Genomic DNA, 72,089 nt, shown 5'->3' with positions numbered 1-72,089 from the left:
AGACTGGTTTGATGCAGCTCTCCATGCCACCCTATCCTGTGCTAACCTTTTCATTTCTACGTAACTATTGCATCCTACATCTGCTCTAATCTGTTTGTCATATTCATACCTTGGTGTACCCCTACCGTTCTTGCCACCTACACTTCCTTCAAAAACCAACTGAACAAGTCCTGGGTGTCTTAAGATGTGTCCTATCATTCTATCTCCTCGTCAAATGTAGCCAAATCGATCTTCTCTCACCAATTCGATTCAGTATCTCTTCATTCGTGATTCGATCTATCCATCTCACCTTCAGCATTCTTCTGTAACACCACATTTCAAAAGCTTCTATTCTCTTTCTTTCTGATCTAGTTATCGTCCATGTTTCACTTCCATACAATGCCACGCTCCACACAAAAGTCTTCAAAAACATCTTTCTAATTCCGATATCAATGTTTGAAGTGAGTAAATTTCTTTTCTTAAGAAAGCTCTTCCTTGCTTGTGCTAGTCTGCATTTTATGTCCTCCTTACTTCTGCCATCGTTGGTTATTTTACTACCCAAGTAACAATATTCATCTACTTCCTTTAAGACTTCGTTTCCTAATCTGATATTCCCTACATCACCTGCCTTCGTTCGACTGCACTCCATTACTTTTGTTTTGGACTTATTTATTTTCATCCTGTACTCCTTACCTAAGACTTCATCCATACCATTCAGCAACTTCTCGAGATCTTCTGCAGTCTCAGATAAAATAACAATATCATCGGCAAATCTCAAGGTTTGGATTTCCTCTCCTTGGACTGCGATTCCCTTTCCAAATTTCTCTTTGATTTCCTTTACTGCCTGTTCTATGTAAACATTGAAAAGGAGAGGGGACAAACTGCAGCCTTGCCTCACTCCTTTCTGGATTGCTGCTTCTTTTTCAAAGCCCTCGATTCTTATCACTGCAGACTGATTTTTATACAGGTTGTAGATAATTCTTCGTTCTCGGTATCTGATCCCTTTCATCTTCAGAATCATAAATAGCCTGGTCCAATCAACATTATCGAATGCCTTTTCTAGATCTACGAATGCCATGTACGTGGGCTTGTCCTTCTTGATTCGATCCTCTAAGATCAGACGTAAAGTCAGGATTGCTTCGCGTGTTCCTACATTTCTTCTGAAGCCAAATTGATCTTCCCCCAACTCAGCTTCAACTTGTTTTTCCATTCTTCTGTAAATAATACGTGTTAAAATTTTGCAGGCATGAGATACTAAACTAATAGTGCGGTAGTTTTCACACCTGTCAGCACCGGCTTTCTTGGGAATAGGTATAACAACATTCTGCCGAAAATCGGGTGGGACTTCTCCTGTCTCATACATCTTGCACACTAAATGAAATAACCTTACCATGCTGGTTTCTCCTAAGGCAGTCAGTAATTCAGAGGGAATATCATCAATTCCAGGTGCCTTGTTCCTATTTAGGTCACTCACAGCTCTGTCAAACTCTGACCTCAAAACTGGGTCTCCCATTTCATCAGCATCAACAGCCTCTTCATGTTCCAGAAATAAATTATCTACATCGTTACCTTGATACAACTGTTGGATATGCTCCTGCCATCTTTCTGCTTTGTCTTCTTTCCCTAGAAGTGGCTTTCCATCTGAGCTCTTAATATTAATGCACCTAGATTTCCTTTCTCCAAAGGTTTCCTTGATTTTCCTGTATGCAGCATCTACCTTTCCCAGGACCATACAGCCTTCGACATCCTTGCACTTCTCCTTCAGCCATTCTTCCTTAGCTACCTTGCACTTTCTATCCACTTCATTCTTTAATCGCCTGTATTCTTTTCTGCCCTCTTCATTTCTAGCATTCTTGTATTTTCGTCGTTCATCAATCAGGTCTAGTATCTCCTGAGTTATCCACTGATTCTTAGTTGATCTTTTCTTCCTTCCTAACATTTCTTCAGCAGCCCTACTGACTTCATTTTTCATGACTCTCCACTCTTCCTCTACTGTGTTTCCTTCGGCCTTTTCATTTAGTCCTTGTGCAACATGTTCCTTGAAACAATCCATCACACTCTTTTCTTTCAACTTGTCTAGATCCCATCTTTTTGCATTCTTTCCTTTCTTCAATTTCTTCAACTTCAGATGGCATTTCATGACCAACAAGTTGTGGTCAGAGTCCACGTCTGCTCCTGGGAAAGTTTTGCAATCCAACACCTGGTTTCTGAATCTCTGCCTAATCATAATGAAGTCTATTTGATACCTTCCAGTGTCTCCAGGTCTCGTCCACGTATACAGCCGTCGTTTGTGGTGTTTGAACCAAGTATTGGCGAGGACTAAATTATGGTCAGTGCAGAACTCAACCAGCCGACTTCCTCTTTCGTTCCTTTGTCCCAATCCAAATTCTCCTACTGTGCTACCTTCTCTTCCTTGGCCTACCACTGCGTTCCAGTCTCCCATCACAATTAGATTCTCGTCACCTTTTACATATTGTATTAAATCTTCTATCTCCTCATATATTCTTTCAATTTCTTCATCATCCGCTGAACTAGTAGGCATATAGACCTGCACTATTGTGGTGGGCATTGGTTTGGTGTCTATCTTGGCGACAATAATTCTTTCACTATGCTGGTCGTAGTAGGTTATCCGCTGCCCTATTTTCTTATTCATTATTAAACCAACTCCTGCATTACCCCTGTTTCATTTCGTGTTGATAATTCGGTAGTCACCTGACCAAAAATCCTGTTCTTCCTGCCAACGTACTTCACTTATACCAACTACATCTAACTTTAGCCTATCCATCTCCCTTTTCAGATTCTCTAACCTACCACAACGATTCAAACTTCTAACATTCCACGCTCCAACTCGCAGAATGTCAGTATCCATCTTCCTGATGATCGCCCCCTCTCGTGTAGTCCCCACCCGGAGATCCGAATGGGGGACTAGTTTACCTCTGGAATATTTTACCCGGGAGGAAGCCATCATCAGTACATCATTCATACAGAGAGAGCTGCATGTCCCCGGGAGGTGGTTACGGCTGTAGTTTCCCGTTGCTTTCAGCCGTGTAGCAGTATCAACACAGCTAAGCCATGTTGAGTATTATTACAAGGCCGTATCAGTCAATCATCTAGACTGCCGCCCTTGCAACTACCGAAAGGCTGCTACCCCCCTTTCGATGAACCATTCGTTAGTCTGGTCTCTCAACAGATACCCATCCGATATGGTTGCACCTGCGGCTCGGCTATCTGCATCATTGGGACACGCAAGCCTCCCCACCGCGGCAAGGTCACATGGTTCGCAGAGGAGGCTGACGTAGCTATAGTCTAAATTTCCAAGTATAGGACATGAGATATTTTGTGAGACTGAATATAATGGCCGCCCACTTGTTTCCCCGTGGTCGTCGGGAGACTCACAGTTAGTATTACCACTGAATAGCAGAGAAGGAAATGATTTCAATTCTATTTTGAACTTTTTCTTATATGCCGTCATAGCAGATGCCCTGTTTTGAATCTGTCACAAGCGAATATACTTATTTCTGTTACGAGTTAATAATTGTTGGAATTTCTGTTATTCGTCAGTTTATATTGTAGCAATGACTCCTCATTAAGGGAGGTTTGGAAGTCCCACTCTCTGCACCCTGCTCAGTCGCTGTTGTTCCGCGCCACAGTTTTCAGTCGTTCGTGGTTTCCAAATAGTAGGTGTTGACCCTGCTCCAGAATCTACCTTTAAAATGAGAAGGAAAGGAGACACTTTCAAGGGGGCAACTGCCTTAAGGCAAAGGTTACAACGAGGTTCAACCCAATTATGCTTTTAAAATTAAAACGGTTCTTAAAATTTTGGTTAGAGGAAATATTGTAAGGAGTGATTTTTACATTTCAGCGAAACCACGTAGGTGACCGTGTACGATGTGCAGAAAGTCTCTAGACACACGTAAGGCCATTTCCTGTATTTTGGATCAATATATCTTCAAACATAGAAAAATACATTAATTATGGTACTCTCCCATGAGCACCAAACAACATCCTAGGTCCCTGAGCTTTTGTTATTTTGTTATTTCGCATTTATATTTGAGACCTCTGAAGCTAGGTTCATACTGCAGTTTCTTTTCAACACCAAAGTCTTTGCCGTGCGTGCTGTCTTTCAATTCGTATTGTTGGGTCGGTTAATTAGCCGCTGTTCCGTTTCCTATCGCTAAATATTGTAACCATACGTTTGATTATAAACTTCAAATGATAACCAGGATACTTCTTCAAACACTTTGAATCAATAGAATTACTAGAAATACTCGGCAATAGACATCTGATGTTGACTGTTCCTAAGCAATCCTCCTTTAGTCACGGATTTATTTCCTATGATTATTAATATCTCAAAAGTCTCTCAGTAATATATAACATCCGAAATCTTATCTGCGATTTAAAAGTCGCTCAACGGACAATTGAAGTGCAGATGTGTAATAATTTGAGAATGCATTCTGTAATATTAATGAAAGTATGGTTTATTTTTCTGTTTCCCTATTGGTTGCTCCCGCTCCTATTCCTTCCCCATTGCTTCTCAAACGTGGTCCTGGTGACTGGCTGCATCCAGTGATTCACACTCATTTTCGCTTTATTTGTCGGAAAATTCAATTGTTTTTAGCGTATCCTTTCCAACCCAAGGCTGCTGGGCTCCTAGCATCGGAGCGTAAATCTTCAGTGTATATTGAATGATAGCTTGGTACTTGTGTCATTGATTGGGTGTTTAAATGGGGTAAGTGTGTGTTTGCTGGGCCCATAGACAGTATGGCTTTATTATTTAACTTCATTTTCAGTTGAGTCAGTGTGCACTTTACTATATTTATTTCTTGTATGCTTTGTGTAAGAAAATTGGAAATAGGTTCGACATTACATTAACTTTTTTGAAGAAGTATATTGAACATTCCAGGCTTGTGTCAATGTCATACTTTCGTATGTGTACGCCTATTATGTTATGACCCCCTCAGACTGATTCTGATGGTTCCATTAGCTTCTGCTTCGAAGGCTAGTGCAGTGCCACGTCTGGTGAGCCATCTGGTGATGAATGAATGTACCACTTCCAGTTCTATTACGTCTAAACTCAAACCTCACTCTTTGAGAACCCTTTCTCGTGAACACTCGATATTTTCTTCTGAAGATGCAGAGCAAAGTTCTCTGAAAAACAAAGAATTTCACCTTATTTTCTGGGCATGGTATAAGCCCAAAAGCATATATCATGTCTATATTTACTGTAATTTGTTTTCTCTTGGTGTATTATTATTTGTTATTTGTCATTTTCTTTGTAAAGTGATTGCTTTATAATTATTACTTTGAAATATACAGTATTATGTATTAAGCACTCATAATTAATAATAAACATGAACACAACAGGAGGGAGGGTAGAAAAAGTCAACAGCTTCAAATATCTTAGTGATATTATGCAGTCTAATAGCTTAGAAGAAGAGGCAATCAAGGCAAGAATAAGAAAGATGGAATTAAGAGTACCAGTTGATGAAAGATGTGTACAACATGAAATCACCAAGTCTGAGAACAAAACTAAGGCACTATAACACCGTGATCAAACCAGGAGGACTATACGCTGCTGAGACCTTGGATTTAACAAGCAGAGGATTGCTGGAACAACTGGAGAAGAAAGAAAGGAATATTCTGGGACCTATATATATCCGTGGACAACGAAGATTAAGATTAAGAACTAACAACAATGATGAAGAAGAGACAAATACAAATTTATGGACATCTCCTATGTATGAATCAATAAAGGCTGACTCAAAAACTTGTAACACATTTTGAAGGGATAAAGATTGTTCCCATGTGGTTCAGGGAGCAACAATCCAGAAAGGAGTGATTCAAGGCTGCAGTTTGTCCGCCCTCCTTATCAAAGTTTACATAGAACAGGCAGTAAAGGAAATTGAAGAGGAATTTGGAAAGGGAATCACAATCCAAGGAGAGGAAATCGAAACCTTGAGGTTGCCGAAAGATATTGTTATTTTATCTGAGACTGCAGAAGATCTCGAGAAGCTGCTGAATGGTATGGGCGAAGTCATGGTGAAGGAGTACAAGATGAAAATAAATAAGTCCAAAACAAAAGTAATGGAGTGCAGTTGAATGAAGGCAGGTGATGCAGGAAATATGAAATTAGTAAATGGAGTCTTAAAGGAAGTAGATGAATATTGTTACTTGGGTAGTAAGATAACTAACGATGGCAGAATGCAAACAAGTTTGGTAGCTGCAGTCGCTTAAATGTGGCCATTTTCCATTATTGAGGAGATAGTGGGTTTGAACTCCACTGTCGGCAGCTCTGAAGATGGCTTCCAGTGGTTTCCAATTTTCACACCAGGCACCTTAACCTGTTGACGAGTGCACCAAAGGACAGTGAATAGAGTGAGCATGGCATTTGCCATTTGGTTTCACATGAGGGAGCAGGCGTTTGTCGTTTTAAGCTTGTACTTAGAACTTAAGTGCTTACTGACGTATATGACATCCAGAGGCATTTTGTGGAACTTTTTCACATATTCAAATAGCATCGCTGTACAAATCCTAGTTCTGTATGGTGGTAGTCTCTCATATACTCACTACATTATAAGAGTTCGGCGCACCGTTAGACTATATATCACAGCCTGTTGTTATCATTGTCGCCGATGTGGGTAGTTGTTTATGCTCTTTGTAGCTGTAAATATGTTTGGTTTTTGTAAAAATGACTGTGAATATATTTTTGACAACTGCTTGAGAAACATTTCACTGCTATGAACAACGGAAGGAATGCTACACGCCCGATTGAAGGTGGGACACAAGATGCATCACGCCTCGAAGGTTGCCATTTTGTGAGGCCACTCCCACAAGGTGAATAAAAGAAGCTCTAAATACACTACCCAAAGAGGACAGAAGAGGAAAGAAACAAGCTACGGGTGTTCTACATGTGAGGTCGCTCTCTTCATACGTCCTTGCTTTAAACAGTATCATACATCAATAACGTTTTGAAATGACAGTGTTTTCTCGTTCTAAAATGTGTTCACATATCTCTCAAATATTTATTAAATAAGTTCATTTTAATTCTTTTTTAAAAGAAATTCTTACTCCCAGAGGTTGTTTACCGGTCAAATACATACTCGGATGCGGCCATCATTATTAGACGGCATATGCCGTGCGCACTCATCTAAAGGTAAATTAAGCCACGGCTGCTTCCCTCCCACTTGTAGCTCTTTACTGTCCCATCGTTGCTATAAGACCTATCTGTGTTGGTGCGACGTAAATCATGTAAGACATAAGAAACTAATGCAACATGTCTGCAAAATTTGGGTGTTTGAGGAAAGTGTACCCCGCAGTTTTTGGGGTGGTTTCCACCAATTACCACATATACAATCACATTAGAAATATTCACAATATTTTATTCGATATATATTAGAATATCACTGTTCATGATGATCTGAAACGTAGCTGAATAGCATCTTATACATGTCTTTGTATTAATCACCTATTATAATGAAACGGTTAAACTTTGAGTATATTTGATTAGCGGCACTTACACTTTTACCTTAGAACAAGTTTGAATGAAAATATTTTAAATTCTACTTTGACAAATTTTTGATGAGAAATGAACTATGACATTTTAGGTTAATAGTCCTAGTGGGAGGGAACAGGGCTATCCGTTTTTGGAGAGAGAATGGGATCACCCACACTTAACACTCTTTAAGATCATGTTTCCCTACATTTGAGTGGAGTGAAAGCACAACTGAGTTGTGAAGAACTAGTTCCAGATTCACAACGTGGGGAACACGATGTATCATACCTGATTTACGATGAGACATGTAGATATAGTTTTCAGACTGAAGACCCAAGATAGCGCTGTTTAGAAGATAATATTTTATCATTTACTGAAAGAAATGGAGAAACTCACGTACAAACCCAATGAAGGGATGTCTAAGCAAAGCCTTGGTCTATATCCACTGTACCTCTAAAAATCTGGTTTTCATATCATCCTCACAAGAAAATAATTAATATCCCCATAAAAAGTGACAAGTCCACAGACAGAGTGTGGAGAAACGGACGGAAGACGCAGAAAGATCTCTAGTGACCAAAGTGCGATCCTGTTTGTCTCAGGAAGAAATAATTACCAAAGAAGTGCTGTTGTCGTAAATCCTCTCCACTGGAATTATTTCCCCATTTTTGGGTTAAAATTTTGTCCAAGATGGCAAAGACATTAATGTAACAAGACCATGCATTCTCTCATAGGGAAATGAGAAAGCCAACAACAGAACTTCGGACTGTGTGTTTATATTACAGACTGAGATATATCCGTATCTTTAAGTACTATAAAGTTCTCTGTGCGGAGTAAGTATAACCATGTAATCTGCCAATCTAGAAGTTATACCTAGCTACCTGATTTAAATATATTAGTATCATTCTGCATTGTCAGTTTTCACTTTACAATAGAAAAGTTCTCGTTATGTCCTCGTGTTCAATATGTCTTCTCATGGAGCGATTTTAGATCAAACATGTTTTGGCTCATTCTGAGCCATCTTCAGTGAAAAAATATATTGAAAGCTACATTAATTGATGCTGAAGGAGTATCATTTAATAACAAATAGAAAGGGCATATAAAATCCAAGTGAGACATGGTAATAAATCTAAAAGAAACAAGGTTGTGGCAAGGTTGGAAACTTCTTAGCTTGAAAGTCATGTATGCCACTCTAAACGAGGACAAAAACACAATTAAAAGTTAGAACAGTCCATCTTCAATAAGTCACATGCTCATGAGGTTTGGAAGGTGGCAGAAGCTAGTGGATGTAGGATAAGAGAAACAAAGACCAAGTACAGCATTGGGTGGCTCAAAATATTGGAATAAGTGAGTTATAAATTTAATTTCACATTTATTTCATGCATCTTAGTTCATGCTTTTTATATACATTCACTCACCTCCTTTCCATTACAGATTGGACTTTATATGACATTGACAGTTTCCACTATTAACTGGTGTAGATTATTGGACAAATTGGTTGACTTTCTTAGACATGTCCACTTGGAAAATTAAAAAATCATGAGAATATTGGCAGCACATTGCAACGTATTATGACACATCACTGATAGCATAACATATACTAATTTAATAAAATTCAATACAGTAACACATATATTAGACCTATACAAACCCAGGCCGACCTACAATGTGTGTACTCTGCTCTTCAGCAGTGCTCAGTGTGTGTGGCCAAGTTACTTTAAGCGTGCATAAAATCTATGAAATCTTACCTTATAAAAGATGCTGGAATTGTCATCCTTCATAATGAGGGACTTCATAAACTCCACTAGGACTTTCTTCTCACCAATAGCGAGAGTTGTCTGTTCACATGGCAATTACGATGAAACCAGCCCTCACCCGAAAAGAACAGAATCTGTGGGTCAAATAAACTATCACTTTGTGATGCAAGATGCTGCTCACAATATATCACTCATGTGGCTGGATCAGCAGGTTCTAAACAATTGGCCCATGTATATCTGTATGGTTTGATGTGTAACAGCTTTGTGATTTATTCGGTGACCGTCTAAGATTCGCACCAATGTCATTTAACTTTTTCTCTGTTAAAACTGTTCATGTGCGGGTGTGTTTCTCATTGAGCACGGAACCAACAGTTTCAAATTTATTTACAATTTCCAGAATCTGTGATCGCTCATGAAGGAGGCACTTCCACAGGAAATTGCTGAACAAATGCATCGTTTACCCGTCGAGCCGACGCATACATAAAATAACTTTTAAATATGAAAATACGATGAAGCATGTTAACAGCTGAGATTTAGACTGGCTATTAATGCCAGGTCGAACATGTGGATGCTCCTTTTAAGGTGAAGAAATATGCGCTCGCCCCTATACAGCTGCCTAGCACTCAGAGGGTAGGAACGCCACTGGACGGTCTGAGATATTTTTCTTTTCACCATTTACATGAACATACCTGAGATTTAAGAGCATGGCATTTCATCCTGCAACATGTTGAACACCACATAACTAATTGTAGTTCAAAACACCCGTGAGTGACTTAGGCCTCTTCAGAAACCCGGAACAAAATCCTTCCTCAAAGCAATTGCGCTTGCTGAAAATATTTTAATGTTCAAAGTTTCACCAAAATATGTACAGACAGCAAGGATCTAAAATGCATTTTTGTGCCTCTGATAAAATTCCTCTCATACTCTTCATTGCTATGTGGAATTGATAAAATAGCAAGCATCATCTTAGACAATCTGTTATTTAAGTACAACATTCATCTGTCCTCCAAGTGCCCTTTTGCCTAGTCTGTTTCTTTCGGCTGAATGATACAGAACTGGGAGTGTATAGTATCAATATTTTTATGTTAATGTTCTGTTTTACTAGTCGGGAAGTTTGGAAACTTGTTTATGATTAATTTGCATACATTTGAGCATATCGCACTTTTCATCATGTACCTCTGAAAAAGTGCATTTACAGGTAGCAGCACACATGAAAGTTGATCCCTTCCAAGACTCACTCAAACACTGAAACTATTCCTTAAAAAATCTTTTAAACACTGCATCATATATCTTTCATAACATTATCAAAAATTAATTAAGACGTACAATCAAAAAGCATTCCAATGTGATGTTCTCTCTCAACATGAGCACTGACGCAGGTCCTCTCCTGGTAGATGTCTACGACGTGCCACTTTTGATGTTAGGGTTACTCGCTTGAGATTATAGTTTCCTATTAGTGCCGGTAGAGGTCGTACCACATCTTCGTCAGCCAGAAGACCTCCTTTATATAGATCTTGTTCAGCCATCCCGGTAGTGGTTATTAGAATATCGACCAGCCATACTCGGTCGTCTATCAACAGAACAACGAAAGCTGCAGGATTTTTAAATAAGACAAAAATTACTCTCCAGGCGATCGGGAGGAATGATGAAAACTTGTGAGTATCCCGTTTAAATAGGGACAGTTGGCAATTTTGCTTCCTCTTTGTCGACATAAAATGTTGCAAAATTGTTCATCAAAACTAAATGAGTGCATCATTCGCGGCCTGTTCGCTGCGAAATTTCATACGGAATGGTTGTATTGGTGCATGTCACAAAGTGAACTTAGTTCCTTTAAAGCTATCTCCTGTTCTTGGTATAGTGAAACACCAACTGACTTTTATTCCAACTGCCAGGCAAAGCAGTACTGTATCATTAATTTATGTTATTTGTTAGCTGGGTGGACTCAGGATATCTTATTCATAAGTTAGAAGTAACAGACATGAAAGTAGCAAGAATGATTGCTGGTACAAACAGGTGGGAACAATGGCAGGATGGTACTCGGAATGAGGAGATAAAGGCTAATTTAGGAATGAAATCGATGGATGAAGCTGTACGCATAAACCAGCTTTGGTGGTGGGGTCATGTGAGGCGAATGAAGGAGGATAGGTTACCTAGGAGAATAATGGACTCTGTTATATAGGGTAAGAGAAGTAGAGGGAGACCAAGACGACGGTGGTTAGACTCGGTTTTTAATGATTTAAAGATAAGAGGTATAGAAATAAATGAGGCCACAACACTAGTTGCAAATCGAGGATTGTGGCGACGTTTAGTAAATTCTCAGAGGCTTGCAGACTGAACGCTGAAAGGCATAACAGTCTATAATGATAATGTATGTATGTATGTATGTATGTTAGTCAATTAATCGTAGACCAGATGCCCGGGCATTTATAGATTTAGAGTATGAGAAACAATTTTTCTAATAACAGTGAATACATAGAACAGAGACTGCTGGTGAAGCGATGTTATTACAATATGAACTGTGTATTAGCAAGCAGGACTGCCATGGTTAGTTATGAAAGACGCAACCACAAATACAGGTAAAGGGATTCCATCCAGTCGACACTAATCCACATCTAACCAAGTGACCAGGTTCTGGAAGACAAAAGCAAGTAGTCGGCAAACCCGCAGTTCATTGCAGAATGATTACAATCCCTGACAAAAAATATGCACCAAGGAAACGTGTTATTTGCAAGCTGAGCAGTGTAAGTATTATTGCACTATTTACATATCTTGTATTGTAATCTGTGTTATTATTTGGAGAAATATGTTCGAGTGTCACCAAGTTCTGTAAAGGTGATTATGTGCTTAAGTCCATGAGGGCCTTGGGTTATGGTGGCACAACTAAATAAATATCACAATGTAATTCTTAGAATTTAAGACTTTGCCTACATAATTTTAGTTGTAAATAAAATATGCTGAGCAGATTTAACCTAGGTCAGTTTTTGGCAGCCTAACTAACTATTATTAGTGTCTTTTCCTTTTCAAAGATGATTAAGATTCACACAAACGCAGATTTCCAGCCACCAAGCTCGATAGCTGCAGTCACTTAAGTGCGGCCAGTGCCCAACATTCGGGAGATAGTAGGTTCGAACCCCACTGTAGGCAACCCTGAAAATGGTCTTCCGTGGTTTCCCATTTTCACACCAGGCAAATGCTGGGGCTGTAACTTAATTAAGGCCATTGCTGCTTCCTTCCCGCTCCTAGAACTTTCCTGTCCCATCGTCGCCATAAGACCTATCTGTGTCGGTGCGACGTAAAGCAACTAGCAAAAAAAAAAAAAAAAAAAAAAAGATTTCTAGTCATATGATTTTTAATTTGAAGTTTTGTTATGTAACATTTGTCATGGCCTACTGTGAATTCTTTTTGAGTAGGGCTACACAATGGTAACCAGTACGTTCAGAAACTTATCAAAATTGGAGATAATAGAATGAATGGTGTAAATTAATGCTTAAGTTTTGCATAAGGTTTTATGTATTCCGTTCATCATTGTAAAAGCATCATACATGCCCCCTTCTTGAAACTGGAAAGTAATGCCGTAAGAAATTTACAATTTTATGCAACAATGGCAAAACTGAGAGCAAAATTTTGTAGAAGGAACAAAATATATATATAAAATTATGTCTGCCCTGAAATATTTTAATCATTGGAAAGAGCGAAATTTCTGCCTAAGAAGCAAGTTGAGTACATCAGAATGCTTAGAATTACTGAAATAAATAACAACAGTGGACCTTTTAAAGATTTTGCATTAATAATAAACAAAAAATATTAATACGAAGCAAAAGGTCAAGTTAAGAAATGGTGATCATGACAGCTTTAAAGTTTTAAGTATATTTGATTACCGGCACTTACACTTTTACCTTAGATCAAGTTTGAATGAAAATACGTTAAATGCTACTTTGACACACTTTTGTATCTAAGTTTTAAAAACAACTTCTGAGCTATTTAGGAGTGTTTATGTTTAGCACATATTCTCTTCAACATCCAGTCTACAAAATGGCAAGTGCAATAAACAAGGATGGCTTAAGATGCTATGTCCAAGGTAAGCAACATATGTGGCCAAGTATATGTACTTAAGTTAATTAGGTGAAAAGGAATGCAAACTAAAAATCAATTTATTCTTTAAATAACATTCAGTTTTATTCAAGAGTTATAAAATTATAGAAATCTCATGGAGTTAGCCCCCCTTTTTTGAGCTGTAATGCAACTGCTGGAAGAACGGCGTTTTTTTAAACTTTTGAGTTACAACTTGCATTCAGACCTCGTGTGTAAGTAAGACATATGCTCAAACTCCACACACACTGCTCAGTAAAACATTTCTCTGCTTGCATGTGTTAAGGAATCCTTCAAGGGTTGTGAGTTAACATGTGGTTCCGGAGAGGACGTAGCTGATTAAACGTACTATTACACACCTCACACCGGAATGGCTGGTCCCCAGAGTGAACGAGCATGTGGGTTTGGAGATGACTTCCTTGTTTAAACGTAGCACTGCATTCCTTACATCTGAAAGATCTCAATCCAGAATGCGTTAACATGTGGGTTCGGAGATGAGATTGCCTTTTAAATGATTTAACGCACTCCTTACATTGGTATGGCCTGACTTCAATATGACAAAGCACATGAGCTTGTAGAGCATCTCGCCGTTTAAACATACTGTCACACTCCTTACATCGGTACAGCCTTTCTTTAGAGTGGGATAACATGTGGGTCTGAATGTGACTTCGCGTGGTGAAACTACTATGGCATTCATCACAACGATAAGGTCTTTCTCCAGAGTGCCTTAACATGTGGGTTCGGAGGTGACTTCTTTGCGTAAAAGAAGAGCTGCAATACTCGCACCGAAACGGCTTTTCAGTTGCATGAGTTAGAAGGTGTGTTCTAAGAGCACCTGCCCTTTTAAAGGTTCTGTTACACACTCCGCAAATGAAGGGCCTTTTATTAGAGTGAGTTAGCATGTGATTCCGGAGATGACTCCGCTGTGTAAACGTACTATTGCAGTTTTCACAGGGGTACGGTCTTTTTTTACAGTCAGGATGCACAGTCACATTCTCCGCACTGAAATAAAATTAAAAATAGCTGTCATTTCACAGAATATAACACAATCATCTTAGGAGGAATTTCAAAATAAAGTAGGTACCAATAAATTTATTGTATATTTAAATGGAACTGTATATCAAGCTTAACAACTCCAATCAGCTATTGTTATCAGTGTTTTACTACTTACAAGTAACTACATTTGCTCCCACTATCAGATAAACTCCCCACATGATACCAGCTTAACAATAATGAACTATTTACACACAGAAGAGAAAAGGAATTTGGAATCGATTCGATTCATCCCATAGAATTCACTAGCTTGATATTCCTGTACAGTAAAGTGTGGTAAGGGTGCTGTAGTTAATTCCACAACTTTTCATAAAATATCAAATCAATGAAGACTCAAATACTGGTTTTAAATTAACTTATATTTTAAAAATAATATTCCAACAAAAATAAACTTCCAATAAACTTATTTACAAACATCTTGCTTATAGACTGTTATGCCCTTCAGTTTTCAGCCTGTGAATTTAACAAATGCTGCCACAATCCCCTATTTGTAACCCTATCTGCAAACAGCAAGTTTCAGCACAATCTGCCTTTTAAGACCAAAGAACTCAATCTATCATGAATTTTCACTGCAGCCCAAGTGTCAAAACAAATGCCTTTGATTGCTTGTAGTAATCTACCCCTAACTGCTTAGTCCTCCAGTCCAAGTAAAACCTTTCCCCATGGTACTCAATCAAACACCTCTAGAACTATAAAACATGTACCAAACTGCCTATTCCTCTCATAACATGTTTCAATTAACAGGTGTATACTAAAATTCTGATCCTGACAGTCCATCTATGATCTCAAATCACACTTGTTTTCATCCAAAATTACTCGCACCACTGATCACACGCTTCCTTCCAAAATGCCACTGAACATCCCTATCTGTTATACCAATTAAATATCTCGATACCTGTTGCAAATCTTCCCTTGTTTATAGGCAGTGGCAATTACTTCTTTTGTCCAACCAGAAGGTACCTTACTAACATCCTACGCTAATCATATTATTCTATAAAGCCATTGGATACCTGCCATCCCACAATATTCTATCATTTGAGGTCTAATTTCATATATTCACACTGTTTAAAAGGAGGGATTTTATTGTCGTCCTCCCTATGAGCTTGGCTGTTCATGACATCACCAGCATGATTCCTTTTATTTTGAGAACATTTCAGAATATTTCTTCCACCTGTCCAATGATTCCCTGCAATCTACTAAAAGTTCACCTGACATGCTGGGAACACTAATCATTTCCTTTTCCCTTCCCTTTCAATGAGTGTTATATGACAGAAAGGTTTCCCTTCTGATTGGCTAAGTCTTTTCATGTTAATACTGAAATCTTCTCAGGATCTCTCTTTTGAATTGGACAATTATTTGGTTTCACCCAATTTCTTTAATTTATGAACAATTTCCTGTCAGTATGAGTCATCGGTTGGAGTCATACCTGATACGACATAATGTTACGTTTAGAAGCAATCCTCACTTCATCATTCCACCAAGATGTTCACTTATCCCCATCGTTTACATAAACTTGCTCCTTACACTTTCTACTAAAGCGTCACTGTATGCCACTCATTCTCTTTCTTATCCTGAACCTTCTTGCTGTCTACAGTTTGAAACTAATCGCTAATCATATCCATGTACTTCTCTCTAATTTTCCAGTACTGGAGAATTTCTACACTTGCTCATCTGCAGATGGATATCACCTCTACCCCAAGCCAAGAGATAGTCAGGACATTACAGATCAGATAGTGCCCCCTATCATCAAAAAATCTTCTCAATAATTGCACATTACTCACAAGCTTCCTTAATTCAATGTTGGTTATAAAATATGCTAGTATGGATTCCCCTCCCACTTGTAGCAGTGTAGCTTTATGGTTGAATAATACATTCTCAACTGCTAAATCCATACCAGCACAGAGGTCCAACACACACTTCAAATTCCCATTAGCTTCTGTATCTTCCCAACATTTTCCAATCTCTTTCTCATAACCTTCCATTATGAAATCTCACTGAATCCTGTCCCTCACTACGTCACTTGGTCATTCATAAAACTTTTCAACTTCAACTTCATCTTCATGTGCATCCTCACATGTGAATATACGATTCTTGTCCCATTTCCACCAAAAGCTAAATCTACACACATGATTCTCTCAATTATGTGCCTAACAGGAACTATGTTGTGTGGAATAGTATTCCTGACAAACAGTACTTTCCCACACTCTGCCCTTTCTCTGTCTTTTTGCTAGTGGTTTTACGTCACACCGAATCAGATAGGTCTTATAGCAACAATGGGATAGGAAAGGCTTAGAGTTGGAAGCGGCCTTGGCCTTAATTATGGTGCAACCCCATCATTTGCCTGTGTGAAAATGGGAAACCATGGAGAACCATCTTCAGGGCTGTCGACAGTGGGATTCGAAGAGACAATCTCCCGGATGCCCTTCTCTTTCTAATAATTGTTGAGAATATTTTATTATATGGTATACTTTCCTACTTATCTCCCCTTACAAGTAAAGCATTAACTCCCAACACACAAATTTGTTAAAAAAAGAAACCATATTTTCAAGTGTCGACTTATTATATGTAATGAAAACTTTCCAGTCAGTCAGGCACACAATAATTTCAAATTCAAATTAAAACACTATAAGCATACCTGTAAAAATAAAATAATATCTACAAAGAATGACATGTTTTGTTCTGCAAGAACATCTTCAGATTATATCAAATCACTTTGATTATGTGCATTTATGTACAGTAAAGTTCATGTAGTGTAAACTATCAACAATATGGAGTTAGGTGGTAATATGAACCATATATCAGCAAAAAATGATTGTATGGGAAACAACCAACACCATATAATGAAATACTTTGTACTTATCTACACTTCCGAAGAAATGTCTGTTTTCACCTCTCACTATAACAATCTGTGATCCTGGGAGAGGGGCAGTTTTGAGCATACCTAACAGTTCCTTGGGGAGGGGCAGAGGTAGGGGAACTTTACTACTGGTTGGAGATGAGCAGGTTGATACCTTTATCCTAGAGCTAGCAACTGAAACCTGGAGAGAAGCAAGGAGTATTAGGGGCAGAGCATTGTGAAATTTTCTCCAACTATCTTCTTCTAGTAATAAAGTATCCTGTATTACAAATAAATGCAAGTTTATGATGTGGGTTCAATAAATTAGGTATTGAAATAAAGTGCACCTATTAGAAGTTATTTTTAATGTTAACTCATGTTCTGACTACATGAAACATTTCTTTTATTATGTTTATATTTACTATTATTATTACAATATTTTAGGAGTGTTCCTGTAAATTTATTTAATGAAACTTGATAATCTATAAAAGATTGCCCTGAGCCTGCAAGGACGGTGCATAAGTCAGGTGCACTTACTACGAATAAGAATATCCTAACCCACACTCCAGACCTTTAAGTCAGAGGTTACCTCCTATGGGATTCATTAAGTGCTAATGTATAAGTGTAAATGTTGTCCAGATATTAATTAATTATGGTGAATAGGGGGAATTTTTAAAAAAGTTTATGTTTGTTCGGATATGTTTTTGTTATCTTCTTCCTTAATATTCAAAGATTTACTGTTACTTTCGAAGTGTAAGGCTTTTTAGGTCCGTGTTGATGTATATCTGATCATGTTTTTGTGTCCTTTGTATCTTGTTTAGAAATTACGTTTTGTCTGGCCTATGTATGTGGCTTTGCAGTTAGGTTCTTGGTATGAGTTTACATACTTCTGACTTGGCGAGAGGATTTTATTGTTTAGGTTGCTCTTGCTGATGTGTCTCTGTAGTGTGTTTGTTTTAAAAGCAAATTTTAGACTTTGCTTTTTTGAAAATATTAGCTATTTTCTATGTGTTCCTGTTGACGTAGTGGATAACTACATTCCCTGTCATGCATGGTAAATTTCAGGCATTTTTCTTATGTTTATTTAATATTTTATCTACTGTGCTTGGAGGGTGGTTGTTTCCTTTGGCTATTTGTTTAATTATTTTTATCACATTGGTGAAATCTGTTGTGCTTATAGGTAAGGAAATAGCTCTGTGTACCATTGTGGTCAGACCTGCTATTTTGTGCATGCGTGTGGCTTGACTCATTGTCAATAATGTGTGATGTATGAGTGGGCTTCCTGTATACTTTCTAAGAAAATTTGTCATAATTCCTACTTATTGTGATGACTAAACATTTAATTTTCTTGTCAGTTTCTGGTTTCATCATGAACCTGATGAACTTGTGCAAAGAATTTAGTGGGTTTAATAACTGGTGAGCATTAGCAATGTCATTATCATACAAGCAAATTACATCATCTATGAATCAGCTCCAGTTTAAGATTCCATTGGAATTATTGCCATTAAGAAAGTGTTTTCGAAGTTGATCAAGATGATGTTTGTTATTATACCTGACAATGGTGAGCCCATGGTTAAACCTTATTTTTAAAAACAGATTTTGTCATTGAATGCAAAGCAATTTTAGTTTAACATTGTTTTACGAAGGCTAATAATTTCCGTGGTTTCTCGTAGAGATGTGTTTTCTTTGAGCAGGTTTCATGTAATTTTAATGGATTCTTCTACTGGTATATTGTTGTACATGTAGGTGATGTCAAAGAATATCATTTGTGTGCTCTCTGTTATTTTCTGTTTACTTAGTTCTTTAGTTAGTTCTAGGCTGTTTTTGATTGATCTACCTTCTTTCAATGTGATTTTCTTATATAGAATCTGGTTGAGATGTTTGCTTAATTTGTAACTTGGTGCATCTTTAAAATTTACTATAGGTCTAATGGGACACGTGCTTTTGTTTATTTTGGAGAGGGTTCTAAGTGTGTAGAGTTGGAGATTCTTGATGGTAATGGTTTCTTTTTCTTGTTTTGTGAAAATAAAATTTCATACTGTTGCCCTGACCCACCCCAACACTGGACTAGTCGCCAACTGAAAATTTGTGAGATATGGTGAAACAACGTGTGCGGCGCCGTGACTCAATGCCAATCACCAAAGATGAACTGTGGAATCAGGTGAAAGCAGCATGGATGGCTATATCCCAGGACTCTATTTGCGCTTAATACATGTCGATACTATCATGCATGGAACAAGTTACCAGTGCCCATGGAGGACCCAGTGCCCATTAGGTGAGAGGACACATGGTAAACCTAGGTGACTGAAATGCTAATTGCTCCTGCAGAACATACTAATGAACATGTTCTGTTAATATGAACTTCCTATATCTAGTTATTCAAGGTATTCTGTTTCTATAAAAACGAGTGTACATAATGAAATCCAGAGTAAGGCAAAAATACTTTTAAAATTACTAAAGTGGTTTCGGTAGATTTATAGCATTAAAAAACTCACATGTGACTAATTAGTCCCAGCATGCACTGATGGCAAACATCCCACTTACACCTTGCTAACTTAAGGTGAAAGTCCTCGAAACAAATCTTTCAGTTTGCTTGTGATGCACAATGCTAAATTACACTTTTCACAAAATACCAGGGTTTTGCTCTTACATGAAAATTTGCACCATTGTCTAGTGTTTTGTGAATTGACCAGTTCCAAATTATCTCAGTGAGTGCTCCTTCGACTTCAAAACCTGGCCATCATTGGTTTTGGATGATTGATCACCCGAATTGATAGAGTGAGTGTGCTAAATCTTATTGGAATTATATGAATTGATTGTTGGCAAATTTTGGAAATTTTGAGGTTTAGAAAAAAAAGGATTAAAATAAATGTAGTTGATATAAATTAGCAACAATTCTGAACTTACCCCATAAGTTCTAATAAAAGGCATAAATCATATTGATCACCAAAAATTAGATATCATAAATCTCCTTAGTGATAATAAATCATAAGATAAAGAAAATTTAGAAATCTCATACCCTAATCAACCTCCCAATACTCTTAAAATCAACGCTAATAATTTTAAAGTAATTGGTAAACAAATTATAGAGGGCAATGCAAATATAATCCAGCTTAATTTTGAATACATGGCTGGGCAATAATTTGCTGAAACAAAACTTAGCCATTCATATGAAATGATAGAAGAGTTTGATGTACCATTCCTTAGTCATCCTTATAATTTTATAAAATATCATGATTGAGACCAGTCCCTCCCTTATCATACCACTTCAAGACCAGACTGCATAATGGGATGAATCAGTCATATCGTCATGTTTAAAAAGTCTACACTAAATCACTCTTTTACTGTATTGGAATATGTACAGAAGACTTACAAGCAACACTATGAAATTTCTTAGCCGTACAACAATCCAATTTTATGCTATTATCAGATGTGATTTTAGTGCAAATATTGCAAAAAGGTGAACATCTTGGTGGAATGATGAAGTGAGAGTAGCTTGTAAATGTAAAAAGAAGGCTTATCAGAAATGGCTTGAAACAAGGGCCAAGGCAGACAGGGTTTTGTACGTAGATGAAAGAAACAGAGCAAAACAAATAGTTATTGAATCCAAAAAGAAATTGTGGAAGATTTTGGTAATAACCTGGAAAGGCTAGGTCAAGCAGCAGGGAAACCTTTCTGGACAGTAATAAAGAATCTTAGGAAGGGAGGGAAAAAGGAAATAAAGTGTTTGGAGTAATTCAGGTGAACTCATAATAGATCCCAGGGAATCACTGGAGAGGTGGAGGGAATATTTTGAACATCTTCTCAATGTAAAAGGAAATCATCCAGGAAGTGTTGCTAACAGCCAAGCTCATTGGGAGGAGAAAAATGATGTTGGTGAAATTACACTTGAGGAAGTGAAAAGGATGGTAAATAAACTCCATTGTCATAAAGCGGCAGGAATAGATGAAATTAGACCTGAAATGGTGAAGTATAGTGGGAAGGTAAGATACCTTCAGATTGGACAAAAGAAGTAATTTCACCTATCTATAAGCAAGAGAACAGGAAGTACTGCAACAACTATCGAGGTATCTCATTGATTAGTGTACCAGGCAAAGTATTCACTGGGATCTTGGAAGGGAGGGTGCGATCAGTGGTTGAGAGGAAGTTGTATGAAAAGCAGTGTAGTTTCAGACCACAGAGAGGCTGTCAGGATCAGATTTTCAGTATGTGCCAGGTAATTGAAAAATGCTACGAGAGGAATAGGCAGTTGTGTTTATGTTTCGTAGATCTAGAGAAAGCATATGACAGGGTACCAAGGGAAAATGTTTGTTATACTGGGGGACTATGAAATTAAAGGTAGATTATTAAAATCAATCAAAGCATTTATTTTGACAATTGGGCTTCAGTGAGAATTGATTGTAGAATGAGTTCTTGGTTCAGGGTACTTACAGGGGTTAAACAAGGCTGTAATCTTTCAGCTTTGCTGTTCGTAGTTTACATGGATCATCTGCTGAAAGGTATAAAATGGCAGGGCGGGAATCTGTTAGGTGAAAATGTATTAAGCAGTCTGGCCTATGCTGACGACTTGGTCTTAATGGCAGATTGTGCCGAAAGCCTGCAGTCTAATATCTTGGAACTTGAAAATAAGTGCAATGAGTATGGTATGAAAATTAGCCTTTCAAAGACTAAATTGATGTCAGTAGGTAAGAAATTCAACAGAACTGAATGTCAGATTGGTGATACAAAACTAGAACAGGTCGATAATTTCAAGTATTTAGGTTGTGTGTTCTCCCAGCATGGTAATATAATAAGTGAGACTGAATCAAGGTGTGGTAAAGCTAATGCAGTGAGCTCGCAGTTGCGATCAACAGTATTCTGTAAGAGGGAAGTCAGCTCCCAGACAAAACTATCTTTACATCGGTCTGTTTTCAGACCAACTTTGCTTTACGGGAGCGAAAGCTGGGTGGACTGAGGATATCTTATTCATAAGTTAGAAGTGTCAGGCATGGAAGTAGCAAGAGTGATTGCTGGTACAAACAGGTGGGAACAATGGCAGGAGGGTACTCAGAATGAGGATACAAAGGCTAATTTAGGAATTAACTCGATGGATGAAGCTGTACACATAAACCAGTTTTGGTGGTGGGGTCATGTGAGGCAAATGGAGGAGGATAGGTTACCTAAGAGAATAATGGACTCTGTTATGGAGGGTAACAGACGTAGAGGTAGACCAAGACGATGATGTTTAGACTCCGTTTCTAATGATTTAGAGATAAGAGGTATAGAACTAAATGAGGCCACAATACCAGTTGCAAATCAAGGATTGTGGCGATGTTTAGTAAATTCAGAGAGGCTTGCAGACTGAACGCTGAAAGGCATAACAGTCTATAATGATAATGTATGTATGTATGTATGTATGTATGTATGTATGTATGTATGTATGTATGTATGTATGTTGCTCTAGAGGACATATCTAGGGTTACAGATAAATTTGCCAGAATTGTCCCACCACGCAATATGGGGTTGAGGGTCCTACCATTTGAAGACAGGATAAATAGAGTTTTTAACTCTTGAACAACCCATGTACAATTGACAACGGGAGAAACAATAATTTCTGAAGATGGAGTCCTACAACGTTAGGTCCTTCTGCCTTGTTGATGACTATAGGGAAACTCAAACAAACTGGGAACTGCATACATCTAAACTGAAAGCATAAATCCGGAGGATGATTTGATTCAAAGTAATGAACATTACTTCACCCGTGGCAAGTCCAGAAAAGATGGTTGCTTCAGTAACATTCAGGATCAGTTTCTGCTGCAGAGGGAAGGAGGATTCATATTCCTGAGAAGGATAATCAGTGCAACAATCGACTTCACCAAGATATATGAGACCGGGCGAGTTGGCCGTGCGTGTAGAGGCGCGCGGCTGTGAGCTTGCATCCGGGAGATAGTAGGTTCGAATCCCACTATCGGCAGCCCTGAAAATGGTTTACCGTGGTTTCCCATTTTCACACCAGGCAAATGCTGGGGCTGTACCTTAATTAAGGCCACGGCTGCTTCCTTCCAACTCCTAGGCCTTTCCTATCCCATCGTCGCCATAAAACCTATCTGTGTCGGTGCGACGTAAAGCCCCTAGCAAAAAAAAAAAAAAAAAAAAAAAAGATATATGAGAAATAAATTGACAAGAGGTTCCACCTTTTCAATACAATATATCAAGTAAATACGAGGCATGTTTTTTAAGTACAGTCCATTTGAAAATAACTAGACAATGAAAGGTGATTTTCAAACACCACATTTATTTGCAGATTCTACATACTTTACTCTTATATTTCAACACTGCTGCCAAGTTTGTTTAAACACTTACCATACCTTACAACTAAGTTTTGAACACCCTCTTCATAGAAACTTGCCGTCTGCTCTGTTAACCAAGAGTTAATGGCCATTTTCATGATACTGCGCAGGGACAGATTCTGTTTGGCCTTCACCTGTACAGGCAAATGTGTGTCTCCATTCCATGCTCTGTTGCTTCGATTTGGGCATAATATGGGAAACCCATATTTCGTCTCCCATTCCATCTTACTCAACACGTCGTCACCTTCTTTGGCATAACGAGTCAAAAAGTCTCTGAACACTCAAATCATTTGTTTATGTGGTCTTCTGTTAGAAGTTTGGGGACCCAATGTGAGCACAGTTTCCTAAAGTTTAGGTGTTCAGAAACAATTTTATAAAGCGCTGACCTTGACAAGTCAGGAAAGGCATTTCAGAGGGCTGTTATTGTGAAGCACTGACTTGCTGGACGAAGCAGGAAGGACATGTAAAAACAAAGGAGTGGATAGGGAACAAGCACTTAGTTGTTGTAGGAAGCAGGCAATTTAAACAACAGAGTAGATAGGGAGAGGATGAGAGGGGTAAAGAAGGGAAGGGGTGTCTATGAATGGGGTTGAAGGATGCGCAAAAAGAAACTGACGCTGAGAGGGATATTTAAAGAGATTATAAAAGAATTATTTTTATCTGAGACATGATTACTAAGGATAAGAATTGAAAGGTAAAATAAAATGTTTGATTTCTCTGAAATTTAATTTATATTGAAGTTAGGACTGAGAAACTATTCCAGATGGATAAAACAATTTTCTGTAATATTGAAGAGGGGGCCTTTTTATATAACTTTGATAATTTCTTTCATAATCTCTTTAAATTCCCCTCTCAGCAGCAGCCTCTCTTTTGCACCCTTAAACCCAACATAAAACAACCCTTTTCTCCTTCAGTCCTGCCCTTCCCCTCCACTACTTTCCCTACCTACACCTTTGTTTACATTGCCTGCTTCCTCCAGCAAGTCAGTGCTGTTTGTACAACAGACATTACAGGTGGGTCTCATAAATAACTTTTATCCCTTGTAATTTATTTTCTGTACGTTTATTCATTTCTAATTCTGGCTATCATTTCCAGGTTTACTTCTTTGCCTGAGTTTCTAAGTCAACTTAAAGACATCATATTATGACAAGAAGATCAGAACCATAATTTCTGTTATTATATATGTATATATATTTTAATGTTATCATTATTCCTGAAAAACTGTCTGTCTGGTATGCATAAGTTTTAGTTATCACATAATCTGTTTAATTTTTATTTGGTTGAAGATGGCCACTAAGTGGCAGAAACTAGTCCCAAGACTGATGTATACAGGGTGAACTTTAACAAAATAGACAAACTGCAGGGACTTATTCCTGACTGGAAATGGAGGAAAAAATGCCCTATGAACTTGTGTCCGGAAATGCATCATTGCAACAGTAGATGGCACTGACAAACGAAAATTCCTCTGACTACTTGAAGGGTGTTTCTTCTGTTGCAGATAGTGTGACTGAAGCAGCATACTGTTGGAAGCAGAATGGTCCAGTATTCATGTCAGGAACAAGCCAAGATGGTGTTTGTGTATGGCCAAGCCAATGGAAACAGTCAAGAGGGAGCACAGCTATACCAAAACAAGTACCCTCACAGACACCAACCACATCACACAACGTTTCAAACCATTTTTGGGCATTTGTGTGATCATGGGTCCTTTCAGACAGCTGAACGTGCAGGGAGGTGGCAGACTGTGCGTTCACCAGATCTGGAGGAACAGGTTCTACAGGACATTGAGAGGAACCCTAGTACAAGCTCCAAACAAGTAGCCCGCCAACATGATGACAGCCAGACTACAATTATATGTATCCTGCATGACAACCGCTATTATCACTATCACCTGCAATGAGTGCAAGGATTATCAGCAGCGGATATCCCTCTATGGGAAGGATTTTGTCTATGGTTTTTGCACCAAGCCATCGCAGTTAAGGGATTTCTGTCATCAGTCCTCTTTAATGATGAAACAACCTTTACCAGAAATGGCATCATCAATCTGCATAATCATCATCAGTGGCCTACAGAAAATCCCTGGGGAATGGTTGAAGCATCTCACCAGCATCGGTTCAGCATCAATGCTTGGGCAGGGATTCTTGGTGTCCACATACTTGGACCAGTTTTATTCCACAATGCCTCAATGGAGGAAAGTACCTGGACTTCTTGCAGAATACTCTGCTGGGATGGCTTGACAATGTGCCTTTTGCAATTAGACGGGTTATGTGGTTTCTGCATGATGGAACACCACCCTACTTCCGCATTACAGTTTGCCAACACCACAACAACATCTTCCCCAGTCACTGGATAGGATGCAGAGACCCTGTTGCATGGCCTCCGAGATCACCAGACTTAAACCCCATGGATTTTTACCTCTGGGACATCTGAAAAGCATTGTGTGTGCTGAACCAGTTTTTGATGTGCAGACCCTTCAACAGCATGTTCACAACGCCTGTGACGCTATTCGGCGATAGGCCGGAATGCTGGAAAGAGTGAGGCAATCTATAACACGACGTCTGAACACTTGTATTGCAGGCCATGGAGGCTACTTTGAATATCTGCTGTGACGTGAATGCGATTCAGCTATGTTCTGTGTTCCGGGACTATTTGTTGTCGTTGCATGCACACCATCCATTTCTGGACACATGTCCGTAGTTCACCCTGTTTATTGCACAGAAATGGTGGACCATCTGATCAATTTATTTCTTATAATTACACTTCAATATGGAACAAAAATAAAATTTATAGCTTATAACACTGCAAGATATTCAGGGTGACAGAAAGTTGTTGTTCAAAAGCTCTATGCTGTAGTTGACAGCTTCATCTGCGTTACATACTATGCGATAGACTTGTACATTTGTAGAACACCAGGTAATTCTTGGAAATGTTGCTTATTGATGACACTGACAGCTTCATTTCTTCAGACAGGAATTGCTTTTTGACACGGCCATCCACAATCGGTGAAATTCTGTGCCCACGTATGTTAAAAAGTTTAGACATTGGCATGCCGTCGATTTGGCTGGGCATCACACACATATGCACAGACAAGCTCTTCCAGGTATCACTGAGTGAATATGGCTCATCATGTCGGTCTAAGGTAAGTGCAGAATTAGCAACATCGCCACCTAAAGCTCTTTTGAATTCACCCGCAAACCAGAGCAAAAGCAAATTTTAAAAATAATATTTACCAAGATTTAAGACCAACTGGCCCAAGGTTTCTTTTTTTCAAAATAGCAGAGATATCGCAGTGTGTATCCCAAAGAATTCACAATGGAGAAGGAAAGATACCTGTGGATAGTACACATCAACCCTTGAAGGGGGTGAATTTTGTTGGGAAAAATTTCAATCAATAATTACCTACTTTGTATTAGAACACAAATGGTGACATAGCAAAGGAAGGGGATAAAAAGAAGAATACCATAACAGTTAAACTAGTATATACCTGGGTATATTACTAAAGCATACTTCAAATAACAAGGTATGTTTAGAACAGAATGAAATACTCATGCAAATCAGGAAAGTATAATTTTCAAAGATTGTATCCAGATAAAAATGACTGTGGAGATTAGCCTGTACACTCAATATTAATGATTTTAGAGGCAAATTGGGTACATGTTAAAAAGAGAGAAAGATTACTAAAATACGTAAATTCTTGATCTACAAAGAGAAAAGTTTACATAAGACTTGATTTACACAAGATTCTATAAATAAGTTCATTTCCCAACCACAAAGAGGTAAAAAACATGAATTACAAAAAGTGCCCTAACAGATACAAAATTATACTCTAAATGAGGAACTATAGTTCAGACCGAGCTCCTCTAAACGTCATGTGTAAGAGGAAATATTGTGTGTAGTTCCTTTAAGAATTTACAACATTTTTACATATAAGTGAAGAAAGATTTGTACAACGAACATTACCAGATTATAAAATCACAATCATGAAGTGATTTATTTGAGTGGAGATGGGAAGAATAGTGGTTTGTAGCTGTTAAATGATGTGAAATAGAATTTGTATTGAACTTGAACATTGCTGGCAGATGATAGGTAAATAGGTAGAGTTATATGAACCTCAGTTGTTCTTGTGATCATTTTGGTATATTTTGGGCTCTCTCAGTATTTCAATAATCCAAACAAATTGCCATCAATTTCAACATCAAGAGCTTATGTATGATAACGATCGGACTAGTTATGTTTCTTTTGACCTCAAGCCATGCTAGTGTGTTTGATTTGAAGTTCACCATATAGCGAGTTTTCCAGAGTAGTAACAGAAACCCAAAAGTTTGGAGTTATCACTTGGTGATGATGACGGAAAAGCAGATGGTCAAACAAAGTTCAAGTTCAAAGATGGGTTACAGAAATACAAGATTACCACTCTTTTCCCTACCATCTAGCAGGAATAGTTATGCCAGTTGTCCCAGCGGACTTAAGTGCTCCCATTTGCCCACCTCCAAGTGGTAGTGTGGAGATTCATCACTTTCACTGCTGTCGAAGGATGAACGTGATCTCAAGGTTGAGATTCACAGCTGTTATAGCGCAAGAAGCAGATGAAACAAAAGAGAAGATATGAAATCACATCACTCCACCAATCACAAAACTGCAGAATGTTTCAGTACAATCTGGGTGCAGACTATGTGCTTAGGTATGACAAATTGATGTCACCTCTAAAGCCAGGCTGAAATTCTCACAATTAATTACAGTGTGGGCATGAAGAATAGCAGTTCAGAGCCTGTTATATGATGTGAAATAGAATTTGTAGCCAAGCTGAATATTGCTGGAGGATAAGAAGTGAACAGATGCTATTACATGAAGCTACAATGTTTTTGTGATCACTTTGGTATATTTTACCCCTCAATCTGTAGATAATCCAAAGAATGTCGATCAGTTTCAACATCAAGGGTTTTGTGTAAGAGAACTAGCACACTAGTGCTGTTAATTTTGACCACAAGCAATGCCAGTGTCTTTGATTTTTAGTTCAAATCATAGTGAGGTTATTAACATATATTACTCTTTCTTCAGTACTAAAAGAAACCCAAAAAATTGGAGTTGTCTTAATGGATTTATACCATGTGGTTTCTGAAAATTTCAGCCAGAGAGTCATCACCAATATTACAAATTGTGAGGTATGACAACAGGCAAATGGACCATGTTATCCATTGGGGACATATTTCCATGCTGTTATGATTAATTTTGTATTAGTTCTCTGCTAATATTGTCCAAAACAGACACATCTGTATACAGGGTTATTCACCTAACATGTTACACATAAATAACTTCTAAACCATTAAAGATATCGGCATTCTGTTTTCTTATTCTTAAATGGTATCCAGGATCTCATAAAATAACGTGCTATTTAGTCTCATGGGGTGACTAATACCCAAGATATTGATACTAACTCCATATTTTTTAATGGAATGGCACAAATTCATACACCTGGCCTAAACGTTCAACTGCTTACAAGTTCAAATATGTAAATATTTTCAAAATCGGACAATTACTTTTTGAGATATAAATAAGAACAGCATGCGCAGTTTTGCATGCCGCATCTGACGGCGTGAAGTTGGGCGAGGACATATTGACGTGCAAGTAGTTTCCTGATAGTGAGTTCAGCCACAGAACGGATACCAGGTATGTACTGTAAACATAATGTGATGTACCGTAACATACCCTGGGTGTGCAACGTTATTGTATTACTGGCAAACACACAATGGGGAAGGGAGATTAAAGTTATTCTGTTTTTTTTTTTTTTGTTTTTTTTTTTAGACATCCATGTGTAACAGGTTGCGCTCAGTTTAGCGTCCTTTCCCACAGATGGGAATGGGAAGGATTTGGAAAGGACGTTGGCCATGGCCTATCCCACAGGTACCTATCCGGCATTTGCCTGGTGTTGAACATGGGACACCATGGAAATCACTTTCATGTTGAGCGAGGCAGGACTCGAACCTGCGCTCTCCTGAATGCACGCTACTACAGTCGCGCTTGAGCTCTGCGGAAATTAATGCACGTAGAATAAATAAATAAATAAATAATAGTGTTGCTGTCATCTCACCACAATCAGCTCTGAACATCCCACATAGTAAGTCAAGCTGTTTGTCCCCTAATGTCTAACCTTTCCCGACCCAAATAATCCAGCATTGGTAACACTGCTCCTTCGCCTGAAATAACCCAGCGCAAAACAAGCTGCGCTTTGTACCACACACACACACACACACACAATCAAACGGGGCTACATGACCCGCTGTCAAAGCCCGGAAATGAAATAACAACAAACAGCCACTCTTCTCCGCAGCCTGTCGAGTTTCTTAATCATGTGTAGTGGCTAGCATTTGTAGCTGTCGCCGCGGTGGTCCAGGTTCAATTCCCTGCTCTGATAAGCAATTTAATTTGGAAGGAAGCGGCCGTGGCCTTAATTAAGGTACCACCCCAGCACTTGCCTGGCGTGAAATTGGGAAACCACAGAAAACCATCTTCATTGCTGCCGACAGTGGGATAGCTTTCGTTATGTTCCTTTGAAGGCAAAGTACTTACTTTATTCCTTTTAATCACATCAACCCTACCTGTCCTGTCATGAGTTTGCCTGCCATACACACTTTGCAAACCCATGACATGTGTATGAGGTGCTTACATGCCTGGTATCCATTCTGAGGCTGAACTCACTCCCAGGAAACTGCTTGCGCATCAATATGTCCTCGCCCAACTTCACGCCGTCAGATGTGGCATGCAAAACTGCGCATGCTCTTCCTATTTATATCTCAAAAATTAATTGTTCGATTTTGAAAATACTTGCATATTTGAACTTGTACATAGCTGAACTTTTAGGCCAGCTATATGAATTTGTGCCATTCCATTTAAAAATATGGAGTAAATATAAATATCTTGGTTATTAATCACCCCATGAGACCAAGTAGCACGTTATTTTATAAGACCCTTGGTACCATTTACGAATATGAAAACAGAATGCCGATAACTTTAATCATTTAGAAATTATTTCTGTGTAACATATTAGGTGAATAACCCTGTATATAAATGGAAGCTGGTTTGGAGTGATCTATGTAACTAATATATATAATATATATGTCTGTTTGTCTTGAATGGACTCAAAAACTACTGGACACATTTTGCTCAAAATGTCATAATTTGACATAATTTGTTCTTATCACTCCTGAGCAGGGTTAGGAAGTGGTTTGAATGAAATCCAATAGGTAGTTTTTTATGATTAATTTGATGCAGTTAATTTAATTAGAATGCAACACCAAGATTTGGATCGACCTTGATAGACAGATTGTCACTAGGTAACAGCGACATAGTCTGTGTCACAATAGTCTGGCAAGAAATGCTGTATATAAGAGGATGGGAACATGCCACCATGTTTTATGAAGTACATTTCTTGCTAGGAGTTTACTACTGGAACAATTTCAACCAAACTTGGTACACTTATGACTTACTATCTGGAGACAAACATTATGGAGGTCAGCCACCACTAGCAGCCCCAGGGGTAGGAGTGGGAAAGGGGTGGTGTATAAAAATAATTGAAAATAGTACCAAATACATAGTTTTCAGGGTCACAGAAATGAACAGTGACAAACTGGATGCTCCTTAAGTCAAAGTTCAGCTGCCATTGGCATGGAGGTGAGAAGAAAATGCCAAAAAAATGCCAAAAAATGACCGAGATTATGGATTTTTGTCCATGTTCTGGCATAGCTCTCAACCAAACTTGGTACAAATATGAATTACTATCTGGGAAAAAATGCTTTGGGGGCAGGGCATTCCTAGCACCCCTAGTTGAACGAGTGAAATGTAAAAATAAAAAAAATGACCGATATTAGCACCAAATCCATACTTTTTGGGGCTGCTAAAATGAAATGTGATACACTGGATGCTGTGTAAGTCAAAGTTCAGCCCCCATCAGAATGGGGGTTAGAAGGAGTGAAAAAGAAAACGTCCCAAAATGATGGAGATTATGGATGTATGTGTGCATGTTCCAGCATTGCTCTCAACCAAATTTGCTACAAATATCACTTAATGTCTGGAAAAAAAACTGTGAGGGTAAGGCACCACTAGCACTCCTAGGGGAGAGGTTAATATGTAAAAATGAACAGAAACAACCTAAATTAGTGTCAAATCCATGGTTTTCAGGAATGCTGAGATGAATTATGGAACTCTAGATGCCGTTCAAGTTCAGTCTCCATGGCATGGGAAGGGATGAACAAGAATATGACCAATATTTGTGTTGAGTCTACATTGTTTGGGGTCCCTAGCCTGGAATCATGTACATCCTATATATTGCGGGAGGTGTAAATACACAAAGTTACAACTCACTTTTATCATTTGTTTGAAAGGATCATCTACTTTCCTGACTATCTGGGCTGCTTCAAAGAAACTGTTTAACATGAAATTATAATCTCAAACTAAACTTTTCAATTATACACAGAACAATATTCCTAAATCTACAAAAGAGTTTGTAAACTATCAGTCGAAAATTTACATTTACTACAGCTAGTAAAGGTATACAAATTAAAATAGACTTGTATTCACGAGGCATTTCCAGGCATCTTAGAAACTTAAAACTAGGGTACTGGAGAAGCTGATGGCTTGTAAATTCCCCAAAAATCCCAAAATTTTCCAGGAGCCAGGCTGGGGTTTCAAAATTAGTGCTCAGCATAAGAACGCAAGTGTAAGAAATTTTTCATCGAGTCATATATTTTTCAAAAGTTATCTGTAGTTTTTTGATACTTGAAAATTTTCTGCAAGTCCAAATTAACATCAAACCTTAGAAATTTTCAGGGAAAATTTTAAATTATTAAGGATATTAATAAATGGAACTCGATATGCAGTCATCTGTACAAAAGTATAAAAATGAAAATAGACATGAATTAACCCTTACTTCTCAAATTAAAGTTCTCTGTGTTGTCTCTACTACTCATATTTTAAATGTAAATTTTTATCTGATATGACCTGCATTCATCTTTCTCAATTTTGGAGATAGCACTTGCATTTAAATGATGTAGTTAGGCTATATACATTTACGGCAAGCTATACTGGAGCAAATAAGAGCAATATGCAGAATTTAAGACAAATTATTTTGCATTTTTATTATTATTATTACCGTTATCGCATACCGATTGGTTTTGTTAATAATTTCCGTGTACAAATTATCGCTAAAAAGCAATTGAAAACTCTAAAAACTCTATTCAGTCTCTGGTTTCATACCTTATGGTACTTTGTAGGCTGAAACCACTGTAAACGGCAATTTCTTGAAATCTGGATCTGTTGATTTACAGTTGTGCCAGCCGTCAGCATCAGGTACATGTTGGGTTACGGTACACAAAGCGACCATCGTCAGTTCACTTTTAGGCATCGCGAAATGCTATTAGATAAATTCATTAGGAGCAGAGGTGCAAAAATACTGTGGTTTCGAGTGTTGCCTGACATTTACAACTAGAAGAGCACATGGCGACCATGTTTGTTTACTATCGCTCGCGCTTTCGTGTGCGTGAGTGGACAGCTGACGGCTACACTGCCATCTAAATAGCAGATTTTTGACTGACTGTCAAATAGTATCCGGATCCTACAAAGTGCCACGCGGAACCAAAAGATGGCAGTACAGAATATCATCGTGTATTTTGTCAGCTAAGAGACGGCAGATGAGCGGTGCACGATAAAATGTCATGTCGGGTCTCCCCCGACATGCGACCAGAACGGGAATATCGTAATGTCGGGCCTCACCCGACAGACGAGTGGTAAGTGTTAATGAGACACTATCAGGCATCCCTCAAATTTAAAACTTAGTTCAAGAAAAGTTAATGCAGTCACGATCATTAGAAATTAAAAAAAATTCCAAATTCATAATGTAAGTAAATAATCAGATTCAGTTCATAACATAAATGCAGAACTGAAACAACTAAGTGAATAAGCGTGATCAAATGGGCTTCTCAACAAATCTAGCAAAAATGCAAGAAATCATTGGCAGCTCTCTGAAGCTCATACGCATTAAAAAGAGTAGACTTATCCACATCTGCTATTTATTTAAAGATACAGCACATAAATTGTGCACCAATTTGAGAACAAACTAGAATTATCCCGTACACTGTCATTACTCACTTTTACAAAAGATCTCAATAGAAGATCTCCAATTTGTACAAGCGAGTACATTGTATCACTGCACATCATGTATTTTACATATGCAGGATTGGTCTGGATCATGCAAGTACTCGGTTTTATATAGCTTATGGTGGTATCCATGTATCGCCATCGAGTTCACAAAGTGACGTAGGTCTCCGTTAGTTTTTGTCCATGTCCTATTCATCATGGCCTTCATTATATAAAAGTTCACCCAGATTTTGTCTCCTTTTCTTTACTCTATCTTGCACAAGTTTCTCCCAGGCATCTGTGAATAGTAGTCCTCTCTTCATCCAGAGGTCCTCAATGACAAAGGTCTCCTTTGCAAGTTCATATATTAGTCGAGATTTTGAGTATTTCGATATCCTCAGGGTAGCTTTCAGAAAGTGCGACTTGACTGCTTCGAGTATACTCAAGTCTGCCAAGGTCAGCTGCCCCCAGATGATTTCCAGCCTGTATGTGGCGATGGGAGCTATTTTCACATCAAATAATCTCACAGCAGTTCCCAGTGAAAGCTTTGTGACAGCTTTAATTTCATATATGGCTTTGGTTGCTGCATTTGCTCGAGATGTATGCGGACTTTATCTTGTTCTATCTCTAGCTGCTGTTTGTAATGTCAGTGTTATATGTGCTGATGTATTTACTGACTTGAGGGGAGTGGATCCTAGGTCAATCTTGTCACTAGATACTTCTCTGCCTCCTTTCTGAAACATCACTTTTACAGTTTTCTCAGTGTTGATTTTCATCTTGTTATCTTGTGCCCATGTCTGGATTTTCAATTGCTTTTCACAATTCAGATAGGGAACTCAAACCAATGACCATACCATATGCATACAAGTACACTGCTGACCTAACGTTTCTGGACAAAATATATGTACCCGCACAAATATATTTAATGATTGTTTAATGACACAATATATTACTATAACCATTTCGAAGGCTTTTGGGCAACAGTGACAAGTTTATGTTCGACGTTCAGTATCGAAAAAAATGCATCCTACTGTATAACTACAGTGAAACATGGAGGGGGCTCTGGGATGGTTTGGGGTTGTTCCACATTCAGCAGAGTTGATAGACTGCACCGAATTCAAGGAAAACTGGACAAAAACAGCTACCATTACATCCTATCTCATTATGTTCTTCCATCTGGACAGAAACGAGGGTTTGGCCTCCAAATAAACAATGACCTAACAACACGTCTCACTATTGTATGAATTGCCTGCAAAACAAACAAAACTCTGGGGAATAGTTTTTAATAGAATTGCCCCCCCTCCCCCGCAATCCTTGGACGTAAATCCAATTGAGCTGCTGTGGGACGATTTAGATTGGTAAGTCTGAAAAGAGTGTCCTCCTTCATTGGAAAAGCTATGGGACATCTTGCAGAATGCCTGGGAAAGTATACCTGCATCAATGTTAGAAACACTTGTTCTGAGAATGCTGAGAATAGATAAAAATGTACTTGCAGCAAAGCAGGGTTTGTCTGATGAGAAGAGAGTTTGATGTGTTTTGGTTATCTGTGTGAGTAAATATCTACATATAGTCTATTACTTGCTAAGGTGTAATGTAAAAACATAGTTTTATTGTAAACTGTTAGTTTCAGAGTATATAATTGTCAGGTCAAACTTGTTGGCTGAATCGTCAAAGTACTGTCCTTCAGTTCAGAGGGTCATGGGTTTGATTCCCGGATGGATTGGGGATTTTCATCACTTCTGATTAATTCTTCTGGCTCTGGGACTGGGGGTTTGTGTGTCCCAACACTTTCCTCTTCATATTCAGACAACATACCACACTACCAACCATGACAAAAACACGCAATAGTGATTACAAACCTCCATATATGGTTGGCACCAGGAAGGGCATCCGGCCATAAAACAGGGCCAAATCCACATGCAACATAGTTCGCAACTGTGACTCCACAGATGTAGGAAAAAGCGGTAGGAAAAGAATAAGAAAAATATTCCTTGCAGAGGTATGTTATTTTCTTTTAATCTCAATCCATTCTTTAGCAGTTCAATGCTTGTCCGGAAACTTTTGGCCGGCGGTGTATATGTTAACATTTACTGCTCCAAGCTTAGTTGCCATCACCATGTCATATGTCACTATATTAAGGAGCAAGGGGCTGAGTGGGTCACCTTACAATCCTACAATGGTTTGCATTATTGGTTTCAGTGTTGTAACACGGTTATCAATTTTGTAAGTAGTTAGTCATCAGAATGTTGGTTAACAATTTTTAGAGTTTTTTCTCTTCTCCCAATATGGCTTCCAGTTTTCCAATTATTAACTGCCTGCTTAATGGCCCAAATGATTTTGCATAATCAACAAACGTTACATGAAATTTGCATCTTGGATGTCGTAAGGTTTCATCAATGTCACTGATCAGGTTGTCAATGGCATGGAGGGTACTCCGACCTTTGCATAAATCCAAACTCTTTGTCAGGAGTTTATGGTCAACTGCTTCTGCAATCCTTTTCATGAGAAGCTTTGTCAAAATCTTCAACTTGTTTTTTTCTAAAGCTATCCCCCTGTTGGAGGTTGGATCTGATTGGTCACTTTTCCCTGTGAACATTGCCATGATAGTGAAAATTCTCCATCTGTGGGGATGTTACATATTTGGAGACAGGTTTATTAGGGCTGAGATCTTTGAAAGTAATGTCTCTTTTGAGTCTTTCACATGTTCATTGCAAACCCCATCAGGCCCTATGGCCTTATTAGTTTCACGATAGCTTACTATACCTCCTCCATTGTGAACGGGTCTGTTCCTTTTTGATATGTACCTGAAACTGCTACGTCAAGATTGCAGCATGTACTATGTTCCTGAAGTGCTCTTCCCAAACAGCCATGTTGATGTTTCCACTACTTTGTGTTTTCCTGTGGTTCAATGCTACAAATAGGACATTGACAGCATCTTCTATATTGCCTCATTTTCCAGGTTTTGTGTTTTGGATTTTACTAAAATTAGCCTTTTGTATTCTTTCCTGATGATGCTATATTGTTTTATTGCCTCCTGGCTCATGTTGAAGTTTGCTACATGCATGACATCCATGATGCTCTCTCTCATCATACAGCACTCTTTGTCGAACCATATTCGTGATCTTCATTTCTACTTATATATAACTGCTAACATGATAGTCTTTTCCAGGAAAAAGGCAGCTATGTGTATGTCATAGCCCTTTATGTGATTATCAAGCTCTTTCCATTCCTCAGTTTTCATTCAAAGACAATTTTTGTCAATCTGTCATGAGAGGTAAGTGTCATCAGGCTTTTTCCCCTTTTCCATTCTTGAGACAGTAAATTGCACTGAAACTGGAAAATATTTCTTTATCATAGCCTCTACCATGGTAAGGCGCACATTGTAATTTAAAAGCTTAATATTGTGACCTTTATACAAAACTAACTCTATAGTGTTGCTCCCCTAATGTGTAAACTATGTTCTATTTTCAACCTTACTGGTGAGGATGAAACCATCCTCCCTCGTTAGATCAAGTAGTTCTTTCACTCTACAGTTGTTGATGTCCAGTTGGCAGTTTAAGTCTCCTGCTAGTATTACGTCTCTGTCTGGAGCTATGTAACCTATGAAAAAAATCATGGTTGCTACTAGTTCTTCAATAGGTGCTAGCTGTCCTGAATATATGAATACAGTAGAACCTCAATAATTTTAAATCGGTTAATTCAAAATCTCACCTAATTCGAAGCAGCACTCATTCCCAGAAACATGAGGTACGGTTTTGTATGTTTTTAAATCGTTTAATTTGTAATACGGATAATTAGTCATTCAAGGAACAATGTCGGTCCTGTTACCGAAATTCAGACTTTTAATTCAAAACTGCCTTTTTATTTTGAAAAAATAGTACCTTATAGAATAATTTAAATTCAAAATTTCTCAGTGTCATGAAAGAATGCATCTTCCGGAACATGGAGGGGTAACTTTGTGCACTTTCACCCACTTTAGCGTGTCTACAGTGTGCTTCATATCTTCTAAGTTTGAGCGGAATCGTAACGATTTTGTATTTGGCGTTTTAAGGAATGCCACAATATCATGTAGCAGGCAGTGTGCGGAGAGGTAGAATCCGCGAACACTGGTGATGCCAACAGTTGGCGAAAAAGTGTGGCTTATAGTCTGTAATCAATTCTTTTGTACCAAACAATATTGTCAATGCTGATGAAACTGCATTGTTTGTTTGTTTTATTTTTTTAAATGATGAGGCCAAATGGACTTACAGTTTTAAAGGAGAGAATTGCCATCCAGGAAGTGTACTGTATTCACTGATCTCTATACATGGATGGCTGGTAGCTTGGGTAGCAGTACGCCGAATAGAAGATGACAGGTGTAGTAAGATGGCAGCGAGCGCATGGTACAGTACACCACAAGGAGCGCGCTCGCTTTATTTATGCTTAGTTCCTTCGAGCATACAAATAGATAGAGAAGTCACTCCCTGTGTTTCTACCAGCCAAGCCTGGCACCAACATCAAGCTCTGAGTGATCAGCTGATATAGGGCAAAATAAGGCGATCTTCCATAAGAAGAGCATTACGGGGTGTTTTTAAATCCCGATTTAAGCATGCTCCTTATGATTAATTAATTTAAACTGTTCAAGACGGTGACAAATGCTATTCCGTTGGAATATTTCCTTTCCTTTCCTTTTTGTATGAAAAGTGTTAAGTATTACTATACATGTGTAATATTTGGATGTGTTTACATATCAGTTAAGCTTTGCAGTGGAGTGGTTAGGCCTTACGTTGTTAACACTGTAATTACCACTTTTCTATACACTAGAATGATGCACTATGAACTCTACGCTATAAATCACACATTTGCAAAGGAATTAAGATGAAACACATCAATGAAAAGTCACTAGTTTAGATATTTTACTCGCTGAATTGAAACCACATTGTTACTTCTGCATGTTATTAAAATATAAACAAACATGTGAGCCATGCTTGTACTACTACGATTAACACAAATACGAATTCCTGAATGTAAATAGGCCTAATACAAATACGGTACATAATATATTTAAGCTATCAAAGTAACATGTCTGGCAGATATAAATTGAGTACTATTTGGAAGAGGTACAACGTTCTCTCCGTCAGTTCAAATTAAAATATTTCCTAACATAACGTAATTGTATTGATTACGTAGTAAACAAGTGACTGTCACCATGCCCAGGTGTACTTCTATGGCAAATACGCTGCAAAATACTTGAATATCCTGCGAAAAACACACAGTAAACTATCATTATGCCATTATAGGAGAAGTGGGTGTGGTTCTGGGCTTTTAAATGTCCTGCGGGCTCATATTAAATGGCTTCTACAAGCTTTAAACAAGCCGTAATGACTAAAATAAAAATATTTTCTGAAAGAGGAAGAATTGGGCTATTTTTGCATGAATAAAAAGAAAAACAAGTTTTTGGCTCAAAATACGAAAAATTCAGTCATACCTCCTCTTAAGAATGCATAATTTTGTGGCATACATGTATACAAATTACAGCAATGTTTCCAGAAACTGTTTTTCACTCGTAGTGTGTTACCGATCGCTAATTACATGAATTCAGCATTTAAGCTAATATTTGTCAGCCGTTATTATACACTCATTTTTATTGCTATCCCAGAGATTTACTGACCTCGGAATGACGTGTCAGTGTTCCCAATGTCCTTATGCTTTGAGTGAACATGTCCCTATATTTTTAATTATTCCAATGCGGCATTAATTGCGATTTAAAATTGATTATATTATCATTGCTTCCCCATAAGGAGAGCTCTAGGTTGGGTACTTTCTCCTGCAGCGGAGAGTTGCCATTAGCGATCCATATATAGAGATCAATGACTGTATTGCTATGCAGTGCACACAGAAGCGAGAGACTTCCTTGCCCCATCATATGAAAGTTCGAAAAGCCACAATGTTTTAAGGGCATCGGACCTTTGTATGCAAGTACAAGGCATCTAAAAATGCAAACAGTACAGTAATCAAAAGGGTAAAGCAGCTGCACAGGGGAGCCAGCATAATTTTTCTTCATCTATTAATCGTGTTTTTCTTCCTTTCCTTATGTGAGGTTATGTATGCCATTGATTTATCCAAATGCATTATTTGAATAATGTAAATGCACCTTGTTAGATACATTTCTGAAATAGTGTTTTCAATGGCATTCGAAAAGATTAAACTGAGAATCAAGGTGGTTGCATGCATTAATGCGTCTTAGAATGGCAGAAAATCGTACAAGTATAGTCACTGTACGGTCATAAGGTGGACGGAAGGGAGAGATTTTCTCCCCTCGACATAGGAAAGTTCGATAAGCTGCAATGTTTTAAGGGCATACAGTACAGTAATCCAATGAATAATACACTTGCACAGGGGAGCCAGTATAGACTTCTCTTCATGTTTGAATCATGTTTACTTTCTTTTGATTTCACTCCGTGAGGTTATGTATAATGGTGAGTTATCCAAGTACATTATTTGAATACTGTAAATGCACCTTGTTGGATACATTTTGGAAATAGTTTTTTTACTATGGCAGTTCAGAGGTTTAAACTGTGAATCAAGGTTGACAATCTATGAACAACACTTCCTATGTGTGTTATTGGATGTACAAAAGTCTTAATATTTCCAAAGAAATTGAGAATATTTCAGAGGAAATAGATGCATTTGGCATTTCAGATTAAAAGAAACTGTAATTACAGCAAAAATGTGAAGAAATTTTTCACGATTGGTCGAAGGTAGAAAAACTAAAAATTTTCAGATGAACCTTGATATCATCAGATAATTTTTACAGCCTGTATTCAACAAAAATGTATTTAGAATCAGATTAAACAAGTTACAAATTTCCTGAATATTTCAATTAATTCTAACCACTAATATTTTACGATATTAAGCCTTTAAATGTAACCTTGTAAAGAACGAATTAAAAGGATGAAAATGGCCAACGCACAGAGATAAAAAGTACCCAACACTCGGCATGACAGTGAATAGGTAAACAACATATTCCATATTATGTACGTTTAGTGGTGTACTTACTTATTTTCTTCTTTGATGTCTGGGACCAGTTGATGTTCTTCTATGAATATATCCTCCTTAATGTCTGCAGAAGGCTATCAATAAGAAGGAAAGAAGAGTAAAGTGGTGAAGAACCAGAGTACATAAACAAGAAACACATAAAAAATAAATTCATATTTGCAGAATAAAATGATCATTAATTTATATTCCAAGGTAAAATTATAAATGGAAACAAAGTGTTAAATCAAATCACAATTGAACCACGACTTGCTAAAAGGGCATAAGTTCAATTTTTAGTGATTTTGAGTTACCCCTTAACTGGGGTATAGTTTCTTAACATCAACCAGCCAGTGGGTATTATTCAGCGCAACACACACTTTTGGAATGGGTACAGTAGCATGCGGCAGATGTAAATACAAAAAAAATACCATGGTACTAAAACCCTTAAAGGGCCTTGGCCTACCAAGCGACCGCTGCTCAGCCTGAAGGCCTGTAGATTATGAGGTGTCGTGTGGTCAGTATGATGAATCCTCTTGGCTGTTATTCTTGGCTTTCAAGACCAGGGCCGCTATCTCACCGTCAGTTAGCTCCTCCATTCTAATCATGTAGGCGGAGTGGACCTCGAACCAGCCCTCAGGTCCAGGGGAAAATCTCTGACCTGGCCGGGAATCAAACCTGGGGCCTCCGGGTAAGAGGCAGGCATGCTACCCCTACACCATGGGCCGGCGTAGATGTAAATACTCTACAGAAATATCTATTTTACCTGATTCATTTAAATTATGAGTGATATAGCAAAAATTCAATAGCATTATGTTATTACTGTTTTTCATGTAAACACGTAAATATATACATATATACACAGTATGTTCATATAAAAGTGAATTTAAAAAGTGTTCCTTTCATTATTATGATGCCATTTTTCAAGTTTTCAAATATGAATCAATACTTTCTGGTTCATAGGTCATTCAGAAATTGCGCACAGTGTGGTAAATACGGAAGCAAGGGCAAGCACAAAGTGCCACATCACATTCCTCACAGTAGTAGACAGTTTCTCGTCGCCTCTGGTTTGACAGGCACACAACACAATGTTTCTCTGAATGATTCCTACATCCGGTCAGCGGATTCTCAGATAATTCAACATCTTTCCTAACAAAGCCATTATCACGTCACACGGAACAGTTTACCATCATATACAGACCAATTTACAAAAAGTTATCAGAACATGGACAATGGAGTTTGCAGAACTGTATCATAGTAACAACAACAACAATGACAACAACTCGCAAATTTAGTAATTTTCATGTAGATATACACAAATAAATTATTTACAAAGAATTTGGTGCAGACTGTACGAGGCAACACGAGACAGCTGTTGGACTGCCGCCTATGTGCAAACTACCCGACTGGCGTGAGACCGGATGGAAATGAATAGGACAGCAATAATCGCATCTAATATGAATGGAATTTGTTTTAAATTACGATAGTAAATGGCAGAAGTGATTAAGAATAGTCAGACGCATATAGGAAGCTAACCCTACGTAAGAACACATTTAGAAGTACAAGAACGCCTTTAGGCGTCAAACCCAGTTAAGGGGTTAAGTATCAATTCAAGGTCTACAAACCTCAATACACAATGTTATATTAAAACAAATTTAGTCCTGGATTCCTCCAGCATAATATTGAAGATGCTTTTCTAATATGAAGTGTTAAGAGGATTGAAGAAAACAACAATATCACTGGAAACCAAGAAATGTTCTTCCCACACTGTGAGAAGATAAGCTTTAAACCCACAGAGTACATGGAGTTCAAATACTCTACAGATATGATAGGTTGTGTAGTTGCTTCTCCAATACATCAGCAGTCCTATTTGTCATACTTTCAGACTTGCACAGCCAGGAGTACAGGCAATAGATCTTTCAAAGGCTTTAGCATACCCACAGGGTAGTGTTTACATCAACACAAAAAAAAAAAAACAACAGGCTGATATTCAATAGGTGCTACCGTACAGAAGAAGACACATTTTACCAGGAGATTCCGAAGTGGAACAATGAGGACAGAGGGGTTGGTGTTAGTGACAAAGACTAATGAAATAACATTGTCACACTCATTACTTCTCAAGTAGTTAGCCTTTGATGTCATAATACCTTGCAAATGATAACATTTTATACGAACCTAATAAGTACATTTACCATTTGTCACAGGTCTGGAAAGAGTGTTTTTATGTTACTTCAGTGGTATTAATATTATAAAAACAGGCATAATAGAACTATTTACATGTGTATGGCTTCAAAAACTATGTCATATACTAACAATATTCAACAGCAATGTTCATGTCTGCACACAAAAATATACTTCAGAACACAAAGCACTCCATTCTGCCTCCTCTAAGCAACCTCTTTGCTGGGTACTACACCTACTGTTATTTAATGTTAGCCAATTTTATAACAGGTGAATTATGGTATAGTCAGTAACAAATATCTAATAACCTTTAGATTATAAGGTACAGAGAAGTATCAGGCTTTATTTCCTTGGTATAAAGGTGCATACTTTGGTCCAAAAAATATGATACATGAGGCATATTCTTTAAGTAAGAGCTATTTGAAAATAACTACACAATAAAAGACAATTTTCAAACACCACATTTATTTGCAGATTCCACATACTTTACTCTATTTTTCAACATAGCCACCAAGTTCGTTCAAACACTTACCATACCTTACAACTAAGTTATGAATACCCTCTTCATAGAAACATGCCATCTGCTCCGATATTCAAGAGACCTTGATCTTGTGCTGGGACAGAGTCTGTTTAACCTTCACCTGTACAGGCAAATGTGTATGTATTCATTCCATGCTCTGTTACTTCGACTCGGACATGATTGGCGAAACCCATGTTTCGTCTCCCATTAATATCTGACTCAACATGTAGTCACCTTCTTCGGCATAACAAGATAAAAACGTCATCGTGCACTCAAATCTTTGGTTTTGTGGCAGATTTATCTTATTCCAATGATTAATGGATGTAGATATTAGGACTATCTTAACATGCAATTTAGTTTTCTATTGAAAACTGAGTAACCCCCACATTTTGGATAACTTCAGACATACACGTTTTCATATTTATATCAGGGGTTTTAAGATACATGTGGTTACTTCAGGAACCTAAACAGCAAAACGAAACCCTCAATCTGTAGTTTTCAAATTCCAACCACTAAAATGCTTCCTTGCAGTTCAGGACATTAACTTTGATCACTAAGGTCGAGGTATTGCCTACTTTTCTGTGGCTTCTCTGTAAGTGAGTCATTCACCGAGTATCTCTTTAACAGGATTATCAAGCATATCAGCAATCTAATTACGATAAACCATTCACCTAGTTTATGCTTATATCCTCCGAGCATTATCCGAAGTACCCACTTTGCATACCGATTTTCGTTAAAGTACGACCACTAATAACATAAATAGATGAGAATTAAATTTTAGGTCTTCCCCTAAACTACCATTTCACTCAGCGTGAATACAACTTTTTATGGCCTAGATTGTAGCGGCTTATTTCCTGACTTTATATGCCGATTTTCATCAAATTATCTTCAGCTGTTTACTTGTGATGCGTGTACATACAGACAGACAGACAGAAATTATGGAAAATTAAAAAGTGCATTTCCTTGTTACTGTGGACATGATTGATACATAAATGCCATACTTTTTAAATTCTGAACAATGTACAGACAAAACTCTTATTTTATATATAGAGATAATTATTATGTTGATGTAAAGTCATTGAGAGCATTAAAATTAATTGTTGAAAGATAAATAGGCAGCTCAGAGCAATTAACTATTAATGATGCAGAATGAAAATGTGTAAGCAATGCACAAATCTACAGAAGGTTTTAAAGTTACAGAAAACAATTCATACCAAAAATGAGATTCAGACAGAATGAATATAATTTTTACTAACCTATTTTACTAACCCATACAGCACAGCAATATATAAAAATATTACATTTTAATAAAGTTGTAATGGCAAAATAGTACATATTTTTATATGAAATCTGTCATCATCTATAGCATATAAAAGCATGCAAGCTATTAACCCTTTAAAGCACAGTGTTCCCAAGGAGTAACAACCATTTTAGTGTCAGTTTTTGTGCAACCTGCATAGTGATTTTTCCTCAGTCATCTCACAGCATTCACTAATCACTGGCAACAGTAAAGAAACTCATTTCTAAAAAATATGTCATTGACAGCCTGCACACACTAATAAGGCAGTTGTTTATGTCTAAAATTTTTAGAGCAATGAAAGCTGTCAAGCTAATATTCTTGTCCTTTCTTAATATAAGAATTTCAGGTGAGTTTTATTGTTTCGATTGTCAGTTAGAGTAATTGTAGAATGCATTCAAGTGACAGGAGTATTACTCTGTGAGTAATGCTGGTATCAATACGCTCATGTATTGGTGCCTTCAATGCAAAACCATTGTGAATGTAGATGACTGTAATACTGTAATGTACCGTACATTATGTTTACCTTTCATGCACTATGGCTAGCAGAAGGCATATTATTCTTCAGTGTAGCACAAGAAATAATCCACACTAAAGCAAATGGGCTCGCAGCACATGTGCAGTTGCACATTGTCCCAATGAAGCCAAGAACTCCTTTCTTGAACATCACACCAAGCAGAGTTTAAGTTCATTACAAATAGAACAGGATGAGGCTGATTTTTGTTTTGGGATCTCGTAATTCCCAACAAAATACTAAAAATGAAGTAAACTAACAAGAGACATAACAGCAACAATAAATCCACACTAATTTTTAATATGTGTAAATAAAATGTGCAAAATCAAAAACATAACAACAGTAATAGCATTATAATTTCACACGTGATAAATTCCAGCAGTGCATAGTGAAACCTAATTGATCCTTTTTTTCTTCAGAATTTGAATAAGTTTGGTGGTTCTTTATGCACCACAGGTCCTGTATATGCTGACAAATATATTTTATGTTCTTAATGCAAACTGAGTGCTCCAAAAGGTTGATATAACTGTTAAACAGTATAAACAAGGCTAATCCTTTTCAAAATCACCAATAATTATGCTGTGGTGATTAACTCTTATACACTCAGCGAGCTGATCTATCAGCTCAAGGGGTATTGCTTAAAACACTCAGCATGCGCATCTATCGGCTCTGTGTTCGGCTGGCTGTATTAGTACAACTCCCAGATGTCAGGAAAGGACAGCAATAGTAGCTTTTGGATTTAGTTTACACTTTTCCCGAGAGATAGAGACACTAAGCTCATCTGTTTGGAACAAATAAAGTTATCAAACCGCCTATGTTTATCGCATGGCGAGCTGAAGTGTGCTGGTTGTGAGTACAGCCTCTTTTAAGCTTCAAAATACATGTTTTCCTTCGTTTTATTGTTTCCATTTTAATAGTAGTTTATTGTTTATAATATTTTGTTTATATTCAACATTCATCAGTGTTCTCAAGTAAAATTAAGTTTAACATTTCGTGTTCTTACATTTTCGTGCCACGAGTAGGCCTAATTTTTTAAAATGGCCGAGCCAAGTTCTAGGCTAAATAATTCTGATGTTTTGGATTATTTTTATGCTTTAGACGATGACAGTGACTTTATAGCCAATAATGATTTGGATTTTAGTCAGTCTCATTGTCTGTATGGTCAGCCTTGAAGCCTTCGGTTCAGAGGACCCGGGTTTGATTCACGGCCAGGTCGGGGATTTTAATCACTTTTGAATAATTATTCTGACCCGGGGACTGGGTGTTTGTATTTGTCCCTCACTTTTCTCTTCATATTCAGACAACACACTACACTACAAACCACCACAGAAACACATGATAGTGATTACATCCCTACATATAGGGTTGGCATCAGCAAGGACATCCGGCCATAAAACAGAACCAAATTCACATGTACGACACAGTTCACACCGGCGACCGCACAGGTGTGGGAAAAGCTGTAGATAAAGAAGAAGAGCGATTCGTACTTTACAGGTAGTGATGACAGGAGAATGTTTTCCAAAACACAAATGCTGACTCCGGAAGCTATGAGTACAGTTCTTTACATCAGGTGCTAGAACTCATGACTAAATATGAATACAAAAAGCAAAATTATATCTTGTTATACAGAATTAAATGATCTTATTATCAGAATGACTGAACAACAATATCACTAAAGAACAGATTACATTTTGAGTATTAAAAAACCGATTTTTATTTTTTGTAATATATTTTCTAATTTTCAATTTTTTGGTAGTAAAATATGCCATGAACAATTTTGGGATATTTTTTCCTAAAACCATATTAAACTCTGTACTATTGTGATTTTTTTCAATTTTGTATGTGGGGATTTTGTTATATGGCAATTTTTTACACTTTAACATACATAATCATGAAAAATGGTCTGGGCTTGACTAATGAAGATAGCCTGAGAGCTAAAGGGTTAATATAAAAATGACAGGAGTCAGGCATTATTTTGACGCCTCAACTGACCATCTTACCACATTCCATTACAACTGGTACCTTTGACAACACTTCTTTTAAAAACTTATATATTATATTACACCAGGATTACTACTTTCATCAACTTTACCATCTTCATTGAATATTCTACCAGGTCTCATTGTATTCAGACTGGCCCAACCAAACAGCATCCTGTCAGATGAGTCTCTGCATGGATGGAGATGTGCCCTAACACATCTAGTAGTTAACAATTATTACATGAAATCTTATATAGTGAAGATAACTCCATCAATTCATGATGTCTAAGCTTCAAGCATCAATTTATACAAAATTCACACTACTGTCCTAACAAGCTAACATGCCACTGCCTGAAAAAGGCTATTCATGCAATACATTACTAATAGCTATGATACCAGCTGCCACACACTATGCACACAGCAAAGAGGTTCTTGGAACAACACCAGACACCGCATAATGCCTAGCTGTGCAGCACAATACCCAGTGGTCAAACTCAGAACTACTTTAAAAAGAATTAGAATATTATATACGAAAATTAACAAGCCTATGAACAAGACTACTTTTAAGAGGATCTTTAGACTGAATGCCTTAAAATAAGGAGTCTTTCAGTGAAATGGGATCAGTAGTTTCCCTCATGTTATACTACACAGAATCAATAGAACATCAACTTACAAAACTCTGTATTCAAACATATTTACACAGTCAAAATTTTAGTAGCACTGATACTAACTCCTTCATGATATGTAGTGGAGGTCTTTGGAAATATACCATCTACCACCTGGCACCTTGCATGAGATCGTGGAACCTCAAGGAGAGAATATGAAAATTATGTTATTAAAAAATGTATATTTTTCCCAGGATATTCAAATCAACCTATAGAAACTCTGTGTTTAAAAATATGTACATGGTCAAAAGTTTAGTAGCAATGATACCAACTCTCACATGGTATGTAGTGGAGGTCATTGTAAATACATCATCTGCCACCTGACACCTAGTGTGAGATCTTGGAACCTCCAGAAGCAAATATGAAAATTATGCTATAAAAATTTAATTTCTCCCTAGGACACTTAAATCAAATCCATTGAAATGAAGAGTCATGCATTGAAATATGTTCAGCCATTTTCTCACTATTTCAATTTTCAGACACTAACTCATCAAATTATGTACATTACCTCAAATGCATTTTCCTGTGTTGAACCTGGCTCTGTTAATTCTGATTTGGTTTCTTGTTTCAGAGGTATCATTTCTGATACAGGCTGAAAGTTCTCCTGTGGAAAAGAATATATATTAGGCATTCTACTTAAATACACATCAACTAATGTAGTTACCAGGAAATGAGCATGATATTCATTGCCTGCTAGTATTTCAGTTCATTTCAAATTTTAACTAATGTTTAGGGAAACCACGGAGTGCAGTTTAGTAAAGAAAAGCATCCTATTTGATATCCAGGGATACATTTTCTCTTGGTACAGTCATATCACACATAAAACCTTTTAAAATATCACTGTCATCAGAAAATTATACACAAGTACTGACAATTATTCTACTTATCCTAAGCATTATTTTTTAAATTCAGATCACCAAACTTTACTTTACACTGGCAAGAACAACTCAGCATGAAGCATATCACATCCACCTCACCTGTCATATGTTCAGTCCTCAGCTAAAAGACTGGTTGAATCCTCAACAGATCTACAATCAATTGCCACAGATAGACTAGGTGTTACAAACAAGGCATACTAAAGAAACAGGAATGAGTTAGTGTCCCATTACTTTCCTTTTCTACACGTTACATTACACATTATTCTGCCAAGATAATGAAACCTTTTTTTTTATACTGTTTGTTTTACATCACACCAACATAGATATGACTTATGCCAATGATGGGATAGGAAGGACCTGGGACTGCCAAGAAGAGACTGTTGCCCTAACTGAGGTACAGAAATTGTAAATCGCAGAACATCAACTTCACAGACGGTGACAGAGTGGTTCAAACGCACTCTCTCCCAAACACAACCTGACAGCTATGTGATTCAAACTGCAAAGCCAACTCACTTGGTCCCTACAAAATCTACACCATGAAACCTTAATAGTCAAAAGCAGTAAAAAATGACAGGGAACTAAGCGACCATTACTCAGCCTAAAATAAGAAGATAAAAAGGTGATGCACGTTCAGCCTCCCAGCCAATACACTTTGGTTTTTATAGCAAGGCCCCTATCTTGTTGTCAGGTAGCTCCTCAACTGTTCTCACATAGAGCAAGTGGATCTCAGACGTGATCTCTGATTTGGGTAATAAGATACTTAACTGGCTGGGAAATGAACCCAAATAATCTAGGTAATACGAAGGCTCTCTGCCCCTCAACGGAAGAACTGGCTGTTAAATTTTGATACTGACAGTTAAAAGTAAATTCCCTCACAAACAGTAACCATCAGGGATCATTGAGGGGCCCATACCGCATTACCTGATGGTGCCATAAGTAATAATAACGTTTGGACACACCACTGTTAGAGCACTGTGAATTTATTACGTTATCATATATGTAAAAGACCACTGGCCATCAGTGCGCTGGTAAGTGTGGAGAAGTCAGTTATGAATGAGAGAGGATATGGCATGGCATCATATCCTAATGGCAGTAACTACCCATAATTTTATAAGCAATCTTGAAGAGGAGCATGCTTGACAGATATGTTTGGACATCACTCTACTCTGCAGAGCTTATACCTTATAATTATTCCAGCTGAACAATCTTCTCCGAACAGTGTGCATTAACTGCATAATATTAACTTTTAGAACTCTTGGGCAATATCACATCTCTCAAGTAGCATTCTCCGGAATAGCTTATTAAAGGAAAGTCACAGTAAATCACTGAAAGTCCCTCTAATAACTTTTAAGGTTTACAAAGACACTAAGGTGCCAGAATGTTACTGTGCAGGAATTTACTTACATGCCAGTATAGCTACCCAGACGAGCTGGGATATTTCAATATCTTAAAAATAAAACACCTGCCTAAATCAGGATCACACTTGGCAACATGTAATTACCATGCAAATGATTTACCATCTGAGCTATTCAGGTGATATTTTAACTGTCAAAATGAAGAGCCACTGAACTGCAAGCCACATACTCAGAAGATTACAATGAACTGTGTTGAATGTAGCAACAGAGAGAGCCAAGAGAGAGCCCAAAAGTTTTCACTAATGTAGGCCTTCATCAGTGTGTCTGCTTTAGATCTGCTATAATGATAGTAACCTGTCAAACTCGTTCAATTAGTACAGGCTAAATTTCAACTAATAAACAGTTATATAGAATGAAACTTACAAGTGGCGGTATTCCTTCAACCGAGACAGGTTCCTCTTTGATTTCTATTTCCAGGTCCATTTTACACTGCAAATGAAGTACTTTGAAGGAACTGTGGTTGTAAATTACTTCCAACAAACTTAGACTGAAACATGAGCCAGCAATACATACAGTATTATCATTTTTAAGTTGGTAATTTCCTAGGTTATAGTCTATTGACTAAGCAACTAAAGTGTAGTTTTAAATGAATATAGGTAGAGTGATCATAGTTATATGACCTCAAGTTTTACATGAAGTCAGTATCGCGTACATAATCATATGACCTCCAGTTTTATAAAACTGTGAATATTATGATCATGGCATAGCATTTACAGTCTTACATTACTGTCAATATCTTGATCATAACCAAAAGATGCAGTTTAGCAAGAATTAAAAAGCCAGGGTCATGACTTTTAATTTAAATACCTTATGTGCAACGATCAAGAACAAATTGCAGCAAACATAATGAAATCTGAAAGACCAGGCCACTGATTAGCACTCTGAATACCAGCATCCATATCTTGGTTTGATACAGCTCTTCATGACACTATCCTATGCCAACAAAATCATAACAGCTTATGTATACAGTATTTGAATTTCTTTGTTATATTTTGCCTGGCATCTTTATGGAAATGGTGAAAGTTTATTATTACTGATTGCTATTTATATTAACTTTATTATAAATAGCAACCAATATCAAGGATCAGGAATCTATAGTCTTGCATGTACAGGGTGCAATTATTCGTACGTTGCCCAGACTGGCAAAAGCTTTGTTTTAAGATATTTTGAACATGTCAATGCAGCGATACATAGGAAGCATCCTGCAATGAGTGCACACATGCAAGAACCTGGACACTGTTTCACAATTATTGAGAGGGATTTAAGGATTTTAAGAAGGGTAGATAAGGGAAGAGTAATGACAGAATTGGAAAACATATACATTTATTTAGATCAGCAATACAATGAGAACCTAAATGATGAAACTGAATTAAAGAACCCCCTCTTACAACAATTACCAAAATTAATACAAATACATAAGACTGATATAAATACATTCTTTATAATTTTAATCCAACAAATGTTAGCAACACATTGACGCAAACAAACTCAACTCCTCCCCTTGCTACCCCTAGACAGTCCCTCTACCAGCTACATTAGCTATCAATGCACCGCCTACCTCCGCTTCCCCTTCCCACTCCCCGCCAAAACACAAGCTCACTCACATTCACTCATATAATACAAGGAGCACTAACGGAGCAACAAGCAGTTATCACGAACTTGTGACTGACACTAGACAATTAAGCAGCAGCAGGAAGGGTAAGTGATAATTCTACCACTAAAATGTTTGTATAGGTTTATAGTTCGAAATCTTGTACATATTTTTATTTACAGATATATCAACAAGCTCAATTCAAAATCTGCGGTGTTCATTCAAATTCCACTTCACATTGAATGTTTTCATTTTACTAACAAGTTAATTTTAAGATTAATGAGACTGATGTAATGATAAAAATTTGGATTTTAACCAATACATACTATACTAGTGTTACTCCAGCAATATTGGGAATACGACAAATGTCTAAAATACAGGATATTATTAGCTTCATAAAATCATTAAACATGCGATGAAGGTTCAAGGACAATTATACAATTCAAGAATATTGAGTCAATACAGTTAACCAGATTTCATACAAAGGTTTTAAATAGATGGTTAATTGATGAGTTTTGTCTATAAGATTTAAAAGACAATGTTAATACCAAGATTTTAGACAACTGTGTTTGAGCTTAAGACATAACATTTTAGTTGTTACATGATCAGTAAAATAAAATATCGTAAGACTTGTCACTCATTCTTGTAAAGCATATTTTTAGCTCAATAGAATATGTTCATGATGTTATTAAAACTTGAGTAAATATTTTGGCTGATGATGCTCACTACAAAAGGAGCAAAACACGTTCCATGTTAACAATTTAATATGGATGTAATTCCATATTAGCTTATAATGTATTGAATAGGTGGTCTATAATAAAATTACAATAATTTTGTATCATAAGTGTATGTTCCAAGCTGTCAGTGGAGAGATGGCATGAAATGGCATCAGAAGATGAACAACTTTGAGTGGTGTCTTTAAAAGTACAAAAGATCACAATATGAAGATAAAGTTGGAATTGAAGAGGACAAATTGGGGCAAATATTTGTTTATAGGAAGGGGAGTTGGGGATTGAAATAACTTATCAAGGGAGATGTTCAATAAATTTCCAATTTCTTTGAAATCATTTAAGAAAATGCTCGGAAACAACAAATAGGGAATCTAACACTTGGGCAACTGCCCGAAATGCAGATCAGTATTGATTGATTGATCCTCTACACTTCCCTTCAAAACCACCTGAACAAGTTCCCAGTGTCTTCATATGTGTTCTATCATTCTCTCCCTTCTTAGCTTAAAATTTTCCCTACTCATTCTCCTCTCATGATGTTGATTGATTATCTCTTTATGTGTGACTCATTCAATTCGTCTGACCTTCAATAACTTTTAATAACACCACATTTCAAATGCTTTAATTCTCTCCTTCTCAGCACCAATTATTATCCATGTTTCAATTCCATAGAGTGTCAAACCCCATACTCAGAGCAAAAATATTTTTTAAGTTTTCCAAACTATTAAATTTGAGATAAAAATGTATGTGTTGCTGCTTTCAGCTCATTTCATCTTTGTAGGCCTTTGTGCAGTTAGCTGGTTTATTACTCCCACATTTGCCTGAGTGTTGAGAGAGTTACGCAGACAATAAACAACTACATTGCCTTCTGAAACATTCAGAGTCTGTTGCTACATAATGCTGCATCAGCTAGAATCATGGCTATGTACTAATGTTATATAAACATGTGTCTTATGTTCAACAAACTGAGAAACTTACAGGTTATTTTAACTAAGTTAACGTTGAATAGCAAGCCTTCCACATTATGAAGCCAAACTTAATGTCTTCAAAACATTTTTCTAATATGAATATCTATGATAGAAGACAACAGCATTTATTTTCCTAAGAAAGATCTATGAAGAAACATTGTATGCTCCTTCAGCTGGCAATGTGAGAGCACACTGTACGGGGCACAAAGTATTATCTTCTCTTGCTGTTAGCTCCTTACTCACTTGCTGGGACAATACTACCAACCGTTAATTGAGTGTTCTTTCTGTCTATGGTCTGCACAAGTTCTGACTAATGACACAATGTAGAGGTGTTTCACAGGGAGTCTGGTGAAGAGAGTTTGATGTCAGTCCATTGGTCTAAATATTTAGGAGTACTTTTTGTTCCCCAGGTGGTAATGAAACCTGTCTGTGTTGAATTCTGGGAGTGGTTTCAGGTAGAAGCAGTGTTTGTTCAGCTGGCAAATTTGGAAAAATATCACTTAATTTATGATATTTTACTACAAAAGTAGACATACTTATTAGCGCAGACAAGTTGGTCCTCAGCACTGATAACGAACACTTCAATTCCTTCCACATGTGTAACAAGGTAAGATTTGGCACGTTAATTTCATATTTCAACATAGGGTTCAAAAATAAGGGGTACCAGGTATAGTTATTCTGGCCATCACTGGTTATTCTATTAATATATTATTGGGACTGTATGCAAATACCTAACTTTCTGATTTCCAGAGACAGAATTATGTCATGAAGAAATTATTTTAGGCAGCAATCACACATAAGGAAAACGTCAGAAGCAAATACTGCCTACTGGGTATCAATATGATACGGAATAATCTCCAAAATAACACTGATATACCAAGTAATCCCACAGGAATACAGATTATCTTATAGATAACAGAAACGAAACAACTCTCAGGATTTCAAACCTAAGACATTACTACTAGAAACGAAACAACTCTCAGGATTTCAAACCTAAGACATTACTACTAACATGTTTTGTACCCGACAAGGTAAAAAAAAACACATCAACATTCAGTGTATCCCTCTTAAGTCGTACTCACAGATGAGTTAAATAACACACCAATAAATAATTAAAAGTATACACTATATCTGGTTATTTCTTTCTTAAATGACCATCCTCAATTCTTCAACATCGCAGCAATTCAGAAAAATGATCCATGCCATTAAACTTAGATATCCGATGGAGTTGATACTCAGGTATACTTTGTTAGAACATATGATGGAAAGACTTACCCGCACTTATACTGCAAAAGGTATGAATATTCAAAAATAAAGGTGGTTTTATGTATATGTCTTATAGGTCTTATGGCCGGAAAAAGTTTTACCTGATCTTTGATTAAGAAAGATTTCTTACGATCACTATTGTGTTCTAAGACATTAACAGAAGTAAATGTTTGAGCCTTGAACTTTACCGACAATATGTTAGAGATTGTGGACACAATGTAAAATGATAGAAATCACAATTCCTTCGTGAATAAATCTTCGAGATGTAGCACAATATTAACAGAATGAAACTGAACAACGTATCGCGAAATGCCTCATTTGCATCATTCAAAACCGTATTGTAAATTCTATGAACATACACAAACAACAAACTCGCCACTTCGAAAATGAACCGGACATTGTGAAGTATGTACAGTCAAAGCCTGCTAGATACTAGCGTAGGCAACGGTACAGTATATAGTAATCGCAAAACATAAACTATTTTTACTATCACCAGGACGGGTCCAGTTAGTTCATTTGCTCGAACTAGTTCATTAGATACCGTTCATAGCCTTGAGTCGTTCAAATGAACTAGTTCAAATTAACGAGGTAGTTCATGACGCGATATAGGCCTAGAAACAGCCCTCGCGGCACTTCGTTCAAATGAATGAGTTATACTCCGCACGGCCTTACTTCTAAATTGAAGTTTCGCAAAACAAATGAGCATCGCCTTCCCTCTGTTGCCAGCGCGCTACGCCTGCGAGAACTGCTGATGCAATATGACCGCGCTAAACAGCCCTTTTAAATCGTAATACAGTACTCAGAAAAACGAATGAATATGGATTGAAAACAAATTCACAAGAACTACACTTTCTAACAATATCTGGCACTAAAAGAGAATATATTATTAACAATAAAAGAGAATGAGGAAATAACACATCACTAACGGCCAAGAAAGAGGACTATAGAGTGGCTAACACGTCTGCTACAGCGCTCTAGGCGGTGCCAAGGCAAAATAGCGACGCCATATTATATCCGCCCGTGTTTTACGGTTTATTCTGGTTATTGTGTGTTCTTATCGTGGTTTATTTGCACTGGATCTGATAAATTAACTGCATAAATTATGCCGCCTATATGTGCAGCAATCAACTGCACGTTCCGTAGAGGCAGCTCAAAGGATATATCATATTTCAGGTAAGTTTTTTTTTTTAGTAAAGAATGCAATGTTTGGTCATTAGCAGAGTATGTTTCCCCGTTGTCAGTGTTTGTAAATCAATCTATGCTTTTCTCTCTAGGTTCCCTCTGAAAGATAAGGAACTCACGAAACAATGGGTAATAAATATGAAACGTGATAAATGGTTTCCGACAAAGCACAGTTTCCTGTGTTCACGACATTTTGAAGAAAAATACATAGTGATCAACAATGATAGAAGACGCTTGCTGTCCAGAGCCATCCCTACAGTTTTTGATTTTCCGAGTCACCTTATGAAAATACAGCGTACTAGACCTCCACCTACGATACGAAACAATATGAGAGCCTCCAGTCCTACGCCGCCACTATTCGAATCTTCGTCCACAAATATGGAATTGAACAATTCAGGTAACTATGCGATTTAACATAATTGACATTAACACAATAATTATTTCAAATGGTTTAAAGTACGAAGTGTTCGGTCTAGGCCTATCATCATTATCGCTATGGGATGGTTTGTTACAGTATTCGGTGTAAAACTTCTATAACCGGTGTGTGAAAGTGAGGTTAGAGATGGCACATGTAACATTCGGCAGGCTTGCCAACTTACACAATCTTAGTGACAAGACCATTGGGCTGGATGGGTTATGTCCGAGGAGCGACAAAACCATTGGTGTGGATTGGATAGGTCCGGCTAGTTACTAGACCATTGGCCGGGGGACGTACAGGTTAGAGTCACTTACCAGCCCTTAGGCCTTTAGTATCCTGCGTGACACCACCATTGATCTGGATAGGTTACGGTAAGATAGTGACAAAACCATTGGTCTGGATATGTTAGATAAAAATTTCAAGAAGCGAGAGTGAAATTGATGGTTCTCTCACTTTTAGCGAATATGGCAGCCCTGTACTTGCACAAGATGTGAGCTCATCATTACTCCAGCCCGGTTGACAAGACTTTCACACCCGTATAACGACTGTCGTTTGTTTACATGCTTGCGGCCTTCTCAGGAAGGGTGTTGCCAAGCGGTGCTCTGTAGCCTACTGTCAACCTCTGTACTTAGGAACTGATGAGTGAGTGGTGCTTCGATAGCTGGTGGTAGTGATTATTGTTGCACGATTGGTGAGGAGTTGTTCTTGCCGTGCGGATATTAGGATAGGACCTGGACAAAACCAGTGATATAGGGACAGGCAAAGGGGATCTGGGGGGGTTCTTGTATGCAAGTTTTATTTTTTCATTTTCTTCGTCTCGAAAAACCAAGGGGGATGTAATACGCGAAGGGGTCTAATACATGAGTAAATACGGTAGGCTAACTATTTTAGTAATTACCAATATGTGGTCCTTTCGTATCATCATGGTTTTAATGTACTGTCTGTTAATACTTTCAAATGCTTTTGTAAAGTCTGAATACTGTATAGCTTTCCTTTAGCATGTTTCAAGTCATCAGAGATGTAGTCTCTCGGAATGCTGCTATATCCAGTAAATTGACAATTTTTTCCTTGTAGAAAGATCTAGTCCTTATTTGTCAATAGAAATGCTACTGGTAACAGTGGATTGTGTTTATTCGTTTGTTTCACTTTTACTTTTTTCTCCTCTTTTCAGGAAGTGCTGAACTGAAGATCATAGGAAATGATCATGCGTACTGTGTCCCTAGTCCACGCAAAATGAAAAGAATGTATGACAATGCAATGGAAGTAAATGCCAATTTAAAGAAAAAAATTAAATGTCTTCAACAGAACATTAATAGAAAGAGGAGTAAAATAATTAATTACCAGCAGCTAATTTCCGGACTTAATAAAAGACTGTGTGAATCTGGCTCTGAAATTTTAGACAAATGTTTTACAGGTGTACTGAAGGAACTTCTAGAACTTCAGATCAAGGGTTGTGGACAGAATTATACTGAGGAGATAAGATGATTTGCTTTGACGCTACATTTTTATTCCTCACGAGCCTATCAGTACCTCAGGAAACACGTTAAACTTCCTCATCCAAGGACTCTCCGTCGTTGGGCATCAGTTCTGGATGGTAATCCAGGCTTCACAGAGGAAAGTTTCAGGAAAATTACACAGGAGGTAGAGGGAAGTGCCGAGCCTATCCTTGCATCTCTAATGTTTGATGAAATGGCAATAAAGAAAGATCTTGTGTGGGACGGTAATCAAATTTGTGGTTATGTAAATTTAGGACAGGGTTTTATTGGAAGTGATGACTGTCCCTTGGCCAGGGAAGCTCTTGTTTTTATGGTTACGGCTTTAAATCGTAACTGGAAGATACCTGTTGGTTATTGCCTTGTAGATGGCACATCAGCTTCTATGAAAGCTAATTTAATAGAGCAGTATCTTAGGAAACTGCATGAAACAGGAGTCAGTATAGTAAGTGTAGTCTGTGATGGAACACCTACAAATAAATCTGTTATGCAGAAATTAGGTGTAACTTTTTCTGGTGATAACGTACAGTGCTGGTTCCCTCACCCATCTTTTCAGCAGAGAAAAGTGTATTGTATTTTTGACGCTGCACATATGTTAAAGTTAATGCGGAACTTGCTGGCAGAAAGGGAAGTTCTTGTTGATGGCACTATTCAAGGTGGTGACGAAAATAAGATTAAATGGGAGTATTTTTGTAGTCTAGTTACTCTCCAGGAAAACGAGGGTTTACATGCTGCAAATAAAGTGAGACGGCGACATATCTACTATGAAACCCAAAAAATGAAAGTTACCCTTGCTGCTCAGACATTTAGCAGGTCAGTGGGTTGTGCTATGTCTTTCTGTAATGCATTAGGGTTTCAGGAATTTGCAGGATGTGAACCCACTGTTAAATTTGTTAAGATTATTGATTTAATATTTGATATTTTGAATTCCTGTCATCCATTGGGTAAAGGCACAAAATCTCCTATTTCCAGAAAGAACAGAGTAACTGTCTGCAATCAAATTAAGGACTGTATCAATTATCTACAACACCTGAAACTTTCAGATGGAACACTTGTTTGCAACTCAAATAGGAAAATGCCAATTCATGGGCTCATTGTTGATCTTGTGGCTGTTAAGGAGTTGGCTGAGGCATATGTTTGGAATGATGACCCTATTATGAAATATTTTCTGACGCGTAGGTTGAGCCAAGATCATTTGGAATTATTTTTTTCTTCTTTACGGTCTAGAGGTGGGAACAGGAGTAATCCAAATGCTTTGCAGTTTAGGTCGGCGTACAGGAAATGTTTGATTGCACGTGTGCAGCCATCTGAAAATGCAAATTGTGAACTTTCTGACTGTGATGTCCTTGTCCCTGCCAGTGGTATCAGTTCTCTTCAGAAAATGCACTGGAACTGGATCACGACTATTTTAGTCGTAACTATGATTCTATTAGTATATATGTTGATAATGTAGTTGAGTACATTGCAGGGAGTGTAGTTCGTCAGGCATCTAAGAAGTTGAAATGTTTACAATGTTTGGAGGTTCTATTGGCTAATAGCAGTACATACGGAAGCAGATTAGCAGTAGAAAAGAATGTGAATGGTTCTCTTGTGAATCCATCTCAGGATGTAGTAAAACTATGTAAAATTGCTGAAAAAGTTTTTAGAAATAATTATGAACTACTGGGAAAGCATGAAAGAAAAGTAATGTTAAAACTTCAGACTGAGGTGTTAAGTTTGTTGCCGAATTGTTTATTTTTTGAATTTGATCATTTGTTCACTGCCGTGGAACCAGGTGAGGAATCTCATTATGCCTCGCTCATTAAATTAATTTTACATCAGTATTTTACCTGTAGACTGCATCATGTTTGTAGAAGCAGATCTGAGAAGGAAGGAGGAAAGCAAGTGAGACAGATGTTTACTAAATTAATATTATTTAAAGGGCAGTAGCTTGGCCTGTACCATGTGAAATGAGAGAGATTTTCTTTTTCTGTAATATCTTCTAGGCTTTTCCAATCTTTGTCAAAATACAGGCAAAGTTTATTAATTCTTTATGAAATAAACTGTTACCAGTCACAAGTTCTACAGAGGGATCCAAAAAAATGTAGACACTTTGATAGTTAATATCTTTGGAACAAATGACATATCATTGCGATTCTTGCACAGTAGCGTAGTCCATTGTATTCTCAACAGAATGGCGCAACAATCTTGGCTTGCGTTTTCCAGCAGATGACAGTGCAGCAATGAATGAAGTAAGATTGTCGTTTGAACAACGCAAAGCCATATTGAAGTGGTACTGGAAGTATGAAAACATGGAGGTACAGCAGCAATGGCGTACTCGGCCACCAACATGTACAGCAATTTATCTTATTCGGGATAAATTTGAAGCCGACGGTACTGTTCAGGATGTGCATAAGAAAAGGTCTGGCTGACCGAAAACATCAACAAATCCAGCTTCCAGCGCTGCTGTGTTGCAACATTTTACCAGATCACGTAAAAAATCTGTGAAGCAGGGTGTACGTGAAGGCAGGGTAAGCCGATTAACCATGCAATGAATTCTGAAGGCTGTAAAGTGGAAAGTGTACGTTCCAAGATCATTGCACGCTATGAACGAGGACGACCCAGATCGAACGATGGAGTACTGCGAGTGGTTTGAAGGCATGCTTCATGAAGATAAACGGTTTGCAGGGATGATTGTCTTGTCAGATGAGGCGCAATTCAAACTGAACGGTACTGTAAACCGCCACAACTGCGTGTACTGCGCTTCTGAAAATCCTCACGTTCACGTGGACAACATGTTAATCTACCTGGTGTTAATGTGTGGTATGGTCTGTCATTGCGCGGTTTGATTGGCCTGCTCTTCTTTCAACGTACCGTAACTGGTGAGGTGTATCTTCATGTGCTACGAACATCAATTTTGCCTGCCTTCCAAGAGGTGTTTGGAAATGAAAGATATTACCTACAACAAGATGGCGCTCCACCTTACTACCACAGAGATGTCAGAGCCTACTTGGAGTATTGAGTACTCACCACGGCCTTCAGACCTTACACCTCTTCTGCATATGGGGGATGTTGAAAAATGAAGTTTATCGATAGAAGCCAACTATACTGAACGAGCTACGAGAAGCCATCGAGGCTTCCTCATCCTGTGTGGCTATCAGACTGGCAACCCTGACGGCCATAGTTCGGTCAGCAGTTCAGTGGCATCGACGTTGTTTGGCTGGTAATGGGGGTCAATTTGAACCCGGAAAATGAACTTACCTCCATGCAAGGATTGTAAGGTGTGTCATTTTGTTCATTAATATTGACTATCAAAGAGTGTCTACATTTTTCTGGACCCCTCACTCTGAAAAGATTTGCTCAGTCTTTGAAATGCATAGGGGAGTAAATCATTTAAGAAAACTTGTGGCTGGAAATAGATTTTATTATTTTATAAGAATAAATTCATGTACAAGGCCTTTCCTAAAAACATGGTTATGTTTATAACATTATTTATCTTTTGAAATACTTTAATGGCTCCATCAATTCAGTAGAGCGAATGTGTTTACTTCTCATGCCCTTTTTTAACAGAGACTCATGTTTTTGCTCACTTTCATCTTTGAATCTGTAGTTTCTTAAACCATACACATTAACACAGTACCTGTTCATTTCCTTGACCATAATGTGTGTGAAATTAGAAACTGCTCTAGATTTCTAATAGTCAAACTTTGAGATTCAGCTGATTGAGAAACCGATTGTGTGTTTTCTTTGCAACTCTCTTAGCACTTTCATGCACTTTTTTTATTGGCAATGTTCTGCGACTACTTTGGCATGTTTTTGTTATTCCAACAAGTTGATTTTCACACTTAAATTATTGTTGCCTTTGAGAGTTATACGGAGTATTATGCTGAGGATAAGTGGATTTAATTGGCTTTTGAATATATAGGGTGGTTGTTAACAAAGTGAACCAGGTGCATGAGCATTATAGTATTGGCCATACTGATAAATAATTCCATATTCCTCACTGTTGTCAGTTTAGCAGCTGCCAAAATTAGCAAATCAATCACGTCATGGGCAAATTCAAATGGGCTTTAGGAGAAGGTGTTACTAAATCTGCACATGGTTAAGACCAGTTTGACAGCACCAGTTGATGAATCGATGCTGACAGGACGGCGGTCGATACTGACTAGGTTTGCGTTACAGTGCGAGTCCATGTCCACTACTGCTTAATGAACATTTTCTATTGCCCCTCAGGTACCGATGATGAGAAATCATCATCAAAGACACACACACACCATGGATTCAGCTGGTGTCACTTTAGCATAGTTGCTATGGTGCGATACTGTCCGCTCAGAGTTTCAGGGTCTGATTCCTCCCCAAGCAAATCTTTTTCTTCGATTGGTGCTTTCAAGCAGTATCAAGTTGTGTGGAGATTTAGCGACTCTGCCTCGCATAGCCCATTTGAATTTGCTTGCGAAGTGACCTTCAACAGCTGATAAAAGGACTACGTGAGATACTGAATTACTTTTTTCAAAATATTTATCAGGTTGACCAACATTCAAATGCTCATGTTCCCGGTTCATGTTGTTTTCGACCACCCTATGGTGTATCTCATGTATTTACATCCCATAGGCATTGCCTGGCAGCAGTATAAAGTCTTACCAGAATGCTTGCAGGGAATGAAAAACATTGCACCCATGAGGAGCTGAATAACTGGCTATTGTATGTCTGTCACCACCTGACCTTTTCCTCTTTTTTCGATTGCCTTTGTCACACCGACACAGATAGGCCTTTTGGCGACGATGGGATAGGAAAGGTTAGAGGCACACGGCTGTGAGCTTGCATCCGGGAGATAGTAGGTTCGAATCCCACTATCAGCAGCCCTGAAGATGGTTTTCCGTGGTTTCCCATTTTCACACCAGGCAAATGCTGGGGCTGTACCTCAATTAAGGCCACGGCCGCTTCCTTCCAACTCCTAGGCCCTTCTCATCCCATCGTCGCCATAAGACCTATCTGTGTTGGTGCGACGTAAAGCCCATAGCAAAAAAAAAAGATGGAAAACAAGAGAAAAACCATCTTGTGGGCTGCCAGCAGTAAAGTTTGAACCCACTACCTCCCAAATGCAAGCTCACAGCTGCGCGCCCCTAACCGCACGGCCAACTTGCTCAGTCCCTTTTTCCTTTTCGTGCTTCCTGTATTAGCTTCACTTATTAAAACAAGAGCAGAAATTTCAAGTAGCCTGGACACCAGGCACGTCATTGCCACAATGTGGTCATTTAACTGCAGTCGAAAAGACTGTTACCTCAAAGCCAAGTGTAACCGAAAACATGCCTGTTTGATTGAAATATTGCCTTTACTTGATTTTCTAGTGAAGAATCATGTTTAAAATCAAAGTAACCTCACAAGTTGAAAGTCCTTAATAAGCTGAAAATAATGCTTGCTGTACATTACTTTTTTTTTTTTTTTTTTTTTTTTTTTTCAAATAATATTTTTGGGAGAAAATATTATTTGAATGTTCGCTCCACGTGTGCATTTAACAGTTGGTTATTGGCAGGTGTAATATAATTTTTTGTTTGTAAATTTAGTGTATGTACATTTGAACTTTCATGTTTGCTGTAATATTTTCATTCTCTCTAAATATTGTATTGCTGAATGTACTTAATGCTAGAGTATTGTGATTGCTTTTGTAATTAATTATTATGTATATATATAGTTAACGTCTGTGTAAAAATACACACCAATCAAAAAATATTCAGTATATACCAGATTCTGTTGCTTTCAAGTAGAACCGATATCATATTGCTTCATGTGAAACATAGAATAATAAGTACAATGAAAATATACTCAATAACTTAGGATCCAGTGAAAATTAAAACACTTGGTCTGTAACTAAACCCCACAAATTAAAGATAGTTTTTAATGCATCCACAAGTCAATAGAGTGTTTGTCCTCTACAAACCCTGTGGCACTCTTGAATGCAGTGGGACATGTTCAGTACCAAATTGTTGAACATTTCTTGAGGCAAACAATCCCACCTCTTGATGGCAGCATGTTTTATGACCTGAATCGTTAGTGGTGGATGTTGATGGTTTGAAATTCCTACTCTAAGAAGGGATTACGCATGCTTTATGCAGTTCCTGTCCAGGAAGACGCTGGCCAGTCCATTCTGCCGATCACATATCCTTCCAGCTATGTTCACAGCTGCTGCACGATGTGGACAAGCATTATCGTCTTATAGAGTAAATACATCTCCTACAGTCTCTGCAAAATGACTTGCTATGGGTTGGAGAGTGTTGCATTGTACACATCAGCCGTCACGTAGAATGTGAACCAGCGGTGAAACAATGCCTGTCCAGGATAGCGCCGAACCTCCAAGATGTTGGTGACATTCTACCGAGAATCATTCATTGTAACATTCCTCTCTTGCCCTCCACACACGCGGGGAGGTATCATCAGGGTGTAAACCAATTCTCACTTCATCAGTGAACCACATTCTGGATCATTGATCTCGTGCCCAAGTCTGATGTGCTTTAGCCCATCGAATGCAATCCACCATGTGGAGTAGTCCTGAGGGGGTTATCTTGATTAGTTCCCCACCATGGAGTCTTGTGCACAGTGTGGGTACTTATAATAACTCTTCTGTTGTCTCAAAGCTCGTGCCACAGAGTAGCAGCTGTGTGTATACGGTGTTTCCATGCTTAAATTCATATATATTGCTCTTGAGGTGGTGGTATTTGCATGAATGGCCTGCGCAGTGCCCATCTGTTACTGAATGGGGGTCTTGGAACTTTTCTCGCAACTTGGAACCAACACTTTGATTCATGTCAACAATGTTATCATCAGCTTATCTAGTGTGATACGATCTGCCGTAGACAGTGTAGGATGAGGTATTTCAGTTCATAGAAGCGAGTCACACTGACAAGTTTGCTTGTACGCCACTTCAGTTCTAGTGTACTGGGTTTGTTTACCAATTCTTAGTCAAATGCCCCTAGCTGTGAAGAAGGCAGGGCTGCCATGATTCAGAGGTGCCAACTATTTCGGATTGTCCGTAATTATTACGGATTTCACCTCACAATAACGGAGTTACCGTCAAAGGGGAAATAATTACGGAAAAGCTGACATTATCACGAAAAAATAATTTTTGACGGAAACAAAAGAAAAGGAAAAATTTTGAGTCCTTTTGAGCCTTTCTCCTAAATCGACTTTATTTCAGTGCTTGTGAGTTGGCAACGTTACTTATTCGATCGTGACTTCCTTTTGCTACCCATAAGCGTTGTAAAATTAATTGTGAATGAAGGAGCTCCTCTACAAATCCTTCAGTAATGTTGTATTTGCTGTGTTAAGTGTACCTGACAGTTGACAGAAAGATCTGCACTGCACTGTTATCGCTTATGGTTCAGAAAACGAAAATGTCATCACAGTTGGAAGGATGCTTCAAGAAAAACTACACTGAAAAGCAGCTGCTGCGTGAGAAACAAGCTACAAGGAATGTTTTATCATAGAACCAACAGGTTGCGTGCAAATGTTATTGTGTAATATGATATACTTTTCGATAGATTGCTAGAGGGAAGAGCAAAAGGGGTGTGTCATTATCAAGAAGGAAGGCGTATGCTTTGGACTTGACTCAAAATTTTTCTTGGGGGCGGAGGGCAATTACTGATAATCCACTTCAAAGTTGGCACCTCTGATGATTTAAATAATGTACGTTATAATAATTATGTTGTGTGACCTCCGAAGAGGCCTGATGCAGGTCTTTTAACTTGATGCCTGTTAGGCGATTCGCGTGTCTGCAAGAATGGGGCCTTACCTATGATGAATTCTAATGCTAGAGATGGCACACACATGCCCATCCCCCGAATCATGGGAATTAACTGTTGAAGGTGAACACCCCGGACCCTTTGGACCATGCTAACTATTTAGTCATGGAGCTGGACAATCCATTGCCAGTCACAATTTTTACTGAATCTTCTTCACAATGCATTCCAGTCTAACCATAAATACAGCATAAATTGGTAGGTAAACTGCAAATATCCTTAACATTTTTGATGAGTATATTATGATTTTTTTTCCTTTATGTAATAAGCAATTTTGTATTGTTACTGCTTTCTAAAAATATATTAGAGACTTTACTGTTTTCCTAATGAAGAAAATTTTGTACTGTTCATTTTTCCTGCACCTTGTGTCCTTGATTCATCACCACACCCATTTGTTTTAGGTCCTTAAAATACTGATGAGCCTGTGCGTGTGGGTAGGTTGTCAACTGTTTCACAGTGTCAGAATCAGGATTAAAGTTCATAACCTTCGTTCAGTAGATTCCAGTCATTTTACTACTGTTGTAATTCACATTTTACTTTGAAATAAGTTCACGGTCCAACTAACACCTGTCTTGGAATTTGCAATATGAAGCAAGCAAATATCTTCCTCTTTCTGAAAAGTACTTTTTGCTTGGACATTGACTGTCTCTGTGACATTCTCTATGTAAAACTAGCAGTATCTTGTTGAAGTACTAGATAGGTGTACCAAATAAAACTGCATCTCTTTATTAATATTTATACATACATGCAGACAGATGTGTCAGTTATAAGAACACAAGCTGACTGACTTACTTTCTCCTTAATACATTACATTAAAGCATATTGATCAACACAGAAAATGTAAAAATTTCACAAGACTCTAAATCTCATGATTTAAAGATCATCAAGCTACAGTTTCATTCAAAATCTTGCATGTTACTGGCTCAAGATTTGAAGGGCAGCTGCAAAGGTGAGTGAAAAACTTATGTCAAAACTGAGCCAACAGGCAAGGCTCAAAATGAGCAGCATGTCACTACGATAAACAGTGCCGGTACAAAGCTATAAAATATGAAATTATAAATATGTTACAATTATGGCCATCAGTCTGATGACTTCTGCTTAAGTGGTTTGGTATTTGCAGTTAACTGGGGTAAGTAGTAGGAAGGAAACAGTCAATGTATTAGCAGATTATTATAAAGGCACCATGCTTTCACTGGGGATGAAATTGGAATTCATTCTAATCCATTACATGATGTTATGTGGTCTCTGGAGAGGCCAGAAGCAGGCAGGACTTTCTAGCTTATGCTCATGGGCAACTTGTGCATATGCGTATGACGAAGGTAGGGATAGGATGAAACCCGGTGTTGGCACTTATCTTACTCCTATCAAGGGGTCTGAGCAAGCCTGACATCCCCATCCAACAGATGAGTCACCATCAGCAGAATCATATGCCCTCACTCAACATATAAACTGCTCTAAATGCAAATTAATGATGATTGAAATTAAGGTCTCCACAGCTAGCACACCAGTAGTTGGATTGGTTCATCATGATCTGTATTGCATTGAAATAAATGTAGCCTACCAAAAAGAACTATAGATGAAGGAATTTTTGTTCATGGCTCAAAATGGTTTTACATTGATTTAACATGGTAAAAATGTCATGGTACCTGGGACGTATTTACAGTATGTACTATAGGCCAATATCTGAGATACACTGAGAATCTAAGCCCAGATCAGGTTTGATATTTGTCTGATAGGCATTTGTCTTGTCCATCAGTTCAACATCATCGCTTGTAAGGTTGGTGGTATATAGACAGCATGTGTAGGACTTGGGTAAGCACGGCAAGAGTACCCATTTCTGCTACTGATCATATTCAAATTGTGACACGGATGTGAAAGTGTGTGTCGCTAGTGTTCGAGTGAGTGAGAGTGATTTCTTCAAAATTTTAAAAAGTTTCAGGGAGAAATAAACTGTTGCTGGTCGACAAAGTGAAACAACTCGCTGGAAGAATCGGTATTTGTTGCTTTCAGCATGTCATATGCCCATGCTACTGCCACCATATTCCATCAGGATCATCAGAGATGCACGCGAGTGAAGGTGTTAGATCGCCCAGGTGGCAGCTTCCCTATCAATAGTATACCTAGCCATTTGTCCAATGTTTTCAAAAAACTTGGAAATTTATTGAACATTTCCCTTTTGCCCGAGTCCTAATGTGCCGCAAATTTCACAACTTTGGATGTATGAGCGACAAAAGGTTGCCTTTGTAATAAACCACCTAAATCATGACCAGGCAATTTATAATGTTTTAAAAGATAGGCCTATGTCTGTTTAATAGAGTTAAATATAAAACCATTTTTCTGGAGAACTTTAAAATGAACATGAAACGCCAGTTTTACTTGCGAAGAAGAAAGTATATTCCATATTTTGTAAAATAGAAATACATTTACGAGTCGGTTATTGACAGGCACGAGGTATCAAGAGGTGTCTTCTTTCTAAATCGTTGGGCTGGCCTAATGTACATTTAATACCGGTAATAGGTTTATTGCGGGGCGCGCGGCTGTGAGCTTGTATCCGGGAGATAGGGGGTTCGAATACCACTGTCAGCAGTCCTGAAGATGGTTTTTCCATGTTCACACTAGGTAAATGCTGGGCTGTACCTTAATTAAGACCACGGCCGCTTCCTTCCAACTCCTAGGCCTTTCCTGTCCCATCGTCGCCATAAGACCTATCTGTGTCGGTGCGACGTAAAGCCACTAGCAAAAAAAGGTTTTATTGCAGCTAATGTACATTTAGAGTTTATCTATTTCGTACCTTCAGTGATTTTTTGTTCTATTATTTTCATTCTCCGTGCGTTGTAATGCTTAATGACAGTGTAGGCCTAATCTGATTCCTATTGTAATTATGGAACCGTACTGGAAATTCATTGATTTCTCTTCTTTGTTTAATGCGTAATTATGTATGCACTTGCAGAATACATTATGCTCCTTTGAGTACTTTCGCAATGAAGAAATTGTGACGATTACTTTTCGTGCACTTTGTGTTCTCAATCACCAACGAGTTGTAGCTCGATCGCCACGCCCACTTGTTTTGATCGCTAATAATATGGCGGACGCGGCGTTCAAGAAGATTCAAATATGGCGGTCGAATAGCCACTCTATAGTCCTCTTTCTAGCTCGTTGCTAACGGCTAATGGCTGGCACAGAGAGGAGGTTATGGCATACAAAGGGAACACTACTGATCTCAGAGTCACTGGAACCCTCCAACAATATGAAAAACACACTAAATATTGAAGGAAAATGCAAAAGATCGCGAACCGTACCGAATACCATACACGCTGAGCGAGATAGGTTAACCACGTGGCGAATGTAAATATTAGAGTTGGCAACTAAGTTTTGAGATTTTGCTCTGCCGATATAAATCAATATGATTGGCAGCTTGGGATTGGTTGGATGTCTATGCTTCAGTGCATAACCACCAGACAGAGCCAAAATCTGTTAAAACGTCAATTTAGAAGTAGAGCCGTACGGAATTTATGAGCACGAACAGAAAACGGCTACACAATGCTTCCGCCCGCCTGCCTAAGTAAAGAAACGGTATCTAAGAGACGGAGAGACATATAAGCTTTCTAATTTTGTATAACTCATTCTCCCCCATTCGAGAAGTGTGAGTGATTTGCTGTCCTGTGACCAATAACACGTCGCCCCATTGGCCATTTTCGTGCAGGTTTATATGTCGTTCAAATGAACGAGGTAGTTCATTTGTGCTGTCTACATGGAAAGAGCTCACGCGGCACGTCGTTCAATGAAAGAAATTCGTTCAAATGAACGAGGTAGATTATTATGAGCATCTTAGCAACAGCATAGCGGCGCGAGTTAGTACGTATATTTTACGATAGCTGGTGCTTGCTTAGGTCTTAATATGAACGACAAACCATATAGCCTTCAACCGCACCGCACTCTTTCGATATTTAAAGCTCGGCGGTTCGAGGGGCGTATGAATCAGCTGTTTGGGAGAGAAGAAGCGATTTACCTGTTTTATCCACGGGGAAACATTTCTCTAAGATGATAATTGTCCTTTTTAGCTATTAAAAAGCTGGGGAAGACGAATCCTGTGGAAACATCCTGTTAATAAGGAATGTCCCTGAATAACTAATATTACTATGTTAGATATAAGTCTATAACGGTACAAGTATTTACTCTATAAAACCAATGATTTTCCTTATGCCTGATACTGTACTCATCAGAGTGGGATGTATCAGGCCCTACCTACTGACGGTAGGATGGATGCAGGTGTTTTATCAGAACCTTTCTATATGCTCTATTGGTGTGTAAAATCTAATTCCCTTAATATTTACATTAATATTGCATTGTAATAAGGGGAGTAATGACTGAAATTATGAACTTCTATAGTTTCCTGTCGATCACCACCTAATTGGGTCGGGAATTTTAAGCTTAATTGGTTAATTTCGCTGACACAGGGGCTGGGTGTACGTGTCGTCTTCATCATCACTTCATCCTCATCACGACGCGCAGGTCGCCTACGGGAGTCACATCGAAAGACCTGCATCTGGCGAGCCGAACTTGTCCTCGGACACTCCCGGCACTAAAAGCCATACCCCATTTCATTTCATTTTTTACCACCTAATTTTAACCACTACTACATTCAACTCATTTTAGACATCATTACACATGGGGCAGGACAGATAGTAGCAGAAAATAAGAATCGTCTCACAGGAAAAGGAAAAAGGGTTGAACAGCTATTATTTTATAACAGTAATATCTGAACTGTTTTACGGCCCCCATTTATTGTTACGGTTTCCATGGAGGTCGAGGTGGCAAAATTCTATCCCGCAGGAGTTCTTTTACGTGCCAGTAAATCTTCTGACAAGAGGCTGTCGTATTTGGGCACTTTGAAATTTATGAGCGTTTTCTATGTGGTATGAACAATTTTAAAATACGGTATGTTGTTATTTTAGTTGATTATTCTTCTACGTCAATACATTCATCTTAAGGTAACCTATGCGTACTGAATACAACACCGTAGTCTCGTGTCGGTTATCATGTGATAACATGATTTTGCTACTCCGCTGCAAGTGCGTGTGATTTCGTTATGCCTCACGTTGTTGACATTGATTGCTTTGTGTGTAGACAAAGTATTTGTTTACCAGTGCCCGTGTATAATTCCCACAACTGTCGTGTATTATAGAACGCTTACACTACGTAAGTGTCAGACTATAAACACGTTTTTTTTTTTTTTTTTTTTTTCGAAATGTTTTAAGAGGTAAACTAGCGATATTATCACCCCATTGTGTGTACTGTGGACCGTCATAAAACCGGACTCGAACAAACACGAGCTCATTTATAACTAGCAGGCAAGTACCGGTACGACATTTTGCGAACTTGGAATTTGATTGTCGTCTTTCGGAGCTCCTAGCAAGAACAGCAAATAAGTACTCAATGCACAGCGCCGCCGCCAGTTGAGAAGTGTGAGAAGAGATGTGCTCTCACGTGATCGTTAACACGGCACGCCATTGGCCATTTATGTGCGAGCTTATTTTGTCGTTCAAATGAACGAGGTAGTTCATTTGTGCTGTCTTCATGGAATCAATTCTCGCGCCACTTCGTTCAATGAACGAAGTCGTTCAAATCAACGAAGCGCCAGCTAATACGTACATTTTACAATAGATGGTGCTTGCTTAGGTCTTCGTCCTCTAACATGCTGTATGCTTGCGTGAACGACGCGTTCAAATTATTTGAACGAAGTCGTACTAATTCAAATAAAAGAGTCGTTCAAATGAACTAGTTAGTTCATGAACGACCCAACTCTAGATATAGGGAATATGGCTCCTAAAATCGGTATAACCAGTGCGTTGTTCCTCGACTGTAGACACACACACACACACACACACACACGGTATAATTCACTTATCTCCAGCTAACTACTGTACATGGATAGAAGTCTTCTTCCTCTCTTGGGCAAAAATAATGGCGTAGTTTATTTCACCCAGTCACTAATGTTGAAGCAGGGGGACACAGTCAATCAATGAATCAATCAGTCAATACTGATCTGTATTTAGGGCAGTCACCCAGGTGGTATTTTCCCTCTCAAGCCTTAAGGGTTTTGAGCTGCAGCTAATACCGTAGCCATCGGAGTAGCCTGCTGTGCTAAGGATGGTAAGGATGGTTCACAAGCCCTAGCCTCTGTTATTGCCAATACTCAACACCTGATCAATGTAGATGATAGCTAAAGAATCAGCCCCCTCGTACTCTTGATTCCCCTAGCTCGGGGACTGTGCTTATGACGTCTTCACCATTCATTTCATCAGGTCACCACCAAGTCTTTCAACAGGCTATGCATTATTATTATTATTATTATTATTATTATTATTATTATTTCGTAATCCGTTTGTCCTTCAGGGTTGGTTTTTCCCTCGGACTCAGCGAGAGATCCCACGTCTACACTCAAGGCCAGTGCCCTGGAACGCGAGACTTTGGGGCGGGGGGATACAACTGAGAAAGAAGACCAGTACCTCGTCCAGGCAGCCTTACCTGCTATGCTGAAGAGGGACGTT

At 38.1% G+C, this 72,089-nt stretch overlaps 1 protein-coding gene across 4 annotated transcripts; it reads right to left on the bottom strand.

Moving 5' to 3' along the window:
- Positions 1–13,109: 13,109 nt before the first annotated feature.
- LOC136884858 (zinc finger protein 90) lies at positions 13,110–54,982 on the bottom strand. 4 transcript variants are annotated; one of them, XM_067157148.2, is made up of 5 exons: positions 54,862–54,982; positions 50,484–50,607; positions 48,336–48,431; positions 40,696–40,769; positions 13,110–14,316 (listed from the first exon to the last, which is right to left on the bottom strand). In XM_067157148.2, the coding sequence occupies exons 2-5, from the start codon at positions 50,541–50,543 to the stop codon at positions 13,608–13,610; spliced, it is 939 nt and encodes a 312-aa protein (XP_067013249.2). In that variant the 5' UTR covers positions 50,544–50,607; positions 54,862–54,982; the 3' UTR covers positions 13,110–13,607. The 4 variants fall into 4 exon arrangements, with proteins under 4 accessions (XP_067013249.2, XP_067013247.2, XP_067013248.2 ...); XM_067157146.2 differs by having other exon boundaries at positions 54,683–54,933; XM_067157147.2 differs by having other exon boundaries at positions 54,775–54,933.
- Positions 54,983–72,089: the final 17,107 nt, after the last annotated feature.

This window comes from Anabrus simplex, chromosome 13 (genome assembly GCF_040414725.1).
Source record: "Anabrus simplex isolate iqAnaSimp1 chromosome 13, ASM4041472v1, whole genome shotgun sequence".
Taxonomy (NCBI): domain Eukaryota; kingdom Metazoa; phylum Arthropoda; class Insecta; order Orthoptera; family Tettigoniidae; genus Anabrus; species Anabrus simplex.
Note: the sequence above shows the minus strand (reverse complement) of the source record. Positions and strands in the feature narration are given on the sequence as shown.

Coding starts and splice junctions, on each gene's coding strand:
- LOC136884858 (XM_067157148.2), bottom strand. CDS start 50,543: ATGGACCTGGAAATAGAAATCAAAGAGGAACCTGTCTCGGTTGAAGGA. Junction 40,770..48,335: donor CACAGGAAAATGCATTTGAG/GTAATGTACATA, acceptor TCTTATTGATAG/CCTTCTGCAGACATTAAGGA. Junction 14,317..40,695: donor GACATCAAAGAAGAAAATAA/GTAAGTACACCA, acceptor ATTTTATTTCAG/TGCGGAGAATGTGACTGTGC.